This window comes from Magnolia sinica, chromosome 6 (assembly GCF_029962835.1).
Source record: "Magnolia sinica isolate HGM2019 chromosome 6, MsV1, whole genome shotgun sequence".
In the NCBI taxonomy this organism is placed as follows: Eukaryota; Viridiplantae; Streptophyta; class Magnoliopsida; order Magnoliales; family Magnoliaceae; genus Magnolia; species Magnolia sinica.
In genome coordinates this window covers 92,665,080-92,737,168 of record NC_080578.1, presented here as the reverse complement: position 1 = coordinate 92,737,168, position 72,089 = coordinate 92,665,080, and the positions used below count along the sequence as shown (strand labels likewise).

At 37.7% G+C, this 72,089-nt stretch overlaps 4 protein-coding genes across 5 annotated transcripts; all 4 read right to left on the bottom strand.

Annotated features, from left to right (window-relative positions):
• Positions 1–412: 412 nt before the first annotated feature.
• Positions 413–1,152, bottom strand: LOC131249088 (brassinosteroid-responsive RING protein 1-like). The gene has a single exon (XM_058249653.1). It carries the CDS (start codon positions 1,007–1,009, stop codon positions 500–502), a length of 510 nt encoding a protein of 169 aa, XP_058105636.1. The 5' UTR covers positions 1,010–1,152; the 3' UTR covers positions 413–499.
• A 49,234-nt stretch (positions 1,153–50,386) lies between these two features.
• LOC131249089 (uncharacterized) lies at positions 50,387–53,825 on the bottom strand. 2 transcript variants are annotated; one of them, XR_009172670.1, is made up of 4 exons: positions 53,525–53,825; positions 51,200–51,376; positions 50,965–51,122; positions 50,387–50,876 (listed from the first exon to the last, which is right to left on the bottom strand). XR_009172670.1 is itself a non-coding variant. In XM_058249654.1 (4 exons), exons 2-4 carry the CDS (start codon positions 51,248–51,250, stop codon positions 50,774–50,776), a joined length of 312 nt encoding a protein of 103 aa, XP_058105637.1. In that variant the 5' UTR covers positions 51,251–51,376; positions 51,512–51,597; the 3' UTR covers positions 50,387–50,773. The 2 variants fall into 2 exon arrangements, 1 of the variants encoding a protein (XP_058105637.1); XM_058249654.1 differs by lacking the exon at positions 53,525–53,825 and adding an exon at positions 51,512–51,597.
• A 1,733-nt stretch (positions 53,826–55,558) lies between these two features.
• LOC131249086 (brassinosteroid-responsive RING protein 1-like) lies at positions 55,559–56,097 on the bottom strand. The gene has a single exon (XM_058249652.1). It carries the CDS (start codon positions 56,086–56,088, stop codon positions 55,576–55,578), a length of 513 nt encoding a protein of 170 aa, XP_058105635.1. The 5' UTR covers positions 56,089–56,097; the 3' UTR covers positions 55,559–55,575.
• Positions 56,098–60,836: 4,739 nt separating this feature from the next.
• Positions 60,837–70,969, bottom strand: LOC131249733 (pyruvate kinase isozyme G, chloroplastic-like). The gene is made up of 6 exons (XM_058250500.1): positions 70,527–70,969; positions 70,262–70,372; positions 70,055–70,143; positions 62,083–62,107; positions 61,137–61,243; positions 60,837–60,992 (listed from the first exon to the last, which is right to left on the bottom strand). Exons 1-6 carry the CDS (start codon positions 70,654–70,656, stop codon positions 60,837–60,839), a joined length of 618 nt encoding a protein of 205 aa, XP_058106483.1. The 5' UTR covers positions 70,657–70,969.
• Positions 70,970–72,089: the final 1,120 nt, after the last annotated feature.

The following is a 72,089-nucleotide window of genomic DNA, read 5'->3' as shown; positions in this document are numbered from 1 at the left end:
GTCTTCTAAGCCATTTATTATTTGATCCTCCAAATATTTTTCTTTTTGAATGCATCCCCTTTGCACGTGCAATCTGCTACTAAATAAATGTGTGAGGGATGATACGCCGGCACTTACAAAACGCAGACGTGGCCCACAATTATTATAAATGAGGTATCATAGATTAAAAATTACACTTCTTGGATCATATAAGAATCAACTTGCTGGATATTTATTGAACGGCTCAAGTAAAAAATATAAAACGGTTCTATTTCAGCTAACAAATGTTTATTAATGACAGTAAAAATATCCGGTTGCTAGACATTTCTTGGGTGACTCACAGTTTCATAATTTAGATGGTTTATTTTGAGTTAATGTATGCCACGCGTGCAACTTATGACTACCTGAGTATCAAGAATCATTAGCTACAGAGTATCAAATAACAAATTCGTCTATAAACAATTTGAATCCTTTTACATCTTTCACTCGAATTGGCCGAATTGGATTGCTGAATAACCTATTATAACGAATCGACGTCCTGCGAGGTGGACGGATCCTCATCATCCAAATACAGAGCTTGCTCTGCCCAAAGCTTCTCCTTGAATCCCCCCCTCATCTCATCTGGAAGCAAATGACTTCTACACAATGGGCACGTCTGCTTGCCACAGTCCATCCAACGGTCCAAACATCTCCCATGGAACACGTGCTCGCAGTTCCTCAACCGTCGGATCTCGTCGTCCTCCTCAAACTCACATAGGCAAATCACACACTCATCCATCACCTTCTCCGCATACAAATCCCCAAAACGAACCAAAGGCAAGATTTGCCGGATGAGCATTGCCGACACGGACTGGAATCCAGGCAATCGGATACGATCAGACGCGTCTGGAACTTCGTATTCGAGGAGATGGGTCAGACCCAGAAGCCTGAAAAGGGAGGAGATGAGATTTCTGAGGAACCCAAGAACGTAAAACGCGTGTAGAATGAATCTGGGAAGAGGAAGTTCCGGACAGGAAGTAAAAAAGCCCATTGCAAGAGAATGCTGTCCTTGAATTTTCTGTCGATGGAAAGAAGAGATATGTGCGTTTGCCTTTTATAGGAAATAGATTTCTTGAATTTGTTACGTCCGCGTTTGGACAAAAACGAGATATAGCACCGTTTTCCTTCGAACGTATGGGGAACGAAGTTTCGGTTATTATATTATATAGATGGTGGAATGGATGTATAAAAGTTGTGTTGTATAAATAGCTGGTCATCAGGAGTTACGTTTCAACACTTGACTCTCTCGCCTGGATGGCTATTTATACAACACATCTTTTAAAATGTGTATCTTTTTCTGAGTCCCACCATGACTTTTGTGTTAGATCTACACCGTCCATCAATTTTATCAGATGAAGATAGAGCAGTTATCTAAAAATGAAGTACATTCAAATCTAAAGTGGATCACACCATTCAAAGCAGTGGGGATTAAACAAACTACAGTTGAAACTTTCTTATGGTCAGACGTGAGGCTTATTTTCAATCTGACTTGTTCTAAGATCACACGTACCTGGATGAGGTTAAAATAAGAATATCTGCTTCATCAGAGCCTTCTATGGCCCCAACAAGTTTTCAAAGGTGGCATCATTTCCTACTGTCTTCAATGGTGTGGTCCACTTCAGATTTGGATTTGTATATTTTTAGAGTTAGTAAAAAAAACTGATGAACGGTGTGGATCTAAGAAATGCATAATCTTAGTGTAGGGAGTGGATTAGGTGAGACCTAGCCTCACCTAATACGGTGCAGCCTTAACCATGGGGCCACCTTAATGTGTGCATTCTGTATCCACTCCGTCCATCCGTTTTTTTTTTCTTTTCCCTTCTTTAGATTATGATAAAAAATTGTAAGAATATCCAATTATTAGGTGCACCATATTTCACGAAACGGTAGTGATTGAACATTCTACCATCAAAAATTTCTCAGGGCTCACTTTATTAATGTTTCGGTACTTTCTATTTTCCATCCAATATATCTTTTGATAAGTTCACATAAGCCGATGGATGAAGATAAATAACAAGTATCAGCATGATACAAAACTTTTATGGCTAATGGTCAATCAACATTATTTCCTATGGTATGATCTATCTCAAACGTATTTCATTTTACTTTTTTTTTTTTTTTTTGTAGAATACCCTGGAATGATCTGAAAAAACAGATGGACGGAGTGGATACTCAATACACACGTCAAGATGGGCCGCACCGTATTAGGTGAGGGAGAACGGATTGGCTACTCCTGGTCGGTGCTCTGTGGGACCCACCATGATGTATATTTTTCATCCATTACGTTCATCCATTTTTACAGATCATTTTAGGGCTTGATACCAAAAATTAGAGGGATATAAAGCTCATTTGGACCACACCACAGGAAAACAATAGTGATTGGATATCCACCATTAAAATCCTCTTAACGCCCACTGTACTGTTTAATTTATATCCAATCTGTTGATTAGGTCATACAGACCCAGATGAAGGGAAAAAACAAAGATCAGCTTGATCCAAAACTTTTATGGCTCCCAAAAAGTTTTTAATGCTTGATGTTCATTCAACGCTGTTTCCTGTAATGTGATCCACTTGAGATTGGGATATATCTAATTCTTAGTCTCATATCATAAAATGATCTATAAAAATAAATGGATGGCATGGATGAAACACATACATCATGGTAGGGCCCACAGAGCACTGACCACCACCATTGACTGGTGGCGGGGGATTAGCCAATCCGTTTCCTAGGTGAAGCCGGGGTCGCACCTAATCCGGGGGTGGATTAGATACTGACAAGGTCAGTAGCCAAATCGCTACTGAAGTGACGTCACCAAGCTCTGTGGACCCCACCATGATGCATGTGTTGTATCCATACCGTCCAACCATTTGTAGAGATGGTTTTATAGCATGATAAAAAAGAATGAGATAGATCTAAAGTTCAAGTGGACCCACCACAGAAAACCGTGAGATCAGTCACACCCACCGTTGAAACATTTATAGGGCCCACCATGATGTATTTTTTAGATCCAACCTATTCATAAGTTAACATAGAGATAGATGAAGTGAAAACAAAAATATAAGCTTGATCCGAAACTTCTGTGGCCCCTATGAAGTTTTGAACGGTGGATGTCATTGTCCCCACTATTTTCTATGGTGGGGTCCACTTGAAATTTAGATCTATCTCATTCTTTTTCTCATGACATAAAACGATCTCTCCAAATTGATGGACGGTATGGATACAACACATGCATCATGGTGGGGTCCACAGAGCTTGGTGAGGTCACTTCAGTAGTGACTTGGCTACGGACCTTGTCAGTATCTAATCCGTGCCCAATCTGGCACATTCCAGGTCTAGATACGGAAACCTGAATCGTTGACATGGGAAACTTCTGTGGACACATCATGATGTATATATCATATCCAGACCATCCATACATTTTTCCAAACTGTTTTATGAATTATGCAAGACAAGAGACAGATCCAACCCTCAAGTGGGCCACACTACAGAAACAGTAGGAATTGAATGTCTATTATCCAAAACTTCTTGAGGCCACAGAAGGCCTCTGACAAACCTGGTATTTGTGTTTAAACCTAAACCTAAACTTGAAAACCAAACCTGATCTCGAACCCGAACCCAATTTCCTAAACCTAAACATTAACCTATTCTCAATTCCCTAAAGCTATAACCTATAACCTATAACCTAAACCTAAACCTTAACCTAAACCTAAACCTTAACCTAAACCTTAAGCTAAACCTAAACCTATAACCTTAACTTAAACCAAAACCTAAACCTTAACCTATAACCTATAACCTAAACTTATAACCTATAACCTAACCTAAACTTAAACCTAAAACGTAAACCTAAACCTATAACCTAAAAGTATAACCTAAAACTTAAACTTAAACCTAAAACCTAAATGTATTCTCAAATCACTAAACCTAAACCTACACCTAATCCTAATCTCAACTCCCTAACCTAAACTTAAACCTAAACTTGAAAACCCAAACCTAAACCCGATCCCCAACTCAAACCAGATTGATGTAATAATGTAGCCCAATCACATGGCAACAAACAAGAAAATCTTGCTTTGTTAGCAAGTATACTCGAACTCAAGCATCACAATGTATCTATTTCCATCTCTACTATCTCTTATGGCATAGATTATTTGAGATTTGGATTTATCTTATTTTTAGAGTTATGTCCTAACATAATATGATAATATTAATAGACAAGGTGAATTTTTCACCAACATTATTCCAAAACCCATATAACTTCTCCTTATAGGAAGTTGGGTAGGGCACATGCAGCTTGAATCCATCAAAGAAGATAAAAATCACCTCTCATATGTTCTCTCTCTTTTCATTTGTTTTTTTTTTTCCATAGGATTGTTTATTTTGTGGTATCTGCTCACGTACAACATTTTATCATGTTAATATAATTATAAGTGGCCTAATCTCACCTTTCTAAAAACAACTAATAATAATTTTTACTTGATGAGAAATCACCAAGTACCATTAGGCTCAACCCAAAAAGATAAATCAGCATTTTCTTTCTTTCTTTCTTTTTCTTTTAATACACTCACACACTAGAGTCGCCTACGGCCACAATGGGTACTTGAACTCGTGACCTTGTATTGAAACTATTTTGAATCTACCATAAAGACATGAGTAAGGACTTAGGTGTGTGTGCACAGTCCGGTGATGTGTTTATCACACTGAATTTTGTGAGCCCCACTAAGAAATAGGCTATAAATTATTTTTTCTATTTTATTTATGATGTTAAACTTATATGTATTTATGCGTGAATGAATGTAATGTGGATAAGATTGTTTGTATTTGGATGGATTTACGTAGTTTGGGTTTAGATAGATGTGAATGTGAATATAATGAAATATATTATATAACAGGTGTATACCAGGAAGAATAACAGGTGTATATCAGGAAGAATATGATGAAATATATTGTGACAGGTGTATATCAGGAATTTTGTAGTAGAATATTGAAAAAAAAAAAAAAGACATTTACCTACGAAATATGTAAAAGTATTATCTAAATTTTTTATCGACAAAAATTTTCGTAGGTAAAAGTCTCATACGAGAATTACCATTAAAAGTTTTGTAAATATTTTTACCTATGAAAATTGTCATAGGTAAAGGTTTTTTACTTATTTTTTCCAATCAAACAATTCGTTGGTAAAAGTTTTTTAATATTTTTACCTACAAAAAAAGTTATCAGTAAAAGTTTTTTATTGATTTTTTACCGACGAAAAAAACGTCGGGAAAAGTTTTTTTAAATTTTTTACCAACGAAGAAATTCATTGGTAAAAGTCTTACCTTTGCTTTTATAAACATTACCCTCGAACTTTTACCGACGAATCTACTGATGAAATGTTTCGTCGGTAAAAAAAGTCGACTTTTAGCGAGGTAAAAGTGGCTTTTCTTGTAGTAATGTTTGAGTATTTTTTTCTTTCTTTCTTGCTTATTGGATTGGCATCATTTGGTATCAGAGTAAGTAATTCTTCATAGTGCAAGGACAAGGCCAACACCACCTTATGGCTTTAATCGAACATGTCCATATGTGTGCCAAATGGGAGGAATGAAAATAAGCCAACAATCACCTTCAATGTATAATGGAAAAGGTTTTGCATAGACTCTTTACTCAAAGCATGAACCAATAGAACCCTACATGTATGGGTTAATCATCTAAAGTTCCCGATGTGTTCGATGAAGAGGCACACTCTGATTTTTCAAGTTCTACTAGACCTCCATTACGACAAGTTCCACCACAGCCAACTTGAGCAATGGAGCCCACTTGTATGTACTCTACAAAATGTTTACAAGAGCATTCGGGTGGACTTCCTTAACTTTAATGCTAAACTTGATCCCAAATTTTATTGGGATTGGATTGCTTTTTTAGAGACTTTCTTTGAGTAGAAAGAACCATCAAAAGAGAATAAAGCTAAATTTGTCGCAACACTAACTCGAAGTTACAACTTAGTTTGGTGGCAACATACCAACTAATTTATGAGCAGAAAAAGAATAGACAAAATGAAAGTCAACTTAGATAATAAAATTCTCACTCCTAATTATTCTCAAACTTTATAGTATCTACATAAAATTTTTAACTAAAACAAGGACAATTACATGAGCAATTTTATAAAATTAATTATGTTTAGTGGATTTGCAAGAAACCGATCATTAATTAATTAGCAGTTAGGTACTTGAGTGGATTAAAATTACCTGTCAACGATGAAATAGATTTACATTATTTAATTAGAGTATAGAAGAAGCCTTCCAAATGACTTTAAATGGGAATACAAATTAAATAGGACTTCTTTTAAGCGGTTTGAGATAACCTCTAATGTTGGAACTTTTAAATATAAGAAAGTGTTACACGTCTAATAAATGAGCTAATTCATGAGATAGGGTTGAAACTAAGGAACACGTGGCTACCTTGCAAGAGAGACACCATAATGGGCCCCAATCAAGCACATATTTTCAATGTGGAGGGAGAGGACATTTCCTTAAGAGTGTCACCAAAAGAAAATTAGCAGTCATTTGAATCAAGCTAATCGATGAAATTGAAGATGAAGTCATTTATGTTTTTAAAGATGGAATTGTTTATAAATTTGAGGATGATATATAATGACACCTAGCAGGAGGCATGTGACCCTAGTAATGGTGACAAAATTCTTAAATTAGATTATTCCTAAGCACTCCAAAAAGCCAATAAAATGACTATTAGCATTGAGGTAAAAAATTTCATACCTTTTGTATTGCTTATGATCAAAAATATTTTGTGCCTATTTGTTTCCAACAATTTTTTTTTTTAAATTTTTTAAATTTTTAAATTTTTTAAATTTTTTTTGGGTTAAGAGATCGTGATGGGGGCATTTTGGTATTTTTGTTATCTGACATCAGGCACATCATTTATCCGATGGGTATCAGGCATTTCATAGAGCCAAGGTTGGTGTTATGAGATTGTTGGCGATGGCCTTAGATAACCATCCATTTTGCAAGCTCATAGTAAGGCTTGAGATGAAAAATAAGACATATCTAAAGATCAAGTAGACCACACTAAAAAAAGCAGTGGGGGATTGAACATCTACCATTGAAACCCTTTTGGGGTCACAAAAGTTTTGGATCAATATGAAATTTGTTTTTCCTCTTCATCCATGTCTCTATGACCTTATGAACAGATTGGATGGAAAATAAATGTTATGGTGGGCCCTACTAATTTTTTAACGGTGAAAATCATTATCTCAGCTACTATTTGTGGTGTGGTCCATTTAATCTTTGGATATGATTCATTTTTTGGATAATGATCTAAAATGATCTCTATAAATGGATGAACAGTGTGGATATAAAAATACATCATTGTGGGGCCCATGTAACATTGATCTCCTTTGAAATGTTCGCACAACTTGGAGCTCGAGGAGCATCAGTGCTCGTCTTAGCACAACACGTACCTACACCAGCTATATAGCTGGTGTGTGGTACACCAGCCAATTCACTTTTGGGTGATGGAGGCAATTTGCATCCCCTAGTGTAGAGTTGTACACGAGTCAAGTTAGCTCGTTTGCTCGCTCGGATGGACTCGGAAAAGCTCGACTTGACTCGGATCGAAACTGTGTTCGAACTGAGTCGAGCCATTTTTTATGAGCTTGGAACAGTTCGAGTCAAGTCCGAGCTGGACTTAGCTCGACTCGACTCGGATTGAGTTTTCCTAATATATATATAAGTTTTTTTTTTTTTAAAAAAAACCATTCCCTTTACTTCATTTCAGTTTGCCTGAGTCCCTGACGACCCTGACCCTAACCCTAACCCTAACCCGTTCGTTCGCCCAACCCTAACCCAACATCCCAGCCAGCCCCAAAATCGCCCATCGGCCATCACCCATCTCTCCATTTCGCCCAAATCTCCCTAACCCGTTCGCCGCCTCTTGTTCACACCCCAAGTATAGGGTTGTGATGTAGTAATAATCTCGGTAAGACCGAGGTCGAATCCACAAGGACTGAACCTTGCTCATAATATGAAAGTAACTTGAACTAGAACTTAGGCGAAGATGTAATTAAATCAAGTGAATATGAAGGAATAATGGTAAAATATTAAGCTAAAATTTGTAGAATTCAAAGGTGGGAAACTAGGGATTTAGAGGATCCACTTGTAGAGATCAGGGAGATGTACGTTTGATTCATGAACTCAACTGGACTTCGAGTCCCATCTTCATCCAATTGGAAGATACATCACTAAAGCTCAATCTGAACTTCCTTTGATCTAGTTTTCAAAGAGATGAAAGGTATGAGAATTAGAGTTGATTCCATCACAAAACCATGCCCATGAGACAAAGCAAACAACAGAATTAAACTAATCCACAACCAGTCAGAAAGATGTATGAATGTTAGAAAGGATTCCATCATCCAACCATGTCCAAGGGGCAATGGTGAACAACAGGGCTTCCTAACATCACAATCAAAATAATGGAAAGGGAATACTTAAAGCCATCACAGATCTATTGTAATTTAAGTCACAACAAATCATTAAAAACTATAAATATTCCTATTAATCAAACTAGAATCAAATCCGTTCATAACATGAATCAAGGCCATAGAATCATTCCCATCACGCCACAAGCTTCACCTGTTAGCCCTAGCTAAGAGGTTTAGCAAATCATGACCATGACTAACTAATCTCTAAATAAAATATAAATCAATAAAAAAAACAAAAGAGAGAGGAAAAAAAAACTCTGTTTAGAAACTGCTCCACGTCCAGCTCTCCCTCTCTCTGCTCCACGTACAAGCTTGAATTCAATGCCTTGATCTCCACTTCTCCTCTCTTTTAAAGGTGTTGCAGTCGGTCGCTGGAATCGGTTCAGGTAGCTTTACGCACAGCAGCATTGTCTTTACGCATCCAGAAACACAAACCGCAAGAGAGGCTTGCGTTTGGATATGTTTTTGGGACGTTGAATGCCTTAAATCGAAAATTTGACTTCATGGGAAGGGTAAATATCCCTTTATCTATCATTTGAACGGTCTGGATCATCGATCCGACCTTGATCAGAGTCACACAACGGCCCACGGAGGGCCGGACATATGAACGCACGTCCCTGCGGAAAATAGGGACGCTGAGATGCTCGGTGGGACCCACATTAGTGTTTTCGGAGAAATCTGACCCGTTCATTGGATTTCTGGTGAGATTTCAGTCGGGAAGGAGTGGTTTTTATCGAGTTTTGGTGAGGTCTATTATATAAAATAAATTCGCCGTCCATCCTTCATTTTTCGACGATCCATATGTGTAAGTATGTATGGGCCAAAAGGACACATGATCAAGGGTCAAGCTCCTCCTCTAGAGTGAATGAACGGACCAAATCATCCAATGGACTGATATATAGGGCCCACTAGCAAAAACGGCGGTTTGCGGTGCGTCCCTATTTGAATTTTGAAATTTTAAGGAAACTGATCGGTCAGCGCACGCTGACCGACCTTGAGCGTACTGGTGTATGGCCGGTGCACGTGCACCTGTGCACGCACAATGCACATGTGGGGTCCAATGTGATGTGTCATGAAATCTGCTCCGTCTAGACATTTTTTCATCTAAATTAAAGGGTTGAAACGAAAATTGAAGCAATTACAAATACGCCCCAAATCAGGATTTTAGGGGCTGATCTGTTTGTTGGGCTACTTTCACCAGGATCTAATGACTGAAATTTGACGTGTACGGTTAATTTATGGTCCTCAGGCCATATATGAAGTTTTGAGCCGAACGGATGGTGGGAACCCTGTGATCTTCTATTCTGGACGATTTTCGGGCTCATTTAATGCGAGTGGCCTAATTTTCTCAAATATCTGGCATGTAATTTCTTCGATCTTTGTCCCCTGGAGTCCGTCCCTTGCTCTGGTGACTTTAGAGCATCAAATTAATGCTTTTAGTACCCCTTTTCAGTCCAGGCTCCTAAATACACCCTACATCACAAACACGATTAAAATAAGTCGTTAAACAGTATTATGTTTGTAAAACCATGCAATAACTGGGGTCTAATATACAATATTTGATCCTCAACATAACTACTGACCAGCATTTTTCTAGTCCCGAGCAAAGTATGAGAAAAATAAGTTGAGAATTATAGGACAATTTCTATAAACTCGAGTGATTTTTGAAAAACAATCTAGATACTAGAATTCTAAGATTCATGAATGTTAGGAATTACTTTCTCCTAGGACTTAAGCACATAGTAAACTTCATAATCAAGTTCAAAGTATTAATTCATCAATAAGAAAAAATTCTAAACATTGAGTTCCATGGGTGCATAGTGTAGTCTCGGCTTATCATCATTAAGAGATCCAATCGTCTCTATTTCATGATATCATTGGTAACCAATAAGAGAATTCATGATAACCAAAACCTAAACCAAACTTGCCTTATAGATCATCCTTTTATTTTACCAACCTTTAATTTTTTCATTAAAAATAACGCCAAGGAGGGGAATCAAATCCTCACTTATAGGGAGCAAACCTATAATGGAGACCATTCGCCTATCCCTTTCCGAATGTCAACCTTGGGGAATCGAAACTTCACCTATAGGGAGCAAACCTATGGTGAATACCATTCGCTCAACCCTTTCAATTCTTCTTTATAAGCTGATGGTAAAATTTCTCAGGCTGGTTCCTTTCATGCTTAGTGATTACCAAGTTAATTCTTCAATATCGAACCGAAACCTCAATGTGTAAGCGAGATGTGACATATGAAATCATGAGTCAATCAATGTTTAAAACTTCTAATCATGGATTGATAATTCGAACTTAACTGTCGAATTTATCAGACAGCTAAATCCAAGAGACGTAAATCCCCAACACTCCGCATCTTATAATTTTAAATCAACCATGGCTATTAAAATCACTTCGAATTCATAAGAATTTCCAGAAAAATTTTAAAAATTTTCACAATTTTTACTCAAGACTGAGAAAATACTGATTAGGTGACCTAATCGCCTACTCCCAACCTCAAATTTACATTGTCCTCAATGTAAAAGAAATAAACATGCAATGCACATGAGAAACGAAAGTAAACGAGGAGTGATGGAAAGATAGTACCTAGACGAAATAATCAAGAGGCTTGCCAAAGATATCGGAGTGAGAGTGGGGTAACACAAGAGTGAAACTAACAAAAGTAAACTATTCTAAAACCATGTAGAAAGCAAACTACCCTAGTCCTATGAAAGCAGGAAACCTACCTCTACCTCCATCAGACTAGGAGATCAATTCTGGTAAACAGGATCAGTCAGAGACATGGACATGTCCTCTGCATCAAATTTCTCGACAAACGGTTAAAGTCAATGTCCATTCACTTTAAACTCATTGCTATTGTCTGGATTCCAAATCTCGACAGCCGCATGAGGATAAACATTGATAACGGTAAAAGGGCCGGTCCAACGAGATCGAAGCTTACCCGGAAAGAGATGCAATCAAGAATTATACAAAAGGACTTTCTGACCAAGCGTGAATGATTTTCATTGAATATGTTGGTCATGAAACGCCTTCATCCTGTCCTTGTAAATCCTCGAGTTCTCGTACGCACCATTCCAGATTTCTTCGAGTTCATTCAACTGAAGTTTGCGTAGCGAGCCAGCGTTGTCCATATGGAAATTCAGGTTTTTGATCGCCCAATAGGCTCTATGTTCCAACTCCATAGGCAAGTGGTAAGCCTTTCCATAGACAAGTGTAAAGGGAGACATTCCAATAGGAATTTTAAAAGCAGTACGGTAAGCTCATAAGGCATTAGTCAATCAGATTGACCAATCCTTATGGTCAGGGTTAACTGTTTTCTTCAAAATGTGTTTAATCTCCCTATTGGAAATCTCAGCTTACCCACTTGTTTGTGGGTGATATTTGGTGCTTATCTTATGAGAGATACCATATTTCTTTATTAAGCTCTCAAATGGTCTATTACAAAAGTTTGAGCCCCCATCACTAATGATAGCTCGAGGCATTCCGAATCGGGAAAGGATGTTCTCTTTTAGGAATTTAATAACCGTGCAATGGTCATTATTTCCAACGTGGAATCGCTTCGACCCATTTAGTGACATAGTTTACGGCGAGCAAAATATATAGATTTCTGAAAGATTGGGGGAATGGTTCCATGAAATCGATACCCCAGCAATCAAATGCCTCTATGATAAGAATGAAATTAAAGGGCATCATATTTCAACGGGACAACGCTCCCAATTTCTGACAACGCTCACAAGTTGTAAAACTCATGAGTGTCCCTGAACATAGTGGGCTAGTAAAAGCCACACTGCAGAATCTTGGCCATGGTCTTTTTAGCAGAAAAGTGACCACCCTAGGCTTGTGAGTGACAGAAGAAAATGATACTCTGATGCTCATCGTCGAGCACACATCTCCTTAATATTTGGTCTAGATAATATTTAAATAAATATGGATTGTCCCAGAAAAAGTTGTGCACCTCGGTGAAAAATTTCTTCTTATCTTGCGCAGTCCAATATATCGGTATGAAACCTGTGGTAAGATAATTAGCGATATCAGCGAACCAAGGTGAATGAGAGATTCTAAACAACTGTTCGTCAGGGAATATGTCATTGATATGTGTCGTCTCAAGGGAATCAGAGGGATTAAGGCGAAAAAGATGGTCAGCCACTATGTTCTCTACTCCCTTTTTATCTTTTATTTTTATGTCAAATGCTTGGAGTAGGAGGATCCATCTTATCAGGCAGGGCTTAGCATCATTCTTAGACAGAAGATACTTGAGCACCGTATGATCTGTGTAAATAATGATCTTGGATCTGATCAAGTAGGATCTAAATTTGTCTAAAGTGAATATTACGGCCAAGAGTTCCTTTTTTGTAGTCGAGTAATTCACTTGGGCAGGATTTAGAGTCTTACTCGCATAATGAATAACGTAGGGTTTCTTATCTTTTCTTTGGCCTAGAATCGCCGCAAGAGCATAGTCAGACGCATCGCACATAAGTTCAAAAGGAATGCTCCAGTCGAGTGGCTATATGATGGGTGCACTGGTCAACATGCCTTTAAGCTTAGTAAAAGCTTTCTTATATGGCTCAATCAACTCGTATGGTACATCCTTTTGAAGTAAATTACACAGAGGATGGTAGATGAGACTAAAGTCCTTTATGAATATTTTGTAAAACCCGGCTTGTCCTAAGAAGGATCGCACATCCCATATGTTCTTGGGTGGAGGTAGGTGAGAGATAAGATTGATTTTTGCCTTGTCCACCTCGATTCCTTTGGACCAGATAATATGTCCAAGGACAATTCCCTTATGAACCATGAAATGACACTTCTCCCAATTAAGTACCAAGTTCTTTTCTTCACATGTTTTCAGCACACATTTAAGACTTTCTAATCACTCGCTGAAAGATGGACTAAAGACAGAGAATCGTCCATGAAGACCTCTAGATATTGCCCCACCATGTCAGAAAAGATACTCATCATACATCACTGAAAGGTGACAGGGGCATTACATAGTCTGAATGGCATCCTTCGGTAAGCAAAGGTGCCATAGGGACATGTAAATGTGGTCTTTTCCTGATCTTCAGGGGTTATCTCTATCTGATTGTAGCCCGAATACCCGTCAAGGAAACAGTAGTAGGAATGACCAGCTAACCCTTTTAAGATCTAATCAATGAAGGGCAAAGGAAAGTGGTCCTTCCTTGTGATGGTATTCAACTTCCTGTAGTCAATGCACATTCTCCAACTAGTAGTAACTCTAGTTGGCATGAGTTCATTATTGACATTGGCTACGATGGTAATCTCGGACTTCTTAGGAACCACCTGAGTTGGACTCACCCATTGACTATCGGATACAGGGTATATGATACCCACATCCAATAGTTTAAGAACCTCGGCCTTAACCACTTCTTTCATGTTTGGATTTAGTCTACGTAGTGATTGCCAAGTGATCTTCGCATTATCTTCAAGATAAATGCGGTGAGTACAAATTAAGGGATCAATTTTCTTGAGGTTCGCAATCGTCCATCCAAGGGTTCTCTTATGCTCAATGAGAGTAAATATGAGCATACTCTCTTGTTCTTTCTCAAGGTGGGCAGAAATCACCACCGAGTATGTCTCATCTTGACCTAATATATGCATATTTCAAATCAGAGGGCAAAGGTTTTAGGTCAATTTTTGGTGGCTTGAGGTTAGACGGTAGAGGCACTTCATTAGTATGGGGCAGCTTTTCAAATTGTGGCGTCCACCAATTAACTTCAAGTACCGGCGCAACATCAAGCATGACACTCGTCTCCCTAATCATGTCATCATCAAAATCATGGGAGTGGGTCAGGCACATCCTAGAGGGTCAGAGGATTAGGTAAAGGGTGTCCTATCTTTTACGAAAGTGTCAATCATATTAATGTCATGGAAATCGTCATCATCCTCTAACTGTTTGCCTGTGTTGAAAAAGATATTCATTTCTAATGTCATAATCCTAAAAGACATACTCATGACACCATTCTTACAATTGATAATTGTGTTTGAGGTGGCAAGGAATGGGTGACTAACAATGACGGGAATCTAAGTACTTATGTTACCGATGGGTTCGGTATCCAAGATGATAAAATCTACGGGGTAGTAAAATCTATCGACCTGGACCAACACATCCTCAATTATCCCTCTTGGTATACGAATAGAGCGATCAAGAAGTTGTAGTGTGGTTAAGGTGAGTTTTAATTCACCCAAACCTAACTATTTGTATATCGAGTAGGGAATCAGATTAACGCTTGCTCCTAAGTTAAGAAGTGCGTACTTAATTTGATAGTCTCCGATTACACATATATGGTTGGGCTATCAGGATCTTTGAATTTTTGCGGCACATCTTGCTTTAGGATGACACTCACTTTAATCAGGAAGATTTTCTTTTGAATATTTTGTCTTCGTTTGGTCATACATAAATCTTTCAGGAATTTGGCATACGAAGGTATTTGTTTCACGACATCAAGTAGAGGAATGTTGACCTTCACTTGTTTCAACACTTCTAGAATATCTTGAGAGTTAGAGAGAGGTTTTGGTGCAACCAACCATTGGAAAAATGGAGCAACCGGCTTCCCTTGAAGTTTCAGTTCTAACTCTAGTGGGGCATGGATAGATCCATCTTCTTTATCCACTTCCAGGTCCTTAGGCTTTTCAGCCCTAACCTGAATAGTTTTGTTAATGATCTTCTCACTCTTAAGAGTAGTGATGGATTTAACTTGCTCCATCTGCTTTGAAGAGCTTGGGTCGCTAACTTCATATCGCAGTTTAGGATTGTAAAGAGGTTGAGCTGGGAAGCTCCCCTTGTTCCCATTCGAATTTTCAGCCTTAAGTCCTTATATTGCTTTTGAAAGGTCTTGAAAGGCTTGTAGCATACCCTGATTGAAAAGCTCTTGCTTTTGAAAGTGTTTTAGAACCGAATCCTCTTGAGGTTTCCCTTGAATTGGAATTTGATTTAGGAAACCTTGAGGTGTAGCGGTTTGTCCATTTCTCTAACTGAAGTTTGGATGATTTCTCCAACCAGGATTGTATGTGTTAGAGGTGGGCCCACTGAAAGGCCTTTGGTAATTGCTTACGGCATTAGATTGCTCATTCGGTACCTCTTGAAAGGTAGATATAATTGGGCAATTTTCAGTGGTGTGAATGTTGCAAGCACAAATACCGCAAACAGTTTCCTTAGCCTTATCCTTCTTTAATTTCATGGCCTCGAGTTTCCTGGTAAGATTAGTCACTTTAGCATTGATATCATCATCCTCTTTCAGGAGATACATTCCACCCCTTTCCTTGGAATGAGTTGGCCTAGACGTAGTACTCGGTCTAAGGAAGATGTCCCATGATTGTGTGTTCTCAGCAAGCTTATCAAAGTAGTCCTACACCTCATCGACACCTTTATTCATAAACTCCCCATTACACATCATCTCGATTAATTGGCGTATGGGAGATGTTAGTCCATCATAGAAAAAGTTCGTGATGCGCCACATTTCAAAACCATATTATGGGCATGAACTGACAAGATCCTTGAACCGCTCCCAACATTGGAAGAATGTTTCATCTTCCCTTTGGACGAAGTTCATGATTAACTTTTTAAGGCTTTTCGTCTTATGGTATGGGAAAAATTTCTTGATGAACTCCCTTGTTATGTCATTCCATCTGCCAATAGATCGAGTACGTAGTGAACGTAATCACGTCTTATCTAACTTTCTCTTTCAAAGAAGAGGGAAAGAGTTTCAACCTGACTGTGTCATTAGACACGTTAGGAAAGTATAAAGTTGTTATGATCTCATTAAACTCTGTCAGATGTAAATATAGATTTTCTGACTCAAGTCCATAGAATTTAGGAAGGAGTTGGATGTTCACTCCCCAAGTATATGGTTGTGATGTAATAATAAACTCGGTAAGACTGAGGTCGAATCCCAAGGGACTGATATTTGTACGTTGTCTGAAAGTAATTAGAACTAAAACTAGAATGAGATGAAATTTAATTCGAATTGTAATTTGATTAATAAGAGTGAACACTAATCTAAAACTTAAGTAATTTAGAGGAAAGAAACTAGGGATGATGGATAGTCAACCCCTCAACCAATCTTTCTTCAGTCAAGAGACGTCGAGTGTTGTCACGAGCCTACTTGGGCATAAAACACTCACAGCTCTCAATTCAGATTCTAAACCTAAACCTAAAAAAAAGAAAGAAAATAAAAATCTAGAAAGAAAGAGAGGGTTTGGAAAGAAGTTACCAGATCGGAGTCCCTAAGTTAAAAACCTGCAAAATAAAACAAACAAGTTAGTTTCTAAAAATAGAAAGCGTAAAAATAGAAAGTAAACTATTTTCTAAAAAAGGAAGAATTCTAAAGATAATCAAAAATAGAAAGTTTCTAAAAACAAATTAGGAAAGCTCTAAATCTAAAGTAGAGAGTAAGAAATTTCTAAAAGAAAACCTAGAATTAAAAAGTTTCTAAAAATAAAGGAAAGACGAGTTATTTCCTAAATTAGAAGAAACCTTGAATTAGAAAATTTCTAAAAATAAAAGAAAGGAAAGATGAAACAAATTAGGAAATTTCCTAAAAATATAAAACAAATATAGAAATAGAAAGTTAGAAAAAACTAGAAAATCAGAAAGAGATTACCAATTTAGAAAGTTTATGTCAGGGTCCTACAAAACAGAAAAATTAGGTTAGTTTATAGAAATCAAATAGAAAAACCTAAATCTAGAAAAACTCTAATCTTAACCTAATTTTAAAACTAGTTAATTTTAGATAAATGCAACCGTTAGTCCCCGACAACGGCGCCAAAAACTTGTTCACACCCCAAGTATAGGGTTGTGATGTAGTAATAATCTCGGTAAGACCGAGGTCGAATCCATAGGGACTGAACCTTATACGTAATATGAAAGTAACTTGAATTAGAATTTAGGCGAAGATGTAATCCAAATCAAGTGAACGTGAGGGAATAATGGTGAAATTGTAAATTAAAATTTGTAGAATTTAAAGGTGGGAAACTAGGGATTCAGAGGATCCAATTGTAGAGATCAGGGAGATGTACACTTGATTCATGAACTCAATTGAACTTTAAGTCCCATCTTCATCCACTTGGAAGATACATCACTAAAGTTCAATCTAAACTTCCTTTGATCTAGTTTTCAAAGAGATGAAAGGTATGATAATTAGAGTTGATTCCATCACAAAACCATGCCCATGAGATAAAGCAAATAACAGAATTAAACCAATCCACAACTAGTTAGAAAGATGTATGAATGTTAGAAAGGATTCCATCATGAACCAAGTCCAAGGGGCAATGGTGAACAACATGGCTTCCTAACATCACAATCAAAATAATGGAAAAGGAATACTTAAAGCCATTGCAAATCTATTGTAATTTAAGTCACAACAAATCATTAAAAACTGTAAATATTCCTATTAATCAAACTAGAATCAAATCAGTTTATAACATGAATCAAGGCCATAGAATCATTCCCATCACGCCACAAGCTTCACCTCTTAGCCCTAGCTAAGAGGTTTAGTAAATCATGACCATGACTAACTAATCTCTAAACAAAACATAAATCAATTAAAAAAATAAAAGAGAAAAAAAAAAAAAACTCTGTTTAGAAACTGTTCCACGTCCAGCTCTCCCTCTCTCTGCTCCATGTCTAGGCTGTTGCAAAATATTGATTTTATAAATATATATTTTAAAATAAAAAATAATAATATAATATATAAAAAAGGTTTGAAAAACACCTTTTGTGGGTTTTTAAGAATAGTCCCACATGGGAAAGGGATGAGAAGATTTTGTGGTTTAAATGAAAACAGTGGAGTATTATAATATTTGCTTACCTAGTCCATGGACTATGGACCTTATGTGTTCCAGTGTATAGCACTGGAACACTCGTGCACGTGCTGGGGCTCGGGCACGGGCACAGGCTCGGTGCGAGGGCGTGGGCATGTGAGGCAGTGTGGCTGTAGAGGCGCTAGTGGCGCACTTTGCACTTCGCACGTCCGCATCGTGTCGCAGAGGATCGCTCCTTCGCGACCTTGAGCGAGACGTGTGCGAGTCGCGGTGCGACTAAGTGGCTAAGGCGGATGGCTGGATGAAGGGGAGACTAGAGGACTGAATGAGAGTCCTCCAGTATATATAGATAGTTGAAAAAAGAGCTATTGCAACAGATCTGTAATAGTTGTGCCATTAGTGCAAGGTCCAGCAGTAACTGCTACATAGCTAGACCAACAGCTAGAAAACAGCTAGCTGTTGTCTCACAACAGTCAGCATGCAGCAGCTTAATGGCTCATGCACAACAGTCAGAAAACGGCCATAAAATGGCTAGTTTTCTCCAACAGCTAGAAAACGGTCATGGGATTTATTTCCCTGGACCATAACTCCCAGCCACCATAGCCTATAAAAGGAGGGCCTGGATGGGTTTCCAAACCATCTCTCAACCCACTCCAGCAGACCCATACGAACTGAGACAGCCCACTACTCCTCTCTTATACTCCAGTAATTCTAGCAAGACAGCAAGGGTTGAACCTTTGCTTGAAGAACAAACCTACGGTGTGGTCTAGAACAGTTCAACTGAACCATTGGCTGAAGAACTGACCAGTGTAGTGGTCTAAATTACATATTCCCTTCTCTTTTTCTCTTTTGGGATTTTTTCTTTAAGTAATTCTGTTAGATAGTGTATAAAAAAGTTCCATTTGGTGGGCCTTCGTGTTTACTGAACGCAGACCCACACCAAGCTCGTCGTATCCTAGAAGTGGTTTGCCTGTAACCTATCAGCATACTCAATTCACTTGAGTAGGGGCAAATAACGCTTTAAGGACCGCGTCCTAAACGTGCTTCAGCCTATCCTTATTCAAGTTAATTTTATTTTCGGTTTCCACATTATACAGAAACAATATAAATCTGTATAATTTCCAACACAGGCTTGGATTCAATGCCTTGATCTCCACTTCTCTTCTCCTTTTAAAGGTGTTGCAGTCGGTGGCTGGAGTCCATTCACGCAGCTTTACACACAGTAGCCTTGTCTTAACGCATCCAGAAACGCAACCGCAAGAGAGGCTTGTGTTTGGATATGTTTTTGGGACGCTGAATGCCTCAAATCAGAAATTTGACTTCATGGGAAGGGTCATCGATCCGACCTTGATCATAGTCACAGAATGGCTCATGGAGGGCCGGACGTGCGAACGCAGGTTCCTGCGGAAAACAGGGACGCTGAGATGCTAGTGGGACCCACATTGGTGTTTTCAGAGAAATCCAACACGTTCATTAGATTACTGGCTAGATTTAAGTCGGGAAGGAGTGGTTTTTATCGGGTTCTGGTGCGGTCCACTATATAAAATCAATTCGCCATCCATCCTACGTTTTTCGACGATCCATGTGTTTATGTATGTATAGGGCCAAAAGGACACTTAGGAAAGGGTCAAGCCCCTCTTATGGAGTGAAATAACGGTCCAGATCATCCAATGGACTAATGGGTGGGGCCCAGTAGCAAAAACGGCAGTTCGCGGTGCGTCCCTATTTGAATTTTGAAAATATGATGAAATTGGTTGGTCAGCGCACGCTGACCGACCTTGAGCGTACTGGTGTATGGCCGGTGCACGTGCACACTGTGCACGCAGAATGCACATGTGGGGTCCCCTATGATGTGTCATGAAATCCACCCCGTCCAGCCATTTTTTCATCTAAATTAAAGGGTTGAAACCAAAATTGAAGCATTTCCAGATACTAGGGGGGCCCCAAATCAGGATTTTAAGGGCTGATCTGTTCGTTGGGCCACTTTCACGAGAATCCAATGGTTGAAATTTGATGTATATGGTTAATTTATGGTCCTCAGCCCATTTATGAAGTTTCGAGCCAAAAGAATTGTGCGAACCCTGTGATCTTGCATTCTAGACAATTTTCAGGCTAATTTAACGTGAGTGGCCTGATTTTCTCGAATCTCTGGCGTGTAATTTATTCAATCTTGGTCCCCTAGAGTCCGTCTCTTGCCTTAGTGACTTTAGAGCATCAAATCCATACTTTTACTACCCATTTTTAGTTCAAGCTCCAAATACACCCTACATCATAAACACGATTAAAATAAGACGTTAAACAGTATCATGTTTGTAAAACCATGCAATAACTGGGGTCTAATATTCAATATTTGACCCTCAACACTCTTAGTCGTCCGTTCACCCAAATTGCTTGGCGAATACTTTGCTTCCAGCGTTTGTCCGAACGAGTGGCATATGAAAGTGAGTCCTCTCCTCCCCTCTCTCCATTTTTTTCGGCGAGTAGCGTCCGTCCAACCAGTGACCACTGGCCAGGTGGCTCTGGTAAAGTCGGATGAACCCATCTGACCAACGAAACTTTAAATATTTATAAAATATATAAATAACATTTCATAGTATATATATTTAGGTTGTTTATATATATATATATATATATATATATATATATATATATACATATATATATATTATTAATTTAAAAATAATTAAATTGCTTATTTGGTGAATGGATGATGGTTGTATGGGAACTCGAACTTGTAACCAGCTCGAAGACTCGAACTCGAACTTGACTCGAAAAATCAGCTCGAACTAGGCCTGAACTGGACCAAGCTGCTGGCCGAGCCGAGCATGAGCTACTGTTCCAAGCTCGAAGGCCTAGCCAAGCCGAGCATGAGCTGAGACTCAAGCTGTCTGAGCCGAGCACGAGTTGAGTAAAGCTTGGCTCGGCTCGACTCATGTACACCTCTACCCAAGTGGGGTACTTTTTTCACCTGGTTGTGTAGGGATGCAAATTGCCTCTACCCTAGGGCAGAAAGTACCTATAATTGAAGATGTGTGGAGCCCACAAAAATGCCCATGACAAATCTACTCCATTCATCAATTATGCATGACTAATAGGATATGAGTTTATAAATCATGCAGATCCAAAACTTTTATGGGCCAAACAACATAATAGTAGGGATAGAACGCATACCATTGGAAACTTTGTGAAAGCCATATAAGTTTTGTCTAAGGATGATATTTTTGCCTATAGTTTATCTCACTGATAAAAATCCTATGAACGGTTTGGATAGCATATAAATAACATGGTCGGCTCCAAGAAAGTTTCAACTATTGATGTTTTAGTTCGCACTGTTTCATGTGGTGTGGCCCGCATGAGTTTTGGATCAGCCTAATTTTTAGAATTTTGTCTTACTATGGCCTTACAAAATTGATGGAAGGATTGGATTTATCATGTTAATTTATGTGAGCCCCACATAGCTTCCAACTATAGGAACTTCCTGTAATCAGGGACATGGGCAACGGAAGTCACTTGAGATTGAGATCGACTATCCATATTCATAGATACACACACACACCCATTGAATAGTGTTCATTCCTATTTTCATCATTTCTTGTGGGAACCAATCATAGTAAATTACATGTGATATGGATGAATCTACATGGTGTATTTGAAGATTTGCAGGAATACACCGAGATGATTATATTGATGGTATAGCTAGAATACACCTAATAAGGTTATAAGCGGCCGATGAAGGAACGATCGTGTAGAAGCAGTTATAGGACAAATGGAAAGAGTAAGAGCAGAGTATGCCATGAAGTGTAGAATGGTTACAACAACTGTTAGAACGTAAGAATGATCTAGATGGTCAGGGTAAAATTATAAATAGATGAGGAATGCAGTAGGAATATTTCGTCTCATACCAACCCAATTAAACCCAAATGTTATCTTTCAATTATCTTTTCAATTACTAGTCCTTTACATTCCATAGTATAAATCACTTTAATTTTCTTGCCAAGTTAATTACATTTCTTAGTGTAATCATTTACTTTTTTGCCTGCTGTTTACGTTCCGTAGTGTAATTTATAGCAGTAATAAAATAACTGGTAATCTTAGCTATAATTTGAGTCTACGCTTATACGTTAGATTTAGTTCTTTATTAGGAGGGGTGTTTTGCAACTGTCCTTTTGGACCGACTGTAAGAATCCCTTCTCATTTAATTTATTTTATTAGTATTGAAAAGTATTTCATATGGAAGGCAAAGGTATAAGTAACCCATCATCGAAGGATGAACACTACCCTCTAAATACCACCTGATCCTATTTACACATTGAGTAAGTGGCTGAATGGGTGACCGATCTCATCAGATCTCGGTCATATACTACGTGTTTTCCTATCTCAATGCTTGGGGTCATAGTTGTTCAGTTTAAATTGAGCCGCAAATTCAATTCTGGCACACCCACTGTCGAAAACCAGCAACAACAAATAGTCCCTCTAGACTTTGTGTCCATTTTGTGGAGGGTCTTGATAAAATGCAACCCACATTATAATTCCCACGTGACGCAGGGTTGGCGTGCTCAGATGGCGCACACATTCAAGATTCGGGCCATCCTTTAAATAGCGTGAAACGTAAATTTACTATAGATATTAAAAAACAAAAGGTCATTCACTCACCAAGTGAGAAACGTATGGTTGGACTTGTCTTTCTAACTACTTGTTCCTCTTGTGCAAGTTTGATGATGCTCGATGAACGCATCTATATTAGCTTTTGGTCCACAATATGTTCATGGTGCAACTTACCTAAGAAATGGCCTGGATCTTGAAAACTTATACTATATAATGGTTGATACAATGATAATTTCTACGCCCAAACATGAGAGGCCCATTGAATCATGACCCTTTGATAAGTCATTTGTATTGTAACATTCAACATCAAGACAACCTTATATCATCTTATATTCAGTGCAACCTTGGGACTGGGGCCAACGGTTAGCTTAAGCCCCAACCCCATTCTCTCTCTCTCTCTCTCTCTCTCTCTCTCTCTCTCTCTCTCTCTCTCTCTCTCTCTCCCCTTTCTTCTAGTGTCAAATCACCTGCTCCAATAAGTAGAACTTTGTAAAAGAAGAAGAATATAGTGTATTTTCTCTATCTTTTTTTTTTCTTATGAGATCTTTAGATCCTCTTTAAGAGTGAGTGAATCATCTCTTACAATTGAGTGAGTGAATTCCCGAGGTATTTCTTGTATTGCTACCACCATTTTCAATCAAGCAGTCATCTTTTTTATCTTCTCTCTTCAGTAGATGTTTGACTCCAGTAGGTCTTTGAGTGTTTTTTAATTTCTTTCTTGCTTATTGGATTGACATCATTTGGTATTGGAGTAAGTCAATCTTCATGGTATGAGGACAAGGCCAACACCAACGTATGGCTTTAATTGAAGATGTCCATATGTGTGCTAAATGGGAGGAATGAAAATAAGCCAACAATCACCTTCAATGTATGACGGAGGAGGTTTTGCATAGATTCTTTGCTCAAAGCATGAACCGATAGAACCTCCTACATATATGGGTTAATCATCCAATGTTCCCGATGTGTTCAATGAAGAAGCACACTCTGATTTTTCAAGTTCTACTAGACCTCCATTACGACAAGTTCCACCACAACCAACTTGAGCAATGGAGCCCACTTGTATGTACTCTACAAAATGTTTACAAGAGCATTCGGGTGGACTTCCCTGACTTTAATGGTAAACTTGATCCCAAATTTTATTGTGATTGGATTGCTTTTTTAGAGACTTTCTTTGAGTAGAAAGAACCATCAAAAGAGAATAAAGCTAAATTCATTGCAACACAAAAGTTACACCTTAGTTTGGTGGCAACATACCAAGTAAGTCATGAGCAGAAAAAGAATAGACGAAATAACAGCTCGGACGAAATGAAAGTCAACTTAGATAATAAATTTCCCACTCTTGATTATTCTCAAACTTTATAGTATCTACGTAAAAAATTTTACTAAAATAAGGACAGTTACATGAGCAATTTTATAAAATTAGTTATGTCTCGTGGATTTGCAAAAAACCGATGATTAATTAATTAGTGGTTAGGTACTTGAGTGGATTAAAATTACCTATCAATGATGAAATAGATTTACATCGTTTAATTAGAGTATTGAAGAAACCTTCCAAATGACCTTAAATGGGAAGACAAATTAAGTAGGACATCTTTTAAGCGGTTTGAGAAAACCTCTAATGTTGGAACTTTTAAAAATAAGAAAGTGTTACGTGGTCTAATAAATGAACTAATTCATGAGATATGGTAGAAACTAAGGAACATGTGGCTACCTTGCAAGAGAGACCATAATGGAGCCCAATCAAGAACATATTTTCAATGTGGAGGGAGAGGACATTTGCTTAGGAGTGTCACCAAAAGAAAGTTAGACGTCTTTTGAATCTAGCTAATCGATGAAATTGAAGATGGAGTTGTTTATGTTTTTGAAGATGGAGTTATTTATAAATTTGAGGATGATAATGAGACCTAGCAAGAGGCATGTGACCCTAGTAATGGTGACAAAATTCTTATGATTAGATTTTTCCTAACCACTTCTAAAAGCCAATAAAATGACTATTAGCAATGAGGTAAAAAATTTCATACCTTTTGTACTGCTTATGATCGAAAATATTTTGTGCTGATTTGTTTCCAACAAAATATTTTTTTGTTGGTTAAGAGATTATGATGGGGGCATCTTGTTATTTTTGTTATCCGTTGGACATATTTAGGCATATCATTTATCCGATGGGTATCAGGCATTTCATATTGCCAAGGTTGATGTCATGAGATTGTTGGCGATGACCTTAGATAACCATGTAGCAAGCAAGGTATTTCATAACCTTGTAGTTGACAAGGCATGGGATAATTGATGTCTAGTGAAGCAATGCCCAAATATTGTTGGCTTCATGTGGATTGTTTTAGATATTCAAGACAACAAGGATACTGGTTCTTCAATTCTTCTAATTTCTAAAGGCATATATGATATGCATGATGTACATCTCAAATAATGCATGCCAAATGACTTTCATTAATTCCTAGGGTGAGATTACATCATCGGCTAAGGCCCTGTTTGTTAAATCTGAAGTCTAAAGCCCGAATATGAAATATGAAGCCTGAATCTGAAATCTAAATATGAAGTCGAAAACCTTATTTGGTAACTGTTGCTGAAGTCTGAAAATTAAGTACTAAATTTGAAACAACCTCTTTATTAACAAACGTAAGAAATCTGTTAATTTAACATATTTGCCCCTATCTTCTATTTGGATATGTTTTACATTATGAAGGATTTATTTTTTATTAAATGAAAATAAAATCATTACGTTAACATCCATTTAATTCAAATAAACTAAAGTATTTAATACAAAATTAAAATATCATTATACATAAAAACAGAGCAACAAAAAATAAAAAATAAAAAATAATCAATGATTTGCATATATAAGTATAGTGGCAATTTCTTCTCGCATATTGGCTGTAATAGTTTGTTCAAAGTCTCCAAAATCGTCCTTCCACTTCATGCATATCATTCTCTCATTCGATTTCATTTTCAAAAGAACATTTTTATTACTGTATTGTTGGAAGAGTGGATCAGAGATGAATTCTTTTATGATATAGTTGTAACATGCCAAAAGCTTTTTCGATTACATTTCGTAACTTCATATGCATATGATTGAAAACCTCCTCTTTACTAGTAGGCTGCTCACCACTACGAAAGTCACCCAACTAATACCAAACATTATGGTATGGTGCCATAAATCCTATGTGAGTATAAGTAGCATTACCAGATAATATTTATCTACATAAAAATAAATGATGTTTTTAGTAAACTTTCATATTATAAATTTACCAAGTTATATGAAAAAACATAATTAATATTACCAGGAGGGGGCAATGGAATTTTTTTTGTTGGATCAAGCACAACATCCATAGGAACTTTTTTTTTTTTTTTTTTTGAGTTAGCTTGTTAGTACACACCCATGCCAGTACACACGCTCCATGTTAGCTACCCCCACTAGGGATCGATACCACTCCTTCCCATCCAGCTATGACATATGTAAAAATCATAATAAAGTCACAAATAACTATAACGTTCTAAGCACATTTACCCATTCCTCTTCTCTTGTAGGGTATTTATTTGTTTATCTACCGGGATACATGCAGAAATGAAGGTTCCATCTAACGCACCAGCGACACCCTAAACATTAAAGGTAAATGTTAACCCTTGAGTAGGACGATTCAATTAGAAGTAAATACATTTATTTTTTTTTTATATGATGTAACTTAAATATTTCCCGAAAATGTCGATGCATTCTGATTTTTTGGACATTTTGATCAAATGATGGAGTGACAATCATCTCATTGGAAAATTTTAACATAACAAATAATACAACATGAAAGTACTTATGCACCGCGTGTGTTGAATGTTGGAATCAATTTCTAACCGTGAAACATACATTAAATCTAATTGTTCATATGCCGTGTACTTGGAATATGATTTAATAAGTTTTAGAGGCCCACAAGTCATCAACTGTACATCCATGTATGGTATAACTCTTTAGTGCAATATGTCATAAACAACAATTTAAAGAGTTAATAGCATGTATCCCTAAGTGTACCCCGGCAGCCTGGTGTGAAAACGCCCTTGTAATAATCACCCTCGGTGAGGAGTCTTGAACACGAGACCTCCTGCTTTGATACTAATTTGATGCAGGATAATTAACCAGATGCTCTAAAAGTGTAAATTGTTAGAGTTTGACGCATTAATCCCTTTATCTCATAGTCCAGGCCCCACATCTCATGGGTTAGGACCTCGGCCGAACCCCCCTCGTAGGCCCCAAATCACATGGGTATCACCTTACACGGGCCACCCACCTCGAGTGTGTCCCCGCATCCCACAGGCTACCCCACTCGAGCCTAGTGTGAAATAAGCATTAATCATTCTTGGTGAGGAGTCTCAAACACAAGATCTCTCCCGTGGGCCCCGCCCACCCCCAGTGTGCCCCCGCATCCCACAGGCAACCCCACTCGAGCCCCATGTGAAAATGTCCCTGCATTACCACATGCATCACTTCATATACATGTGAAGTATTTTTGTAATAAAATGAATTGAATGTGGTAGGTGTTTTACTTACATGAGGGAGCACTTAAAGAGAACAGTTTGTTCCTTTTCCCACATATGTACATTATGTATGGCGAGACCCTTGTATTATAAATATATATATATATATATATATATATATATATATATATATATATATATATAATATATATATATATATTTACCACCTTACTTTCCACATAAAGAATTTGAGAGAAAAAACTTTGCAAAGATTTTATTAAGGTGGGTGATCCATCTATGATTTGAAATTTTTATAGTCATTTTTATTTAAATTACTTTTTTTTATTGTTATAGTTAACTAATTTAAAATTATTCCAAATTCCTACTTAAGTTATATTGTTAAATTATATTTATAGTATGACGTATATATATATTATATATATATATATATATATATTTATATATATTATTTCTTGCTGACATATGTAGAAAAATAAAGAATTTGTAATATATATTTTAAAGAAAAATTTAAATTGTAAAAAAAAAATAAGATTATTTTAATAGTGATATTTATAATAATAGGTAAAAGTAAATTTAATAATAATTAAAGTCCGAACTTAATAATTTTAAATATCTTATTTAATCTAAAACATAAATCATGTAAATTTTCATTTTCTAAGACTAATTAAAAGTAATATATTAAAATAATTCATACTAATAAAAAATAGTGATATTTATAATACTAGGTAAATTTTAATAATAATTAAAGTCCGAACTTAATAATTTTAAATATCTTATTAATCTAAAACATAAATCATGTAAATTTTCATTTTGGGAATATTGATATATAATTAACTAATTTAAATTTAGATTTAATTTAACATTATTTAACTTAATTTGTTTAATAGTAATTTAATTACAAATTTTAGGGTTAGATTATAAATTTTAAGGATTATAGAATTAATTTTGATTAGATAAATTTAATTCTTAATAAATAATAATTAATTCTAATATTAATAAATTGATATTTAATCAATCAGATCTTAAATCTTGAAAATTAGTTATTAATATAGATTTTCAATATATGTAATTACATAACCTTAATAGCTTGAAATGTACTAATATATGATATTCTATTAAGATCTAGTAATATATCTTTTAATTCAATTATTAGGGTTTGAGATAAATAGAGAGAGAGAGAGAGAGAGAGAGAGAGAGAGAGCTTGATTTATATGTTTAGTAGATATTTTTCTTCAATTTATTAGAAGGAAGTAAAAAAATATTATAAAATAGTTAGATTTTATATATTTCTAAATTAATTAAATTGAAATGATTAAAATTTTAATCATACATTAATTTATTTGGATTCAGAATTTAACAAGGTTTACTTTTAGGAGTTCCTATACTTTGCTTATTTATAATTTTATAAAAAAAAAATTAATTTGAATTTAAATAAAATTTAAATTTGATAAATTAATTATTAACTTAAACTAAAAAATTAATTCTAAATTTAAAATCAATGCTTTTAATTCTCTAATTAAAATAATTATTGAGTTAATAGCCATTGAACCTTACAACGACTTATATACATAATTTGATAATAACGAAGAATATCTAATTAAGAACGAAGGTTGGAATGTGGGTGCATTACCCTGAAGATGTCTCTAAAGGGCATAAGCAGGTAGGGCGATTGTGTCTCCTGGGTGAAATTCCTTAAAGCTAATAAGTAGGGCGATTGTGTCCCTTAAGTGGAAGACTCTAAAGCTAACAAGTAGGGCGGTCATGTCCCTTGGGTGAAAGACCCTAGAACCCACTAGGTCATTTGGAGTCTCCTTTGTGTATGACGTATGAGTACTATTTTGTGCGTGGACATACGCCAGATATACAACTAGAGTAGTAGTCTGACCAGCTAATGTATAAATGGGTTCCTCACTTTAAAGTAGCAGTGTGTGGGCGTTAATGCAACGTGACCATCCACTTGGGTATGATGTTGTAAGAGATGATGGTTATTTAATTTTGTAATTATTTATGAAATTTATAAAATTTTGGCATTCAGAGCATCTTTACAATTCCAATACTTTTAAGATTGGGTACTTTAATTCTTGTTTTAAGTTTTAAATATATTATTTTCATTATTTGTACATTTTGTATAATTAAACAATTTTCAGATTTGGGTGGGATACGATGCCATGAGCTGTTATGCTCACCTCCACATTAATAGTGTTTCAAGGTACAAAGATTAGTCATGGGTGAAGTAAAGCAACAATCTAACAGTTAGCCTAGTCGTAGTGATCTTTTTATTTGTGTTAGAAAAAAATGTATAATGAAAAAAAAAAATCAAAAGTGAGTCTAAATATTTTATTGGATGAATTTTTGATTTATTGTAATATATTTTTTATTCGATTTGTGGTTGAGAATGTTTTTTAAAAATTGAATTACAACCTGGGATTCGGAATCGAGTCTGGCCAACTCAGGCACCGAATTTCGGGGTGTGCTAGCAATCTTCTCCTTGAGTGATATATACCTACTATCAAACAACCACTCTTTAATACGAAACAAGTTACAAAAACTAATGAATGCATTTTTCTCCATTTTAAATAATTCGTAGCAAACTGAAGAAGCACCATCTAGCAAGTCTTTCATAAAATAAGATCCAGGCAACGTAGGAGAACTTGTTTGTTCTCTATTGGTAGACGTCTCTAAATAATTAAATAGGAGCTTTAATACAATAATATTCGATAATTTCCTATGCTTTTTTGTTAATACCATAATTCTATCAACATTAAAAGTAAAGATTTCAATTAGACGTTGTAAATAATTGAATAATTGGCATTAACAAATGTCTTAAATAGTCTATATCAACAAATATCGATATGACATATATAATAATCTTTAGCATGTCAATAAACCAAGGGTTGCTGTGGAATTAAAGACATTCATTAGAGAAATAAATAAAACTAATATTAAAATTATTCAAAATGAATAACACACTAATATAAAATCTATATCCAAAACTAATGTGAAAACATTAAAGAGAAAGAAATAAGACTAATGTCAAAATTATCCAGAATAAATCACACACTAATCTAAAGTCTCTATCCAAATCTTCATATCCTCTTATTTATCTAGAAGCATCCACACTTCTTTGTTCTCATTTTTCTGGGTAAATTATTTTAGAGCTTTAAAGTACAATGAATCTGATCTTCTTATCGATGATATGCCTTTTAATTTCATAAAACATTCTTTGATAGTGGGTTCTTCTGCATCTGTATTTTTCAATTGATGTATGAGTGCATTTACGTTGCTTTGGATACCCTTCTTCTTATTTGGTTTACGTCGTTTGTCTTGATGAGCTTCTAAATCAATAAGTGAAGCATGTTCACATTCTTACGTATCTAGATTTATGCTAACACAGGGACTACCTAAATTGATTTCATTGTCACTCATAGGTCTACTTGGAGGTAATTTTGATGACGACCCAAAATACTCGGTAGGAAGATTTTCTCTATGTGTCAGATTACCTTGAGCACCAGTTGCAACAAAACCTTTAAATAAGGCCCTTAATTCGTTCTCAAATGCTAGTGGTCTATTTCAGAATTGGGCTACATTCTTATTTGCCTACAATAAAAATATCATAAAATCATGTCTTAATTCGATAAAGGTAATTTCTTATTTAACTATATAACAACATTTCATAATTACCTTTACGTATTCATCCCATCTCTCTTCAGTCCAATCAAATTGGCTCATCAATGAATTATACCCATGTCATGTAATATTTATTAACTTAATCCATGCAGTATACTATACTTTCAGATAATACCATAGATTCTTTAATTATTTTTTATTGAATTCTTTTCCCATATGCTTCTTCAACTTGATTATGAATTTGTTTCAATATTGTTTGATTAAGCTTGACCCTGACCTACTACCCTTATTTGCTTCTTCAAGACAATAATTTTTTTTTTTCCCTCAAAAGCAGTTAATTTTGCCCTGCCACCATCTCTTGAAGCTTTCGCCACAATAGTTTAGTATACACCTAAGGTAAAAACCTGAAGTTTATTTCAGATGGAGGAATATTTAAAGAAGAATGACTATGTAAAAATCTTTTAATAGATTTACTTACAATCTTTGAAAGGAAAATAAAAAATAAATATATTCAAATGTTTAAACTATATGATATTAGATGCAATCCAATAATTCATATTTACTCATGATCTTGAGTAACAAATTGAAAGAATGACTAAATCAAAATAAATAGGAAAGACGAAAAATTCAAGAAAATCAAGCCATTCTTGGAGAGAGAGAGAGAGAGAGAGAGAGAGAGAGAGAGAGACTAATACCTGCCAATGATTACAAAGAAGTTAAACGAAAAACCAATGATGCAATGGAGAAGTGAATGAGAGGCTTGTTATGTTTTAGCAAAACTTAAAACATGAACACCATTATTCCTCTTGTCTCTCATTGTATTTCATATGTTAACCATTGTGGAGTCCACCGCAATGTATTTGTTTTATATCCACTCTATCCAACCCTTTTGCCATCTCATTTTAAGGCATGAGCCCAAAAATGAAGTAGATCCTAATCTCTGGTAGACCACACCATAAGAAATGGTGAGAAAATGGGGCCCATCTCAGGTGGATCCGGATTGGCACGGATTGGGTATTACCCCACTAGGATGCGTATTTCCATCAAAAGGTTCATACGCTAGGATGCAAGGTGGGGCCCACTATGATGTTTGTGGGAAATCCACATCATCCATCTGTTTTGTGAGATCATTTTAGGACTTTCCACCAAAAATTAGGTGGATCAAAAACTCAAGTGGGCCACACGAGAGGAAATAGTTAGAATTCAATTACCACCATTGAAATATTCATTTGGCCACAAAAGTTTTGTATCATGTTAAGTTTTTGGTGTTTTCACTTCATTCCAATGGGAAATACCTTGTAAACTGTTTGGATGGCATATAAACATCAAGGTTGAGCCCATAGAGGTTTCAATAGCAAGAATTTTTTTCATAAAATTTCCCTCGTGTGTCCCACTTGAGTTTTGGATCCACATCATTTTTGATGAAATGTCCTCAAATGAATTCACAAAATGGATGGACAAGATGGATTTCTCACAAACATCACAATGGGTTCCACCTTGCATCCCAACACCTGAACTTCCTACGAAGAGCTTCCGCGGTAAATTCGCATCCCCCACCATGACCTAGTTAGAGATGGACGGTCATGTCAGGGTCTTTGTAGGGCTCACCATGATCTATATCTTTAATCCACTTCATCCGTCTATTTTGATAGATCATTTTAAACAACTAGCCTAAAAAGGAGATAGCTCAAAAGCTCAAGTGGACCACGTCAGATGAAGCAGTGGGGATTGAACTCTTACCATCAAAAACTTCCTATGGCCCATTGAGATGTTTATTTGCCATCCAACCTATTTATAAGGTCACATAGAGCTGCAAAGGAAAAAATAAATATCAACTTGATCCAAAACTTCCGTGGCCCCCAGAAATTTTCAACAGTAGGTTTTAAATCCCCACTGCTTCATGTGGTTTGATTCATTTGAGCATTAGATCTTTCTCATTTTTGGTATTATGCCCTAAAATGATATTTCGAAATATATGAATGGTGTGGATAAAATATATAGATCAGTGTGCCCCATGAAGCTCCTGACATGGCCTTACGTCTTTAGCTACGGTGGATTCGGGCGTCGATTGCCTCCTGGCACTGTGCCGTTTAGCGGTAGCGCTGTGGATCCGGATGGGGATTGCCTACTGACGCTGCCATGGTGAGGGCCTGTTTGGCCGGACCGATCCCACGGTAGTAGGTGGGATGGGATTCAAAAAACATCATTATTACCCATGGCAGGGACTGTTCCCTGTTACCAATGAATAAGCTTAATTCCTTCCTTTTTTTAATAAATAGTGGTGATTGAATGCCCACTATTAAAAGCTTCTTGGGGACCAAAAAAGTTTTGAATGAACCTGATATTTGTGTTTTCCCTTCATCCATGTCTATGTAACCTCATTAACAAGTTAGATGGTACATAAACATTACAGTGGGCCTAGGAAGTTTTTAATGGTGTGTGTTCAATAACCACTGTTTACTGGTGGTGTGGTCCACATGAGATTTGGAGCTGTCTCATTTTTAGGCCAGTGTATTAAAATGATCGGGAAATTAGAAGAACGGTGTGTATAAAACACATATTATGATGGGGCACATAGAGCATTGTCCACTAGCCTCCTCGCTGCTAGCTGTGAGTGATCCACGGCAGATCCATCGATGCCACGTCCAGGGCTGGAGACAGGCGGCCCTGTCAGTGGCTTTATGGGGCCTACCGTGATCTATATGTTTTATCCACACCTCCATCTACTTTTCTATATCATTTTGGGTTAGAAGACAAAAAAAAGAGGTAGATATAAGGCTCAAGTGGGCCACCCCGTAGGAAATAGTGGAAACTGGGCGCGCCTACCGCTGAAAACTTCTTGAGGGCCAAAGAAAGGACTGATCAAAATAATATTTGTATTTTCCCTTTTTCATCCAAGTCCGTGTGACCTTATGAAGAGGTTATATAGGAAATAAACTTCACATTAGACCATAGGAAGGTTTCAAAAATAGTCATTTATTTTCTGCTGGTTTTTATGGTGTGGTGCACTTGAGCTTTATATGTGCTTCATTTTTGGACTCGTGCTCTAGAATGATCTAAAAAAGTTGATGAATGGTGTGGATTTAACACCTAAATCATGGTGGGGTTCAAAAAAATTCCACATATTAAAAGTTGGATCCTGTATTACACAATCTATCTGGAGGAGAAAAAAACTCCATAGCTACGTGAGGAGTAATTTTTGAAGTAATTTTTTTAATAATAATAAAAAAAATCATGGAGCGCACTCCGTGTTCACCATTTAGCCAGGCTTATGTCATAAAAAAAAAAAAATCAATGGAAAATTACTTAGTGCATTTCGAGTTCGGCGTTAATAAAAAACACTTAACACGGAGCATTTTTTTCAATTCCACTGACAAGTAATATTTTTCAGAATTAATAAACATGCAATAAATCTGACATAATTATAAGCCTATCCTTCCTATTGCATAGCTCAAAGTAAATGGCCTTCTTTTACATGTCATTATTGAATCTGAGGCCAACTCTTCCTTTATGTCATTACATGTCACATACTTCCTAATAATATTTAAAGCAAATAACCTTCTTTTATTTATATTTATTTTTCATCATTTTCATTTATTTCCTACCATGATAAAATGTTTCTTAGATTTTTATTTTTTTTTTGCCAGTGTTTTCTCCTATTTTTAATTTAATTTTCTTCATAAATATACAAAGTTAAACTCATATAATGATTTTTCATATAAGAGTATTTAAGTAACCTGCTTGGAGAAAATTGCGTGTCCAAAATCCTTTCCTCTTCAGAACAGATTTGCTAAAGCCCAGAGAACTACATGTGGAGCCTTGGCTATCCATGTGAGTAGCAATTTGGACATGTGCAAGATCCTAGCTTTCCGTTAAATGAGTCATTGATGTTAAGCGGGTCGCGGACAATTTCATGGCCAAGATCGATCAGAAAAAGCCTAGTCTACAACAGAAATGATCCGGATTGTCAAATCTTAAATTGGGTGCATCTTGCAATCCAGAATGAGTTATCGACGTACAATATATGATTTTGGGGTAGGACGAGCTACTTTAGCCACCCAACCCCGCCAAGTTAGATTTGCGAAATACCATCATATCAACGGTCATTTCCCTATTTTAATTCCGTTTTTACTAGGGGTGCACAACGAACCGGTAAAACCATGGAACCGGACTGGAACCGATCTAACGGTCCGGTTTGGTCCAGTTCTAGACTGCACCGGTTCTGGTTCCGGTTCCAAAAATCCAAGAACCGTTGGGTACGGTTCGGTTCCGGTTTAGGGGCTTGTAGAACCGATCCGAACCGTTGAACCGAACTTGTGATTAAAAAAAAACAAAACAAAAAACAAAAACCCTATATGTGAGAGATGGGGTTATGTTTTTGGAAATGGGCATGGATGAAGGGCTGGTGGTCTGTCTCGTTTAAAGGCCCGATAGAGAAAGGTTTTAGCCACTGTACAAGCACAAACAAAGACAATAAGTAGGCCTAGTAAAGGAGAGTGAGATCAAGTAGAAATGGATAATGGGCCAGGTTTTTAGGCCTTGTCTTTAGGCTAAATGGGCTTGCATGAATATATGTCCATTTTGCAAAGTTTTTGGGCTAGATTTTACAAAGCTCGGAACCGTGGAACCGATCCGGAACCAAACCGGTTTTCACGGTCCAGTTCCGGTTCGGTTCTAGGGTGCTAACGGTCTGGTTCCGGTTCCGAAAATCCTAAAACCGTTAAGAACGGTTCGGTTCCGGTTTCACCCCAAAACCGGACCGAACCGACCCGTGTGCACCCCTAGTTTTTACTATAAATAGTAATTTTAGTTTGATTATAACTCTCCATCAGTTGGGCTTTAGGAGTTGCGCCAAACTTACTACTTTTGGACGAAAACCTTTCTTACCAGTAGACATCACATAGTAAGTTTGCTATTTATAGAAAGTTGTAAATTCCACGAGTTTTAGTTGTAGTTTGATTCTGGAATTTCTCCCATTGCTTAGTATTCCTATTTAAAGGGTTATGAACTTGTTTATTTCATTCATCAACCAAATTACGAATTTTATAGAATTTATTTTTATTTTATTCCTTGTGGATTCAAAAAGTCTTTGTGAGGAGTCGGGAGAAGCTCCGTGGAATCGGAATAGTTATCCTTGAGGAAGACGGTGATCGACCTCATCACGTTCATCCCTGGTTAGTCAACACTATTTAGATTTGTATTATTTAAGTTCAGGGCCATTCAATATATCATCATAGACATGTACTACATATAGTTCAACACTCCAAACTGTTGAAATCATAAGCCTCCAAAGCGGCTCATGGATTGATGTAGAGTGGGTCACAGGAAATTTCATTGCAAAGATGGACCAAACAAGGCTTGATTAGTGGCAGAAATGATTCGGAATGTCTACTAGGGCTGGAATGCTATAGCTGTCTTATGCAGACAGCAGTTTGAGTTGAACTAGGATGCTACAACGTGGAGCATGAGAGAGAGAGTTGTGATGAGTTTCAAACTCCCTCTCCACAGACTCTATAAAAGAGAGCTGGGTCCCCAATCCTACAACACAGCAGAAATTCGAATCCCATCTACTGATTTGCAGAAAGGGTGTGAAGGAGAGGAAGATCCTAAGCTCTAAAGGAATTCTGGTATTCTGGTGTTCTTATCTGGCTTCCATGGCGGCGTCTCAGGTAGGTAAGCTATCTGAACCCCTGATCGCCATGTCCCATGCACAGACAGAACCGTGGGCCTATTCCGCATGAAAGATTAAGTCCCACAGTTGGTATCAGAGCCACCTGTGCATAGGAATGGATGATCAAATCCAGCTATATTTGATTAGATCAGGAATTATTTTTTTTGAATTCCTGAAACAGGTCAACATTAGGGATTTCGAATCCCATATCAGATCAACATCAAGGATTTTCAAATTCCTGAAACAGGATTTCGAATCCCAAATCCAGATTAGGGATTTCAGTTCCAATAGCCCTAAAATCTGAGATTTTAGATTCGAACTCCTAAATACAGACATCCGATTAGAGACTTTTAATCCAGTAATTAAGGATTTGAACCCCAATTACAGAATCCAGAGTTAGGGATTTCGAATCCCCAAATCTAGTTGAGAAATTAGGGATTTCGATTTCGGACCCCAAGTCAGAAAATTAGGGTTTTCAATTTCCAGATCCCCAAATATGCATTCGGATTAGGGATTTGGATTCGAAACCCTAAATACAGAAATCTATATTTGGGATTTTTCCAATTGGGGATTTCCATTCCTGAATTCCCATTATCCCAAAACCTCTCACCGTGATCTGTTGGACCGGCGGCCATTGTCGAACCTCGTTCATTTGGACGATGGTGATGAGTCTCCACCTTTTTCCTTCCTCTATCCGGAGAAATCACCAGCGCCTCGAGCTTTTGCGTTCGTCTATGGCAGCCGATGAACCTGCCGCAGCCACTGTTTTCGTTAATGTTTATAGAGATGAAAGAAACCCAATCTCTTCTCATTGCATGAGGCAGACGCCGAGAAAAGCTGAGACTTCGTCTCTCTTCCTCCCTCTTTCAGACGCTGTTGCATCAAACCGGTTTCTCGCGGTTCCAACATCCGAACGATGGCAGAGAGAGAGAGAAATAATCGGGATTTGAGATTTTTATTTCTCTCCGCTCGGGCGATGGATGTTTTAATCCGTTAGGTTGGCGGACCCGATTGATGATTTTTGGACCCGCTATCGACCATCAATTAATAATGGTGGGCCGTGGCCCATTATATGAGCCCATTGATCTAAGTTTTTAGACCGTTGGATTTAGTTCCACACTTAATCCTTGATCTGGGCACTGTATTTGTTCCATCATGAGCATATAGTCTGACTCATTCAGGAGGATATGGACCATCTAATTACTTTGATTGTGAAATTTCATACATATTAAGACTTTGAAGTTAATTGTTCAAACTATGAACAACCATTCATGGATCTACCCGTCCAGTTACATAGTCCATTCTATCTGTCTATCATGAGAATGACAGGAGTTGGATTTAGTTATGTTCATTTGAACGAATACACATCAAATAAGAGTTCTGATTCGGCCCTATTATAGGCCCATCACCCATCCTTAAGTGTTAATATGGACCGTTGGAATATAAGGTGTGAAACCTATTTATATATTTCACTTTGAGGATTTCCAAAAGGTCAGTATCAACTAACTTATGGACCGCATCAGAATAATTAAAATATAATCCATAGAGAGGCAGGATTATAATAGCAATCCTAAAGTCTATATTTATAGTTTTGGATTCGGTTGTGTTAGCCACCATAGTGACCTCAATCGATGAAAATATTGCAAGTACAAACTTGTAACATTGGGATAAGTGGATTGCATACAGTTGCATTCACATTTTCATGCATACGGTAACGAAAACACAAACGATTACCATTTTGGCAGACAAGTGAATGGGTGAAGTAAATGGTGCTGGTAATGTAAAGCTGAAAGACTCATCTCACCCACAGGTGTTGAGTGTCTCAAATTTACATGATTGACATCACTTAGCTTCATGTTCAGGAGAATCACTAACATGTTGTTATTACCTCCCACAGGAGGAATGATGATGATGTAACAGATTCTCACTAAGATGTGATGGTTTCTCACTAAGATGTGATGGTTGGGCCCATCTTCATCTTGGATGATTCAGTTGTCGCCTCCCTTAACGGCTGAATCAGTTATCTTTGCTTGATATTTTGTTTACTAAACTGTTTTTTGAAATAATGAACTAATGTGAGTATATGTGTATCTCTTATATTTCAGTTTCAATTCCAACTAATACGCATCAAGTCCCTGCCTTAAATGGGTCTAATTATACTAAATGGAAGAACGCCATTGAAGTTGTACTGGGCTGTCTTCAATTAAATCTTGCCCTGATAACACAAGAACCGTCAAAACCATCTGATAATGCCACTGAAGTTGAATATAATCGATGGGTTGCATGGTTTAGATCAAATGATACATGCCTGAAAGTCATTAAGTATTCAATTTCTGAATCGATGAAGGGTGTCATGCCTGAAACAGATAAGGCTAAAGTTTTCCTGACTGAAATGGAAAAACGATTCAAGAAATCTGATAAATCTGAAGTAGGCATTCTTCTGAATAAATTGACTCACTCATCCTACGATGGAAAAGGCAACATCCGTGAATACATTGTAGAGCAGATCGAAGTTGTTTCTAAGATTCGTGCTCTAGGGCTTGTACTCACTGATGATGAACTGGTTCATTTGATCATGAACAATCTACCTCTCCAATTTGGCACGTTCCTGGTAAACTATAACACTCTGAAGGACATGTGGACATTTGATGAACTCATCACTCAGTGCGTCCAAGAAGAAGACAGGATCAGACAGATGATAAAAGTTCAAAATGTTAATATGGTGACTTCAGGACAAGGGCATGGGCAAGGAAATAAAGGTAGAAAGAAGAGGAAACAAGGTTCTAATAGTGGATTCTCTGGTCCTCCATCTGGAAACCATGAGAATCAATCTGGAAATGGATCTAAACGCAAACGGGTTAAAGGCAAACCATGCTACTTTTGTAAAAAGACGGGTCATCTAAAGAAAGACTGCGAAGGTTTTAAGGATTGGCTCATAAAGAAAGGTAATCATTCTGTTCTTGTCTGTTTTGAATCTAATCTGACCGATGTGTCAGTGGATTCCTGGTGGATAGATTCAGGAACTACTATTCACATATGCACTTCTATGCAGGAATTACTACAGGCCAGGCCACCAACTGATGCGGAGCGCTCAGTATACGTAGGCAATGGTGTCAAAGTTGACGTGGAGGCAATAGGAGTCTATAGGCTTAAGTTGAAGTCTGGTCATTTTTTGAATTTAGTTAATACATTCTGTGTGCCGTCTATAAGGCGCAATTTAGTTTCAATTTCCTGTTTAGATAAGTTGGGATATTCGTTTCACTTTGGAAATAAAAGTTTTAGTATTTACTTTAATTCGATTAAAGTTGGAACCGGCTCTTTAGTAAACAACTTATAGCAGTTAGACTTGATTACCTCTCACGTCTATAATATTAATACCTTACATGGAAATGTAGTGGGATCCAAGCGAAGACTAGACTATGAGAATTCCTCCATATTGTGGCACAGGTGGCTATGCCATATATCTCGTAAGAGATTAGACAGACTTGTGCGAGAAGGAATTTTGCATTCTCTAGACTTCTCTTATTATAAAGTATGCATTGATTGCATAAAAGGGAAACAGACTAGCATGAAAAAGAAAGGTACAACCAGGAGTGTGGATCTATTAGAGGTTATACATGCAGATATCTGTGGACCATTCCCTACAGCCTCATGGAGTGGGCACAAATATTTCATTACCTTTATAGATGACTACTCTTGCTTCAGGTACATATACCTTATCAGTGAGAAATCAGATGCCCTGGATGCTTTTAGAATCTATAAGGCCAAGGTTGAAAATCAACTCGATAAGAAATTAAAGTTGTCAGATCTGACCGTGGTGGTGAATACTATGGCAGATATGACGAATCAAGACGCAATTCAGGGTCATTCGCTAAATACCTGCAGGATTGCGGCATTGTTGCTCAGTACACTATGCCTGGTACTCCAGAGCATAATGGAGTTGTTGAGAGACGTAATCGCACCCTTATGGATATTGTGCGAAGTATGGTCAGCAATTCAACATTGTCAGAATCTCTGTGGGGTGATGCGATCAAAACTGCAGTTCATATATTAAACAGGGTTCCCAACAAAGCAGTAAGCAAAACTCCTTTTGAGTTGTGGAATGGAAGAAAACTAAGTCTCCGATATCTACATGTTTGAGGCTGTTTTACTGAGGCCAAAATTTATAACCTGCATGAAAAGAAGCTTGATCTTAGAACCATAAGTTGTTTCTTCATTGGATACCCAGAAAGATCAAAAGGCTATCGATTCTACTGTCCTTCCCACTCCATCAGGATTGTTGAGACTGGGAATGCCAGATTCATTGAGGACACTGAAAACAGTGGGAGCACGAACATAAGAAATTTTATATTTGAGGAACAAAGGACTGTGACTCCTGTCATAGTCAATCCAGATCACGTGGACATTAATGATGCAGTCGATTCTGTAGTCACTGCAGAGCACCACATAGAACCTCATATACAAACCACTAATGAGGAAAATCAAAATCAGACCCAACAAGCTGAACTATTGAGAAGATCTGAAAGAGAGAGAAGGCCTGTAAATCGAGACGATTACATCGTATACTTACAGGAACATGACTTTGACATAGGGGTGGAAAATGATCCTGAATCCTTTACACAAGTCAAACAAAGTGCTGATCCTTCTCGTTGGTTTAATGCCATGAAAGATGAGTTGAAATCCATGCAGGACAATAAAGTATGAGATCTTGTAGAGTTACCCACTGGAATAAGGCCGATTGGTTGTAAATGGATATTTAAAACCAAACGGGACTCCAAAGGTAATGTCGAACGATATAAAGCCAGACTTGTTGCCAAGGGTTTTAACCAACGTGAGGGCATTGACTTTAAGGAGACTTTCTCACCAGTATCTAAGAAAGACTCATTCAGGATCATAATGGCTCTTGTAGCTCATATGGATTTAGAGTTACATCAGATGGATGTAAAGACTGCATTTCTCAATGGGGATCTGAATGAGAATGTGTACATGTTGCAGCCCGAAGGATTTGTAGTTACTGACTCAGAACATTTGGTTTGCAAACTAAAGAAATCCATCTATGGGTTGAAACAGGCATCGCGACAGTGGTACCTAAAGTTTCATGAAGTAATTTCCTCATACAACTTTGTAGAAAATACTGCAGATGAATGTATCTACATTAAAATCAGTAGGAGTATGTTCGTTATTATGATTTTGTATGTTGATGATATTCTATTGGCTAGCAGTGATACCAGGATGTTGAGCGACACCAAGAAATTTTTATCTTAAAAATTTGAAATGAAAGATCTTGGTGAAGCTTCTTACGTCATCGGCATTGAGATTCGCCGTGATAGAACACTTGGACTGCTCAGCTTGTCATAGAGGACCTATATTACTAGGGTACTCGAAAGGTATAGCATGCAAAATTGTGCTTCAGGAAAGTCGCCCATTGTGAAGGGCGACAAATTTGATTTATTTCAATGTCCAAAGAATGATTTAGAAAAGAATCGAATGAAAGAATTTTCGTACGCATCAGTAATACGGAACATCATGTATGCTCAAGTCTATACGAGACCGGACATTGCCTTTGTCACGGGAATGTTGGGAAGATATCTATCTAATCCAGAATGCAACATTGGATAGCTGAAAGAAAGTATTACGGTATCTTCAGAGAACAAAAGACTTCGGACTCACATACGGAAGGATCTGATCGGTTGGAGTTGATCGGATATTCAGATGCAGACTTGCAGGCTGCGTCGATACTAAGAAGTCTACTTAGGATACATCTTCATGATGGTGGAAGGAGCGTGTCGTGGAAAAGCGTGAAACAATCTACCACACCTCATCCACTATGGAAGCTGAATTTATTGTCCGTCACGAGGCATCTAATCATGCACTATGGTTACAGAGTTTCTTTTCAGTTTGGGTGCTGGAGCATATCCCGAAACCATTGAGAATATTTTACGATAATTTGCCGCTATTTCCTTCTCTAGTAACAACAAGCATTCGTCAAGGTCGAGGCATATTGACATCAAGTATCTTGTTGTAAAGGAAAGGGTTCAGAATCATCAAGTGTCTGTGGAATTCATCAGCACTAAGCAAATGATTGCAGATCCGCTCACTAAAGGGCTCCCTATCACGCCATTTCAGGAGCATGAAACGTCCATGGGAGTCATTGATTTCATGGATATTTTTAGTTAGTGAAAGTTGAGCATGTTTTATTTTCATAAACATTTAGAGATCTCGTTTTATACAGTTTGTTTGGATGATTTTGATATAAAGATTTATTTCTGCTTATTTATATATATGCACAAATTTTGAATAAGTGGAACTACAGTTGTGTCTCGTTGGAGACATGAAAAAGCTTCAGGACCTCTTAAGGATAGACACATATTATCACACTAAAGTGTGTAATCCTTATACCATATTCCTAGTTCGTGATCTATGTCGTTAAGATTGAAAGTATTTGTGATCACGCTTAGACTCACTTCGCCTAAATTAAATGTTGTGATGACTACCGCGTTTCGATACTGACTGTTTTGATGGACCAGATTGAATAGCATTACTCATACTGTCCAATTATTTTCATTGGTTAACCATTTAGATATTTTCTTAAAATATCAAAACTTGTTTACAAAATTATTATATATATGACTATCATTGACGTTGCTCAATGAGGCCCAAGTGGGAGAATGTAAGAACTCTATTTAGTGGGCCTCACTGATCAACGGTCTGGATTGTTATACAGTTGGACTGGATGATTGTCATACGGCGCAGTTTATCTGCGCAGCTCTGCGTACTAGGGCTGGAATGCTATAGTTGTCTTACATAGATAGCAGTTTGAGTTGAACTAGGATGCTACAATGTGGAGCATGGGAGAGAGAGTTGTGATGGGTTTCAAACTCCCTCTCCACAGACTCTATAAAAGAGAGCTGGGTCCCCAATCCTACACCATAGCAGAAATTCGAGTCCCATCTACTGATTTACAGAAAGAGTGTGAAGGAGAGGAAGATCCTAAGTTCTACAGGTATTCTGGTATTCTTATCGGGCTTCCATGGCGGCGTCTCAGCTAGGTAAGCTATCCGACCCCTGATCGCCATGTCCCATGCAATATATCATCATAGACATGTACTACATATAGTTCAACACTCCAAACTGTTGAAATCATAAGCCTCCAAAGCGGCTCATGGATTGATGTAGAGTGGGTCACAGGAAATTTCATTGCAAAGATGGACCAAACAAGGCTCAATTAGTGGCAGAAATGATTCGGAATGTCAGGACCTTAAATCAACCTATTTTCTAGAATGAGTTTTTTAATATATTATATATGATTTTGGGTAGGAGAGCCTACTTAAGCCAACCAACCTAGTTACGTAGGTTATCCATTCTGGATTTAAGAGATTCCATCATATCAATGGTCAAAAGTCCCATTTAGTTTCATTTACTATAAATAATAAGTTTTAACTCGAGTATAACTTTTAGTCCTTTGAGTTCTAGATGACGGCCCTAGAAAAGATAGGAGAATAACATGGTTGGGCCAAATTAGACACTTACTTTGGCTGAAAACCATGATGTCTAATAGGAATAGAGGTAGTCTATAAATTGTAAGTTTACTATCGATAGTAAGTCATGTTTTTAGGATATTAGAGCTGGAGTCTAAGTCTAAAACTCTATTCTAGCTTTGAATTCCTTATTTAAAGAGTTATAATTTTATTTTTTAATAATGAATTAAGTTATTTCAAATTTATTAAGAATTATTTTTACTTTTATATTCCTCATAGATTCGAGGAAGCTCTGTGAAGAGTCCAAAGAGCTCTGTAGATTCGGAGTAGTTATCCACTGAGGAAGACGGTGATCGACCTCATCACGTCACTTCCTATGCCATGGATCAAAAATCTCCTCAAAAGGAAGAATATGAGTGGCTCAATGAGTGATTAACAAATAAACATGAGTTCATTAAAAAAAAAATACAACAATGGTACACATTCAAGAAGATTAAGGCCAAAACCTTTTAATATAACGGAACCCTGGCAGAGATGGTGGTTGATATGCATCCACTTAAGGATTACTTATAAATTGCATTTTTGGAGAAATTCAAATTAAACTGTCAAAATTATAGCTCCCATTTTAAATGTATCATGACCTGAATATTATCGTTTTTTTTAATCATCTGACCACGGGATTGGTGGATACTTACTGGATGGTTAAAAATGATTCAGGACTTAGTTAGAGTGAGTTGCAAAATTAATGTTTTTTACTTTAAGTTAATGCTGCCATGTGTACAAGTTTTAATTGCCTGCATATGAAATGTGAGAGTATCAAATGCCTACCTTTTAATATTGAGGATTTTGGTTCATGGACCTTTCACAATCAGAGCCATGGTGTCAGAGGACATCCATGCACTCCACCCATTCTTCCATATCATTTTATGGTATGAGCCCAAAAATGAGGTTGATCCAAATCTCAAGTGGACTGCACAACGTTGAAAAATGATTTTAGGGCATGATCCCAAAAATTAGGTAGATCTAAATATCAGGTGGACCACACCATTGAAAACTTATCAGGGCTACAGAAGTTCTGGACCAAGCTTATATATACAATATATATTCCCTTCATCCACGTCTGTATGACCTAATCAACAGGTTAAATGTCAAATAACCATTACAGTGGGCCTAAGGATGTTTTTAATGGTGGACATTCAATCACTAATATTTTCCCATGGTGTGGTCCACCTGATAGTTAGATTTACCTAATTTTTGGAATCAAGCCCTAAAATCATTTTTCAAAATGGATAGACGGGGTGGATAAAGCACATACATCACGGTGGGGTCCACATAGCACCGACCAATTGCCACCTAGCTGGTGGCAGCGTCACTAGTTGAGTACAATTTGTCCATTGAGTACAATTTTGGGAAGAAACGTTTTAAAATCTAAACCAGACGCAGCCTATTGTGTGAGAGTTTCAGTCCAATGAATCATACTGACTGGGGCCCACTTTTGGCATTGAATCTGCTCCGTTCAAAATAATAATATCGTTTACGACTTTGATGGGTGTGGCTGCTTTTATTTTAACAAATGGCTATCCTATAGTTGACCAATCGAGTCTTAAGGTTCATGAAATCCAAAAGAAAGTTCTCCCACGCTCTTGAAAATCCTTCTCACCTCGATGATCCACAAAGCCACGGCATTCTCTTGAGACTCAACAAGGCGCCATCCTTCCATTCTATAATTTGGACCGTTTATTCGGTAGCGAGGTTGGCCATAACCTTAAAAGATGTATTTAAAATAGTTTTCTAAGCCATTAATTATTATTTGCTCGTCCAAATATATATAGAGGATTGCTCACCTACGCACCCTCTTACATGAGCACCCATGTGTGCCTTTATACACGTGTCATGGGCATAGAATCTGAATGGTCCACTTGATGCCACACCCTTTGAAACTCTATGGGCCTAATTTACATCCTATACAAAACTTTTGTGGAACATAGCAAAGAGAAATTCAAATTAAGAGAAGAAATTGTTTCTTTTTTCCATGGCCCACCAGAGTTCTGTATTGGGCTGAAAGTTAGGCTAGTGAAGTTTGAAGGGCGATGCATCATATGGACTGTTCAGATTCTATGCCCATGACACACATGTAAAGATGTGCACGGGTGCTCACGTAAGAAGGTGAGCCGATCAGCGTTCTTTTATATATATATAACGCTAAAACCCCATCCTGGAACCATCTGGAGGAGACGTTCCTGCGGTCCAATTACCCATGGTATCCGGAATTTAGACAAGGTGGCAATACTATAATGAGTTCGTGAAATCCACTCCAACCATTATGTCAGTGATGGAAATTTACCCATAGCACAAAAAACCCATCTGGATTCATGATTCAGGTAGGCCACACCAAAGGAAACAATAGGAGAGGGATGCCTACATTTGAATTTTTAGATGAATCACACTGATGTTTACTTGAAATCCACTCCGGTCATTGCTGCTTCATGAAAATTCATACATGGGAGCAAACATTAGGCCCATACGTGATTTATGTATGCTACACTAAGTGAAAAAAGTTTGAATGGTGGACATTCCTTGCACTATTTCTTCTCATGTGGCCCACTTGAATTAGTTATGTGTCTGATTTTTTATCACTATAGCTAAATTCTCATACCTTCTGGTTGGAGTGGATTTCACGTACACATCATGATGGCCCCACCCAAGCTCTTTCCATCTTGGTTTGCTCGACAAGAGCTCCTTCGTGTCACAAACCGACTGCATGCTGACCTGCTAGACCTAGCTGATGGCTAGTGGTTGGTGCTGGATGCATATGTTTTATCTATGCTGTCAATCCATTTTGCCAAATCATTTTAGGGCATGAACCAAAAAATGAGGTAGATTCAAATGTCAACTGGACCACACAGCAGGAAACAATGGTAATTGAAGGGCCACCATCCAAACTGCCTCTTCCCCCTCATGTGGCCCACTGTAATTATTGATGTGGCTAATTTTTTAGCCATAAAAATAAACATTGTTTTCTAACCTTATGAAAGAAATGGATTTCACATACATATCATGGTGGGTCCACCCCAGCCCACTCTCTGACCAGGCACGCTGTCCCATTAAGAGGGTTGCATGTTGGCCAAAAGAAAGTAGCAAGAGTCGATGGGGACTCCACAATGATGTATATATTTTATCCATGCCGTTCATCCATTTTTCCAACTCATTTCATGGCATGAACATAGAAATGAAGCACATCCAAATATTAGGTAGACCATACCATAAGAATCAATGGTGATTGTATGCCTACCATTAAAAACTTATACATTGTAATATTTATTTGCCATCCAATATGTTGATTAGGTCATAAAATCTGGATGAAGGGAAAACACAAATACCAACTTGTGTGGCCCCAAAAAGTTTTTAATGGTGGCTCTTCAGTCACCGTTATTTCTTGCTGTGTGGTCCACCTGACATTTGGATCTACTTCATTTTTTCGTTCATGCCCTAAAATAATAAAACATATGCATCATGGTAGAGGCCACAAATCACTTCCAGCACCAACCACCAGCCATCAACTAGGTCTAGCACGTCAGCATGCTGTAGGTCTGTGACATGAAGGAGCTCTGGTGGAGCAAACCAAGATGTGAAGAGCTTGGGTGGGGCCCATCATGATGTGTATGTGAAATTCACTCCAACCATAAGGTATGAGAATTTAGCCACAGGGATAAAAAAATCAGCCACAAATGGGTATGTCGCTAAAAGTAGTAGCGGCGCTAGGTAACTTCTATCGGCGCCTTTCTGAGCGCCGATAATTGTATGTTTTTCCGACGCGAAGAAGCGCCGCCAAAAATTACTTTGAGCGCCGGAAGAAATGTTCGTGGACACTTTTTCTTGCGAAAAAGCGCCGCAAGATTTTTACACAAGCGCCGGTAGAAACCTTTGTATGGATTGGAGAGGCCCCAGCATGCCAGTAATTTTTTTTTATTATATATAATTCAATCAAAACCTGTATTTTTTAAATATTTGAAACATAAAAATGATGTAATACAAATAAAACTGAATATTAAACAAAATTTATATTACCACACAATAAAAAAAAATATATTACAATAAATGGTCTTAAATGTAAGTAAATAAATAAAAACAAATCCTCTATATGGTCTACTCCTAGCCCCTCGTGTTGAACTCATACCTTGCACTCACAACACAATGGGCACCTTGCACTCCACCACTCGGTACAGTTTATTTATAACATTAGATCCATTTGGAGGTAGCTTCATTTGCCAAGGTAGGGATTCAGGAGATTGCCCATGGTGTTCGAGACTACACTTTTTTTCCTAATAAATTCAGGGAAAAACACAATTCTTGTAGTCTTGTTTTCTCCTCCAAAGGGCTATGGCCTCACTTTGTGATATTGGCTGACTTCCTCCGATCCATCTCCTCCATGGGTGAGAAAAAATGCATATTGTGTGATAGGCAGCAAGTAAAAACCTAAAATGAATTTTCCAATGCATGAAATAGATAGTGTAGATATACATGATGAGCACAAAAAACACTTCTGTCCGCAGATATTATAACCAAGATACACGTCGAGCAGACCAAAGGGAATGTTCCCAGTGAGAAAAGAATACCAAACATAACAGAAAGAAAAAAGACAGAAAACTTGGAAAACTACTCCTTACAGTGAACTATTAATTTATCTGGAATTGTTCTAACAAGTTGGTCAGCTGCAAATTTCCAATCAGCAGCACTGCAAAAGAAAGCAAGAAAAAAAAATCCAGAAACAAGGAGTTGTTCGAGACAAAATGGGTTCCTTCAACCATACAAATGACATGAAGGGTTGTAAACCTTTTAGCAAAAGAATGGGAAAAATATACCATTATCTGTAACTTACCCTACCAATGTTACAAGCTTCTACAACATGTCCAGAACAGGCCTACCATTCAAATATATGCATGCGCATGTACATATATATACACATACATGAAAAAGCTTATGATTTCAATGACAAAAGAAAGACCTGATAGGGAACTAATCAGGATGATGAAAAATAAGAAAGTATTTGCACGCAGAAGCCTGAAGAAGGAACACTCGTAGCAACACAATGTAGCAGTTGCTCTAAAAAATCAGCCAATTCCATGACAAAGATCAACCAAAGAAGACCAATAAATTCATGCATTGGGTATTACAATAAGAAAATAAATTTTGAAGCTTCCAGTCAGCATCTCACTGCTAGACTTTAGCAAGAGTGAGAAGCAAGACAGCCAATATTCCAAAACATGGTAGGAAGTTAGGGTAATGGTTTCTATTTCAGCTGTATTATTTGGGCACTCACATATGCCAATTTTGGATTCAGATAGCATGGATATGTTTTTCTAATTCAACTACACCAGTTTTTGTCATCCCTTATCTTCATATCATTCATTTCTTCAAGCAACCTATCCATGCTGATAACATTTCCACTTGTGTTTCTCAATCTAGTCGAAGGCAACACACTAGCTGATGCCATTTGCTGCAAATGGGGAACCAAACAGATCTAGTTCCAGTACGTTGCAGAATCACCTTTTTTTTCTCAATAAAACCCAATCCTTCACCTGCTTTTATTTTGTAAATGTCTTACAAATGAACCCATGTGAAGTAAATGTGTCATCAGTTATATGTGGTAACTTGTAATTAGAATGCATTGGAAATAGACAAGCCAAAATACTGGAATTGTTTGCGAGATGAGATTTCGGTCTCATCACACATCCATAGGCCCCACCTTTCGTTCTATGTTTTTTGGACCCGATTGAAAACTTTGAAGAGAATGCATTGCATTTCAAACTAATTCTTGCTTAGCATGGGAACACGATTAAAAGAAACTAAAAAACAATCAAAAGAAAGCAAAGAAGTAAACATTTTTCAAGATTTCACACCTTTGCTGCATGGGAAAATCCAGATTGATGAGCTGAATTTCTTGCTATCTCACAGAGATCACAAGCAGTGAGCTTACATACCTGAAAAAGTATCACTCTTTAAGTGACCTGACCATGGATGTTTGGACAATATACCAGGAATTGAAATCAAATAAACCTGTGCGGCGACACTATATTCCAGAAACAAGGAGTTGTTGCTCAATCCGGTGCAGATCTTGATGATATATGAACTTCCTTAGCAACTTTGATGATATATCGGCCAAAAATCCTCGCTAAATCCTCCCCAGAGGTGTCAAAAGAGAGATTTCCTGCAAATAGGGTGAACGGATGTTTGTGTGGGGGTTTTGAGCGCACTTGCTGCCATCCGTCTGTAGTCATCTTCTTCTCTCATTCCATCTATTCAATTTGAGATGTTACTACCATGTCGAAAGAGAGATTTTTCACAGTGGTGCACTCACCCACCCTAACACACACCACCCATATCTTGAACCAGTTGATTAGGTTAGAGATCATTTGGTACCAAGCAAAATGATACTAGAGTAAAAATGTAATTAGGGACTAGGATGAATACACCATAAAATATTATGTTATTTTGACCATCCAATCTTGAATTTCATGTAGAAACACGAATCAATGGCTTCCACAACAGAACATAATGACAGATAGTGTAATGCACATAAAATGAATGTAAAAAGTATCCTAGGAAACATGTCTTTACAAGATGTGAGCGACAAAGATCTTCCAGGCTTGCTTGTGAATTCGGATCCTCCTGTCCAAAGGCTCCATTGCAATCAAAACTCGCACTATCGTCATTGTGCTGCAGAAAGATTGCCCAAAACATTAGAAAAGTGTAACCCAAATCACCAATACACATAAGATATAGAGAAAATCTGAACAAGGTCAACCTTTTCATGGGGCAAAGGCACTTCTGCATCCATGTAGATATTCTCTGCTTGCTCAAAATCAGGGTGGTCATTTCAAATTCATGATCCTCGTTTCCATCCATGGGGTCATCAAAACCACCATATGTTTCACTTTCCCCCAAAACAAGTGATTGTCTTAGCTGCAAAGAAAATACCCTGTATTGCATTTTGAAAAGCCATGAATAGGCATAATGAAACATATTGCTTGCAAATAGACCTTTTTCATAAAGTGGAGGGGATTGAGATGCTTGTACTCTTTCACGAGCATGGAGTTGTGCCTCCAATGTTTCAGCAAACTTAGGATTTATGGTACCTTCCGATCTTGCAAGAGGAAATTGTGCAGTTAGAGAATTCTGCTTAGTAGAACTTTTCCACTGCTTTCCACAAAATTTTCCTGCTTAGGAAAAACAGAGAATTTCCATGCATTTAGAGTGTAGAACAACTTTATTATTATTATTATTATTATTATTATTATTATTTTAAAAAGCTGATAAACTTTTTTTTTTTTTTAAAAGAAGCGTCAACAGACCTTTTTTAAATGGTTTTACTTTCAAGTCCCCGGGTTCATGGGGATTCAAAGGCTTCCATGGATCATCATCACCATCTGAATCATCCTTCCACCCCTCTTAAGTGAAAAGGGTGTTATTTGGTACTCTCGCAGAGTAAGATGGTTGATATGCAGGTAATAAATAATTGTACACATGGCATATAATAGACTATAAAAAATCATGGGCCCTGATTTAGATGGCTCTTAAAGCAATAATGTAAATCACGGGCCCTGATTTAGATGGCTCTTAAAGCAATAATAAAAATCATGGGCCCTGATTTAGATGGCTCTTAAAGAAAAAAATTATATTAATTTCTAGTTGATTGGTGGATATTTAACAGATGGTGAGAAAATGCAGCCAAACAAATTATTGGTAATAACTAATAAGAGGTGAGGATTGTTAAATCGATGGCCTATCTAAAACACATACTTGACTTTGGACAGTTTAATTAAGCATGCCTGAATATCAACCATCACACTCCACCACAACATCAATTAAGTCTCCATTTTTCAACTGCTCCTCTATCCCACGTTGCGAACTACTTTCCTCTCTTTAGCTTTGCAAGTGCCATATGTACAAGAGGGCAATAACAAACAGCAAGTTGAGTTTCATGCAAGCCAATTTTATCCAAATGAAACCCAAGAGTTCTTGACACCACATTAACCTCAAAGCCCTAATAGGACTTTTGAGGGCCCATAGAAACACTTCAGCATTGGTGAGAAACATCCTGTGGTTTCGAAAGCTTGGAATCCTTGGGCAACTTTGCCCCCATTTTTGTTTCTTCCTTCTTTGTTTTATATTTTTTGAATGGTGACTAAAATTTTGTTAAAAAGATGCAAAAAAGGATTAAAAAAAAAAAGTATAATGAGAAATTATCCTCTTAGTACAAAGCAAAAGATATCCTTAACTACCCCAAAAGAGAACTGCTAAGCTGCTTTAAAATGCATCTTTAGATCTAATCCACACCACAACTAGCCACTTAGACTTCTAAACACCTGATCTGGCAAAACTGACATTGTTAAAAGTACTATTGTTGTGTTTCAGCCATATCATCAAAACTGCTTTTAACTATGAAAGTGAGGTGCCATATTGTCCCTTGCTACCTATCCAAGCGAAATGCCACACATGAGGAGTCTGTAATTAGTAAAAGTAGGCCTATTCAGAATTACAATATGACACACACACTGGCGGGACATGTGCATTGTTGCATAGCTGGTCCTTTATGTGGACAACTGGATGGTGTGGCTATATACAATTAAATTTCTAGAATTTATCTGCTTTACAAGAAATGCATTCCCAATAAAAACTAATTGCAAATAACATAAAGTTCACACATTAATTCTGTGTTGTTTGATCTCTGTTCAGTCCTTGGTTCACACATTATCATTCATTCTCATTTGAAGAAGAGACACACAAGTTGAAGAAATATGCACGAGTTCAAATATGTAGCTTACCACTAAAACTTACACCATATTCATCTGCTCAGCTACATCCACACAGAACATTCTTTGTTGAGCCATTTCATCAAACAGTTAGCATGCATGAAATACAGGGAGGTATACACAGGGGGCTTTTTAGTTTTTATGAATGGGGCCATTGTAGTGACCTAAAATGATGATATTATGGTCCATGCACCAAAAATCTGAAAGGGGGCTCAAAAATCCCTCTGCTTAGCTACATCCACACAAAACATTGCTTGTCGAGCCATTTCATCAAACAATTAGCATGCATGAAATACAAGAGGTATTACACAAGGGCTTTTTAGTTTTCACAAGCGTGGCCATTTTTTAGTGACCTAAAATGATGATATTATGGTCCACGTACCAAAAATCTGAAAAGGGACCCAAAAATCTGAATGGAAAAACAAAATCTAGGAGAGAGAGAGAGAGAGAGAGAGAGAGAGAGAGAGAGAGAGAGAGAGAGAGAGAGAGAGAGAGAGCCCTAATGTAAGCAAAGAACAGAGAAAGAGCAACATCGAGACGAAGAGATCGAACCTGAAGATAGGAGCCTCAGATTCCTTCGATTTCGAAAGATCGAACCTGTGCGAATGGCAGATTTTTGTTGATTCAAGTTCAAAAATTGTCAAACATTACAAAAGAAATTTGGAAAAGGAAATCATATCGTCAAGCTCGTTCTAGGATTTTTGGAGGAAGGAAGGCTCTTTGACTCCTCGATCGCTCTTGCTCCTGCTAAAAGGCTCGAGCTTTGGAATGTAGGTGTTGCTTCTTTGAGGATTGCTGATCATAGAAGCAACTCTCGATCAAGAGATTTTAGAAGTATCTAGAAGAAATGATGAAAAAGATGAAGAAAAAGGAAGATGTTATCATCTTTGGTGAGAGAGAGTGTGTGAGAGAGCTGCAAGTAGAAGGGGAGAGAGAGAGAGAGAGAGAGAGAGAGAGAGAGAGAGCGCTTTTAGGGTTTATTTTTTTTCTCGGGGACAAGGGAAATGAGAAAAATGCTAACGAATTTGCTTTTTCCCTTGGACTTTAACCAGCAGTCCTTTCCCACATTAGGGCCGACCTCACAAAGGCATCGGTGATACATTTGTAATGGGGTAGTTTATGTTAGCCGCAGGTATAAAAGCGCCGATAATTGTCACTTATCTTGCTTGGGTGGGGCCCATCATGATGTGTATGTGAAATTCACTCCAACCATAAGGTATGAGAATTTAGCCACAGGGATAAAAAAATCAGCCACATCCACAATTCAAGTGGGCCAGGTGAGAAGAAATAGTGTAAGGAATGTCCACCATTCAAACTTTTTTCACTTAGCCTAGCATACATAAATTGCGCATGGGCCTAATATTTGGTCCCATGTATGAATTTTCATGAACCAACAATGATTGGAGTGGATTTCACATAAACATCACTGTGATTCATATAAAAATTCAAATGTAAGCATCTCTCTCCTATTGTTTCCCTTGGTGTGGCCTGCCTAAATCATGAATCCTGATGGTTTTTTAGCCTTATGGCTAAATTTCCTTCACTGACATAATGGTTGGATTGGATTTCACAAACTCATTATAGTATGGCCACCTTGTCTAAATTCCCAATAACATGGGGAATTCGACTGCAAGGATACACACACACGGTCCCTTTAAATTATGGGAAATCCCAAAAATCAGCTGTATAAGGAACTTAGGTGGGCCAGATCATCTAAAATCATGTGAAGACATGTTTAAAACATATAAAAGCAATTGATGGGGCCCACCTGGAATTTGGATGCCTCTAAAACTTGGTCTGACCTCTCATCCAAGTGGGACACATATAATGGATGTGCATGACTTGTGAACCACATTTCCGTGGCTCAAAAAATGATTATGAATATTTTAATGGAGGGTAACCCCTCTCACCTTTTGTATGTGGTATGGCCCACACAAGTTACAAATTGATTTGATTTATAAGCCCTAGTCCCACTGATGGGGTAGATGTTAGACATACATCATGGTGGGGCCCACACAGCTCAACCTCATGGGGAGTTCCCATGAGCTCGACCGTGTAGAGTCTTTTCTCTCGTGTGTGTGTATATATATATATATGTGTGTGTGTGTGTGTGTGTGTGTGAAATAAACCCTCTGCGCGTGCAATTTGCTAGTAACGAAGAGTGTGATGGATGATACGCCGGCACTTACAAGTCCGAGGCGTGGCCCACAATGATTATGGATTTGAGTTTAGATGTATTAAAAATTACACTTGTTGGATTATATTAGTCTCCTATTGCTGGACAGTTATTGGACGGCTCAAATAAAAAACATCGAAGGTCCTATTTCTGCGAAAACAATGTTAGTTAATCACAGTAAAAAAATCCGATTGCCGGACATGTATTGGGCGACTCACAGTTAAAAGTTTTGGATGGTTTAACTTGAGTTAATGTATGCCACATGTGCTGTGACTGCCTGAGTATCAAGAATCATCAGTTTCAGAGTATCAAGTGATAGATTCGTCTGCTTATAAACAATTTGAATCTTTTTACATATTTCACTAAAAATAAAAATAAAATTACAAATTAATTTTGTGAAGTTGGCTGAATTGGATTGCTTTACCTGTTATAACAAATCGATGTCCGGCCATGTGGACGGATCCTCACCTTCCAAATACAGAGCCTGCTCTGTTGCCCAAAGCTTCTCCTTGAATTCTCTCCTCATCTCTTCTGGAACCAAATGACTTCTACATAGCGGGCATGTCTGGTGGTCACAATCCATCCAACGGTCCAAACAGCTCCCATGGAATACGTGCTCGCAGTTCCTCAACCGTCTGATCTCGTCGTCCTCCTCAAAGTCACACAGGCAAATCACACACTCATCCATCACCTTCTCCGCATACAAATCCCCAAAACGAACCAAAGGCAAGATCTGACGGATGAGCATTGCTGACGAGGACCGGAATCCAGGCAAGCGGATATGATCAGACGCGTCTAAAACTTCGTATTCGAGGAGATGGGTCAGACCCAGAAGCCTGAAAAGGCAGGAGATGAGATTTCTGAGGAACCCAAGAACGTAAAGCGCGTGTAGAATGAATCTGGGAAGAAAAAGGTCGGGACAGGAAGCGAAAAAGCCCATTGCAAGAGAATGCCGTCCTTGAATTTTCAGTCGATGGAAAGAAGAGAGGTGTGCGTGTGCCTTTTATAGGAAATAGATTTCTTGAATTTGTTACGTCCGCGTTTGGACAGAACGAGAGATAGCACCGTTTTCTTTCGAACGTTTGGGAAACGAAGTTTCGGTTATTATATCATATTAATGGATAAACGGACCAATATTGGGTATTGCCCCTGCCATTAGGGAGCTCGCACAAGCGCCACACGGCTGGATCGGAACTCAGTTCAGGTCAGGACGGGCTAGTTTCTGCAGCCCGAAACTGAGTTCGGGCTGAGTTCGGATACGTCCAAGTTCGGCCCGACTCGGCCCGAAACCCGACTCGCCCCGTCCCGACTCGGCCCGACCCGTCCCGACTCGGCATACGTATATATATATACCCCTCTAAAAAAAATCTAGGTCGTTTTCCCTTTCCCTTTCCCTTTTGAGAAAACGCCCGACCCCAGCCGTCCCCACCAAACCCTATCCCCTGCTCGCTCTCTCACTGCCCCAACCCCACCAAATCTCTCTCATCTCTCTCGGCTCTCTCTCGGCCTCTCTCTCTCTCTCGTCCAGCTTGTGAGGCCGTCCGCCTCTCTCTGCTCGTCCATCCGCCGAGGCTGTTCGCATCTCTCTGCTCGTCCGACCACCGGAAGTCGTCGCCTCTCTCGATCGTCCAGGCCGGCGGAGGCCGTCCACATCTCTCTCGCTCGTCAGGCCACTAGAAGTCGTCCGCCTCTTTTTGCGAGGCCGTCCGCCTCTTCTCTCCGTCTCGGATCAGAGGCCGTCCCTCTCTCTCGCCATCTTCCTCCGGCACCAGAGGCCGTCCGCCTCTCTCTGCTCATCCGTCCGTCCAACCACCATAGGACCTCCGCCTCTCTCTCTCTGCTCGTCCGTCCGTCAAACCGTCAGAGAACCTCTGCCTCTCTACTCTTCTCGCCATCCGTCCAGCAGAGCTCGCTCATCTTTCCGTCTAACTGCAACGAGTACGATTTCTCTCTCTCTCTCTCTCTCAATGTGAATTCCAAATCTCTCTCTTTTTTGTGTTTATTTCATAATAATAGGAGATTCTGAATCCAAGATTCATGGCATGATCAAATCTTGCTTCTTTTGATATATAGAATAGACATTTCAAGATGATGATTGGAACTATTTCGTTTCTTTACTTGCTAGTTGCTAGTGACTCCATTTTTTCATGACGCTAGGACTATTGTATAGCATGATTTTTACAATCTAACATTTGTCCCAGATGAAAGAATGAATAAACGGTTGAAATTGATGAGTGATGACTGATCATGACACATGTCACATAAAATAAAGAAATTACATCCTCACCTGAACGGCTTATTGCTGTGAATTTAATACGGTTAAAATGAAACATAACCAATGGTCCTTATTCACTGAACAAATGGTCCATTAATCAGAGTTTAGAACTCTTTGATCAATCTAATTTTGAAATTATGACCAATCTACAGTTGGTAATATTTAACTTGGTATGTAGATTTGGACAGTTTAACTTGAGTTATGCACATGGCAATATTTAAGTTCTTAGTGCATGTATATGAATCATTATACTCTCCAGCAACCAAGAGAGTATCCTGCATAACTCCTTGGCAGTTTTACCTTAAAATCCTATAGTAATTCTTATTTTAACAAAGTAGTAAAATCGAGAATTGTGGGCTATATGATATATGTATGACATCTAATCCGTCCAACAAATACAATCCACCAAGACAATCAGATGAACTGAAAATATGTGTGATTTAATCATAAGGCGGGTCCACAAAAATATGCACCACCCTATCTATTCAAAATTCACATGTAACTCATATGATGAACGGGTTGAAAGTCATATACATAATACATGCCACATGGGCCCTACAAATTTTAATTTTTCCCTATTTAAAATAATAATAATAATAATAATAATAATAATAATAATGAAGGCATTTTGGCCGTTTCTCTCCCAAAAAATACTACCCTGATAGCATTATAGAATGAAATGACAACTCCTAAGAAATTTCGTGGTAAAAAATCATTTTTCCTTTAAATTTTCCTCATGGTAAAGGAGAAATTCTACTGATTTTCCTGCCAACTGTTTTGAAGTCACCCTTCTATGGACTGGGAGATCCCTGATGTGTGTCATTGGTGCCGTGTGGCCCATCTAACATTCAAAATGAGCGGTATGGATATTGCCTTGGTACGCACTCAGCTTCTGTATGCATCACACATGTACCTAAATCTTCTTTTGCATTTAAATAGGACTTCATGTATGAGTATATAGTATATACTAGAAAGCTCCACATGAAATCTTTTATCACAAATGTTTTCTGTTTTTGTTAGTTAGTCTTAATCTATGCTTATACCAATTGCTTATTAGATACATTTTTAATTTTTTTGTTCTTGTTGTTGTAGTATAGGATAATCAGTTGCCCATTTGAGGATTTCTATGTTGCCAGACATAGATTGAGTGTGTTCATGGATGCATAGAAATTCTCAAATTGTCCCTTTTTGGACAGTTCAATGTTGGATAGATAGTAATGTTTTCATTTATTCTAATTTAAATGCACATGCTTGTTTCGGTTCGTCTCTCCTAATTCTCTCTGGATGTATTTCTTGTATTTATTTCCTCATCAAATATCCACACTTTATGTGGATAGTTGACGTGTGAATCAAATCCAAGATTAATATATTCTGGAGAGATAAGGGGAGATGCTGCCGAAATTTTGGCGTGGCATTTAAATTGAATAATGAAAGCATTACTATCTATTCAACATTGAATGGGTAACTGATTTAATTATTTTTTATATTTTTGTTATAATATAGGATAATCAGTTACCCATTTGAGGATTTCTATGTTGCCAGACATAGATTGAGTGTGTTCATAGATGCATAGAAATTCTTACGTAATTGTTCCTTTTTGGACAGTTCAATATTAGATAGATATTAATATTTTCATTTATTCTACTTTAAATGCACATGTTTGTTTCGGTTCCTCTCTCCTAATTCTCTCTGGATATATTTCTTGCATTTACTTCCTCATCAAATATCCACACTTTGTGTGGATAGTTGATGTGTGAATCAAATACAAGATTAATATATTCTGGAGAGATAAGGGGAGATGGTGTCGAAATTTTGGCGTAGCATTTAAATTAAATAATGAAAACATTACTATCTATCCAGCATTGAATATGTAACTGATTTATCAGCTTAGGAAATTCTTTACTAAGGTATAAGGATAAATGAAATTGTTTCATATCTTTAGATATGGCTAGTGAGGATGAAGTCCAACCTAACCCTAGTGCCGGTGCCGGTGCGTCAGCCACTTCACCACTTGTTGTTGAGGGAGAGGGGTCTTCAGCTGCAAACAAAGGAAAGAAACGGTCAGCTGTCTAGGATGATTTTGAAGAAGTAGTAGTTAACAATGTCCCCAAGATTAGATGTATGCACTGCAAAAGTCTATATACCAAAAGTGTCGGGAGGTCGACGTCTCATTTAAACAGACATAGACAAAGCTGTACAAGGAGACCTAGACTTCCACGTTCAGGCCAACAATTGCTATCGTTTACAAAGTCCGAAGGATCTGCTTCTGAAGGTATACTTATCATTCATAAGTTTGAAAAATAGAAACTAAAGGAGTGGTTTGCAAAGCTTATTATCATTGATGAGCAGCCATTTAAGATGGTAGAGAGTGAAATATTTATGGGATACAACAAATACCTTAATCCTCAGTTTGAGAAGGTCTCCCGTGTTACTGTGAAGAGGGAGTGCATGAAGATGTATGCCAGTGAGAAAATGAAGCTGAAAGCAGTTTTAGATTCGGTTTCAAGGGTAAGCTTGACGTCTGATATGTGGACGGCGCAAAATCAAAGAAAGGGTTACATTTCATTGACTGCACACTATGTTGATGAAAATTGGAAACTCTGTAAGAGAATATTGAACTTTCGCCACCTTCCACCTCCCCATTCCGGTCTGGTTATTTCAGATTGCATTTACAACTGTCTACGAGATTGGGGCATTGAAAAAAAAGTCAGTTCATTAACTTTAGATAATGCTTCGACAAATGACAGTGTCATACAATTCTTACGTAACCAATTCAAGGCAACCGACAGTTTATTTTTTGAGGGAAAAATATTTCATGTTCGGTGTTGTGCACACATTCTCAACTTAATTGTACAAGAAGGGTTGAGATCAATTGACCAAACTATAGAGAATGTGAGGGAGAGTGTGAAGTACATAAGAGGCTCGCCGTCAAGATTGAGTATATGGAATGACATCGTCCAACGTTTGAATTTGACGTCTCCAAAAACGTTGAAGCTAGATGTATGCACGTGTTGGAATTCCACTTTTGAGATGTTGGATTCAGCTCTGGAATTGAAACATGCCTTTCCAGAATATGCAGCGCGTGATAGAACATATGCTTGGTTGCCTACTGATGATGATTGGAGCAAAGAGAAAGAAGTTCACAAAATTTTGAAGGTTTTTTATGACTGTACGAAAATATTTTCTGACAATAAGTTTTTTACAACAAATATGTTTCTTCCATTTGTGTGGAGGATCAAGGATGCCCTGAAGAAAGCTGCTGATGAAGGTCCATTTTTTCTCCAAATCATGACAGGTGGTATGCAAATGAAGTTCGATAAGTACTGGGATGCTTGTCACCTGATAATGTCCTTAGCTGTTGTTCTTGATCCTCGGCGCAAGATGAGTTATGTTAAGTACATCTTCACGAGGATTTATCCTACTGAAAAGGCAATATCTGAAACCTCAAAGGTTCGTGATGCAATCGAAGCATTGTACAACATGTACATAACCACAGTGTCCACACTAAGTGCTTCTGAAGTTAGATTGCAAGTTGCTTTAAGCTTCGACGATGCTGATTTCATATCTTTCTTAGAAAAAGAAAATACAGACACAAACATGAAAGAATCAGAGTTAGACATGTATCTCAAAGAGTCGATCGTACTACGGCAGGATTCAGAGTTTGATGTTTTGGAGTGGTGGAAATTGCGAGTTAGTGAAGAAAAATATCTTACACTATCGACGATGGTACGAGATATTTTATCAATTCCTATTTCAACAGTGGCATTGGAATCTGCGTTTAGCGCAGGGAGCAGGGTCATGAGCAAGACTAGAAGTTCCCCTGCACCAGATACAGTAGAAGCATTAATTTGTACACAAGATTGGTTGCGTCCGAGTCTAAGAGGTGATCTTAATGAGGAAGATGAGGAGAATGTGAATGAAGCCGCAACACATGAAACAACAGCAATATGATGGATGTTATGATCTTGTTAGTTTATTTGAATTTGCAAATGTTGTAATGAGTACTCTTTTGACTTTTATTTTTATTTATCTGTAATGTTGAAGGATATTATGCAAGCTGCGCAATGCATTTTTACATCTGTTTGCTGACTTTTATTTTTATTTATCTGTTATGTTGATGGATGTTATGCAAGCTGCGCAATGCATTTTTACATCTGTTTACTGACTTTTATTTTTATTTATCAGTTATGTTGACTTTTATTATTTTTTGATCCATAAATTGCTTTTATCTTATGTTGATATTTCATTATTGTTAAAAAGCCTAAAATACTTTTCCAACACAATATGTAGATATGTCTTCAAGCGAACCATCGATTAACGTTTGGGACTATGGTTCCTTAGTCCATTCTCCAAAGTCTGGAAAGTTCAAGATTTTGTGTAATTTGTGTGGAGCCAAGTTTGTTAATAAAACTAATCGGCTTAGATTACACTTATCCTGTCGGGGTGGAGATGCAAGACCATGTCCTAAAGCCTCAAAAGAAATCCAAGTTATTTTCCAAGCAATTCTTGATTCAAACAAAAAAGCTTCCACTCCTCAATCCAAACTTTCTGAGGCAGAGAAGGAAGCTAAACTATTAGCATTGGAAGAAGAACAATTTCAACTCGCCTTAAAGCGCAGTATGGAAGAAGCTTCTACACATCAGCGACGTCCTCCAAGACCACATGATGTCGAAGCAGGTTCAAGCTGCACGGGTAAAGAGAAAAATAGTAAGAATTCAGCTAAATTTCTCTCCAGTCTGGGTGCGTTTTACAGGACGTTGGGAACTACGCATAAATCTTCTCACAAACATAGTTTGAAAAATCTAATTCAAACTATACAAGAGGAGGGCGATAAAAAGCTATCTCCACCTTCTGAAGAGGGAGAGGTGAATGAGTACGTATACGAAGATTTATGTAGCAGCTCGGGCTCAGATGAATCTCCTCGACAGTAGTTAGTAGTGTATGACTGTATTCAGTTTGTATGAAATGTTTTATTTTATGCTTTGTCAAATGCATGTAAATATAGTAAAATTATAATATATCCTCTCTCTTATGAACTTGTAAATTATAATGGGACGCGGATTACCTACCAAAGCCCTTCCCATAAACTTGCCATAAGGTTTGAAACTGGCCCGAACTCGAAGGTTCGAAACTGGCCCGAACTCGCCCGATTGCTGCCGGGCCGGGGTCGTTGGACAGAACGAGAGATAGCACCGTTTTCTTTCGAACGTTTGGGAAACGAAGTTTCGGTTATTATATCATATTAATGGATAAACGGACCAATATTGGGTATTGCCCCTGCCATTAGGGAGCTCGCACCAGCGCCACACGGCTGGATTTAACAGGACAACAAACTGCTGTTAGAGATGAAGCCTACTTTAATATACAAGCCATCGGACAACTTTCAAACATGTTTTGCATGCCCTGGATGTTGATCAAGGTGCCTTCAATATGGTGAAATTCAAGGTCTTTTGATTGATCGACGGCCTATTAGATTGATCAAGAAAACCCCAGGTAAATCAGTTGTCTCTTAAGAGATTTGGACGTGTTAGATTGATCAGATATCACGGCTCGATCGATCGAGCAAATTCAGAAAAATCAAGTTAGGTCTCTATACACTTTTATGCATGATCGATCGGATCAAACATGTAGTGTCAATCGATCAATCGGATTGATCAAAGGTTCGATCAACGGTGCATGCAACTTCTGCGTAAGTGCATGGTTTTGTTTCTAATTTTGAAATTAAGTTATATAAATCATGTCATATGCAGGATTATGGGATTCTAACATTGTGCTAGAGAGAAGTAAGGTTTTGAGAAGGGGAATTTGTTTGTAAAAGCGAGGGTTTCGAATCTGTATGTTGTCCATCTCTTGTAATTCTCTACTCAGAGTAGATTGTTTGTCGCTTGGAGCCATGATTTTTTTCCCGTAAAGGTTTTTCCAAGTAAAACCGTTGGGTTATCTGTGATTGCTCAATTTTTATTTTTCTATTCATGTGTTTGATTCATTCTATGGTTGCTTCCGCGCCTAATGTGTGATGGTTACACACAACAAGTGGTATCAAAGCGTTGATTTTACGTTGAGGTTTTAGATCGAATCCAAGACATAGGTTATAAGGGATTGAATGTGAAGTTCTAAATGGAGAAGTTCACAAGTAAAAATAACTTCGAATTACGGAGGTTTAAGAAGAAAACTCTCCTAATTCAACAAAAGGTGTCGCATGCTCTCCTTATTAAAGTGAGACGTCTTGGAACTATGAAGGAAGAAGATTGGTATGACCTAGATCAGAGGCTATTGGTGCAAGTCAATTATGCTTGGCTGATGATGTCATTTATAATGTTATTTCTGAGACAGCTACTGCAAGCTTTTGGGTAAGGTTAAAGAGCCTCTGCCTGACGAAGTCACTCTCCAATTGTCTATATCTAAAGATAAAATTGTATACTCTGAAAATGACGAAAGGGTCAAATCTCTTTAAACACATCAGTGCCTTCAACAAACTAATTTGTAAACTGACAAGCGGGGAGGTAAAGATCGACGAAGAAGACAAAATCCTAATGTTGTTGACATCCCTTCCAGATTCTTACAAGAATTTGGTGGATGCTTTGTGTCATGGTAGGGATACCTTGGACTTTGATATTGTTATATCTGCCCTTTAGTCAGACAACAGAGAAAGAATAACCCTGGGAAAGGTACTTCTGTAGGGGCACTGGTTGCGAGAGAGAAATCGTCTGAACGAGAGAAGGGTAAGTCCTGATCAGGGTCCAAGTCGAATTGCAAAGGGAGTTGAAGTATTAAAATTGTGGTGGAAAGGACATATGAAGAAGGATTATACAAACCCTAAAACCTAGAAAGATGAGAATTTAGATAATTCACCGAAGGAGGCCAATTCAACGAAATCAAACGAGGAGATGAGTGGTTACGACGTATTGTCAATTTCCAAGGGTGGACACGAGGGCATCGTATCACATGTGTCCTCATCGAAGTTGGTTTGCCATGTACAACGAGAATAGTGGTGGCCCGGTTCTTATGGGTAACGATCATGCCTATAAGATGAATAGAATTGGATCGGTTCGTATTAGAATGTGTGATGGGGTGGAGCATACTCTAACGGATGTGATGCAAGTTTCGTACTTGAAGAAAAATATGATATATCCAGGAGCTCTTAAGGCACTTAAATGTAAATTTGTCGGGTATAAAGGTGTCCTAAAAGTTTCAAAGGAGGCACTCACTGTTATGAAAGCACAAAGGAGCATCAATCTCTACAGCTAGATCAAGAGCACTGTATCGGGTGGAGCTATAGTGTTTGTAGCGGAATCCATGTTTGCATGTGTATGGCCTGTGTGCCTAGGCCACATGAGTGAGCGTGATATGAAGGTACTTGTAAAGCTTGGTTTAATTCATGCTTTTAAAATTTTTTATTTGAATGTATATGAGCATTACATATATAGTAAACAATTAAGATTGTCATTTGAAGCCGAAAAACATAACAGTAAGGGATAGCTAGATTATGTACATTTTGATGTACATGGGCCGTCGCCCATTGTTTGTAAATGAGGGTTATCATTCTTCGTAACATCCATTGATGAATTTTATAGAAAGGTTTGGGTTTATTTCATGAAGAATAAATTCAATATGTTTGCTACTTTCAATTCTTGGAAGGTTATGGGTGAAAAACAGTTAGGTCGAAAATTAAAAGTAATGAGAACTAATAAGGGTGGAGAGTTTACTTTGAAGGAATTTAATTGGTATTGTAAGAATGAAGGGATTATGAGGCACAACATAGTGAGTCACATACCAGAGCATAACAGTATAGTGAAACGTATGAATCAAACTCTTTTAGAAATGGCCCGAAGTATATTAAATAATGTAATGTTAGAGCAATGACCTATTAGTACCAGAAAATTGGGAAAAGGCTACGGATAAAAACCATATCTAAAGGCATATGGCTACGGTTAAAGTCCATAGCACAACCGTAGCCATAAGTCTAAAATCTATGGCCACAGATAAAATCCGTAGCCATATAAACAATGGATACGGATTAAATCTGTAGCCATTGCTTCTGTAGCGCTAAGGTATTTACAGCTATGGATTATATCTGTAGCTAAAAGTAGAGTGAGAACCGTAGCAATAGGCTTTAATCAGCAACAGCTACGGTTTTCAGATAAAAGGCTACAGTGAATAGCCATAGCTATAGAAACGATAGGTATGGATTAAATCCGTAGCAATATTTTCCGTAGCCCTAAATTATATACAGGTACGGTTTATATCTGTAGCTAAAAGTAGAATGAGAACTGTAGCAAAAGGCTGAAATTAGCAAGAGTTATGGTTTTCAGCTAAAGGGCTATGGTTAATATCCATAGTAATGCCTATTTTAATAAAAAAAATTAGACAATAATGGCAGCTCTTACCATTGTAGTACACCCTGATAACTCATATAAACTAAAATAAATAAATACTTCATGGCTAAATCATTCATTCATTCAATCAAACAAAATCATTCATTCATTCAATTAAACACAATCATTCATTCATTCAATCATATACAATCATTCATTTCCATTCACAAAAGTACAATGCCAATATAATAGTTATATGTCTATTTAAAGTTCTCATTATTAGTAAGATCCAATGCCTTCTCGCAGCCAAATAGCTTCTCAACAATCGCAAGCGAAAACTCTATGGATGTGCCTCTACTGGTTATCAATTTGCCATCAACTAACACCCTATTCTCAGCTTCGCTTTGATCCGAAAGCTTACTGCACATGGCTGAAAATCAATTTCATCATACAAAATGGAAGAAATTGCATGTTATGACATTATACGTAAGAGGCTAAAAATGTATTTGTGTGTGTTTTGAAGGTTGAGTTGAAAATGCAATGGACGCACTTGTAACATGGCCATCCCAAGACTTGCATTCGACAAGATGGTGACAGAATTTTCCATGATTTGAGGCTTCTTAACACCCATCTACAGTAAGAAAGATGTTAGAAGAAAATCAGATTCACATGGAAAGAGCAACACATCTAAAATTCAAATCTATGTTGGAAAAAAAGAAAACTATAATTCCAAATACCCCCTTCCAGTTCATGAAGAAAGACTAACGATCACATCGAAATCCATCGCTCTCCTCGAGGACCTGAAATTCCAAACTCCCAACCTCAAATTTAAGAAAAAAGAGCAAAAGAACAAAGCTGAATTCAAATCTCTCTTTGAAAATCTGCAAAACCCTTCACCAACTGTTCAACTAAACCCTTCATACTATTGAGGGTCAAATATTACATATTAGACCCCAGTTATTACCTGGATTTACGAACATGATACCGTTTAATGGCCGCTTTAATCATGTTTGTGATGCAGAGTGTATTTACGAGCATGGACTGAAAAGGGAGCTTAAAGCATGGATTTAATGCTCTGATGACACTAAAGGCAAGGGACGAACTCTAGAGGACTGAGATCAACGAATTTACATGCCAGGGATCCGAGAAAATCAAACCATTCATGTTAAAGAGGCCCGAAAATGGTCCAGAGTGCAAGATCACAGGGTTCCTGCCATCCGATTGACTCGAAACTTCATACATGTGATGGAGACCATAAATTAACCCTACATATTAAATTCCATCCATTGGATCACTCGGGAAGTGGCCTAACGAACAGATCAGCCCATTAATCTCCAATTTTAGGCCCACCTACAATCTGAATATTCTTCTAAATTGGCCTTAACGGTTTAAATGATATGATAGAAGGGTTGGACGGATCAGATCTCCCACGAGTAACACAGTGAGTCCCGCCTCAAGTGACATGTGCAAAGTGCACATGTACTCTAGCTGTGCACTGGACTAGCCGGGCTAGTCATAGTCGGTTTGAACAACCTTTCTTTCTAAAACAGAACCTGCGCCAGCGTCCGTGTAACGGACGGACTCTATCCGTCTTGCGGAAGATAGTGGGCCCTACACATCAGTCATTTGAAGAATCCAGGCCATCCATCCTATTCAGGACACACTCCTGTCCAATCCCAAGCTAAAATCACATGATATTAGGCATGTGTGGATGCACAAATTCCAGCCACAAAAGAACCTCGGCACTGCTACGATTACAGACGGCGTCCAATTAGGTGACGTCGTGGCCCACCAGGACTAACCGATTGGAAAATCCAACCCATCCACCTTGTTTCCCATCCAAAATCGACCGTCCCCTGTCCCGCTTCTTGATTTCCTTAGAGGTTACATGTACATGAAGGTTTAAACGCAGGACGGACGGTAGCAAGAAATATTCACTGGGCCGCACCAAAACCTATCCAAAACATTCCCTTACCAACCAGTTTTTCGACGTGATTCCAATGGACGGAGTAGATCTCCTCACTGACGCTGATCATGGGCCCCACCAGTAGCTCAGCGCAAGTCCTGCGCAGGCAGAGAGTCCAAGCAGCGCCCAGACGCTGCCGCTTTCCGTGGCCCCTTATGTGATGTCAATCACGATCGGATCAATGATCCAGACTGTTCAAGTGATAGAGTAGGGGATCTTGAACCCCACCAAGAAGTCAAATTCCGAGTTTGGACGATCAGTAGTCCAAACTCTACATCCAAACGCAGCATGTTTCCTACACAAGCGGTATTGATTGCGAAAGAGAAGTCGTTGCTCGACTCCAGCCACCACTTCCGGAATTCTATAAAGGAGAGAGAGAAGGGGATCTTGGGGGGAAGGCGAGCCGTGGGAGTAAGCTTTGGGCATCAGAGAAGGCTGGGAACGTGAGAGAGACAGGGGTTTGTAAGGAGAGAGTTTGTTTTTTTCTTGTTCCTATTTTAATTTGTTTATTCTAATTTTAAGAGATCCAGCCCATTCATGTGTAGCTAAACCTCTTAGCTAGGGCTAAGAGGTGAAGCCTGTAGTCTGATGGGAGAGACTTTGCTTGTGCCTATTGTTTAGACTGACTGATGTTAATTTTTATTCAAATTAAAAGGAATACTTTCAGTTATTTTTAATGGTTTGTTGTGACTGAAATTACAATATATCTGCGATGGTTTTGAGTATTTCTTCCTCCTTTTGATGTTTATGACGTCAGGAGGCCCTGTTGTTCACCATCGTCCCATGGGCATGGTCGAATGACGGTACCCTTCCTAACCTTCATGCATTGTTGATTGGTTGGTAATTAGTTTAATTCTGTTGTTTGCTTTGTCTCCTGGGCATGGTTTGGTGATGGAATCCATTCTAATTCATATACCTTTCATCTCCTTAAAATTATATCAGAGGAAGTTCAGTTTAATTTCTATGAATTTTGAAGCAGGCATAAGATCTCCCTGATCTCTACACGTGGATCCTCTGAATCCCTAGTTTCTTATATCTGATTTCTCTTAAGTTTTAGATTAATTTCTCACCATTATTCATCACTTTATATTGGATTTAGATTTTATCTTAGGCTAGTTCTATTTCTACCTAGTTTCAGGTAACGTACAAGTATCAGTCCCTTGGGATTCGACCTCGGTCTCACCGAGTTTATTACTACATCACAACCCTATACTCGGGGAGTGAACACATACCCTAACAACTGTTCCACATTCTTCAAAAATCTGCTACCATTGTTCTATACAACAACAACACTAAGATATATTTAAACAACAACTGTTAGTTTGGAACAACAACTTCCATTGTTCCATTGTTCCTTAGAAAATCCGCAAAAGGATTTTCAATGGTATTTAATGTGTAGAAAATCTGCTACCATTGTTGTGTGGAACGCAACCCTGTCTTTGCACTTCCTCTATATGGAACGCAACCCAACCCAACCAAAATTTAGGTTGATGCAAAATTCAGGTTGATAGTGAAACCATTTCGAGATTAAAATAAAAAATAAAAAAAATAAGAAGAAAAAAAAAAAGAAAAAGAAAAAGGAAAGAAAAAGAAGATGCATACTGAGTTCTGTTCCCAGCAAGGTTCACAAAATTGTAATCCTCCATTGATGACATTAAATGCAGGCACAGGTAGAACTAGAGTTTTGTTCCTAGCAAGATTTGCAATTGTGATTTTTGCATAGTAGCTCATTGAATCTGTGATTAATCAAATGAATAGCTTAGATCAATGAATTGTGCTGTCAAAGTGACCCAGTGCAACTAAGAATAATATAAGTTATTCTGCTTTGATAGTAGTGGATCATTTCTCTATTTCACTTTTGAGGAGATATATGATACTCAGGGTGTGTGTGTGACACTCCATACTCAGAAAATCTACATGCAGCACACATTGACTCAAACAGATATTAATGTACCATCGAATGCACAATCTTTGGATAGGTAAAGAATTTCGATCCACAGATATGTCGATAAGGGTGTAATCTGTGTATATTTCAAGAAAGTTGACTCTTGGCTATCAGAGAAAATAAAGAAAATTTTGCCAACACTTGGGTATTGGCCAATAAAGAGAGCTAAAGTTGACTCTTTAAAAGGAAGCAGAATAGGACATGAGACATGTTAGATGCAAGCTGCAGTAGTTGAGAATTATATAATATGATAAAGAGGTTCAACTGTTAAGAAGTTAAATCAATGTGCTGAACTAAACAGCCGTGTCAAAACATTTCAAGTCTTAGAGATGTGCAAGGATAAATCAACAAGTTGAACTTAGCAGCATTTTTTAAGATTGGCAATGGAATGATTAAGTTGATTACCCCATTAGATGTAGAAATGATAGAATGCATATTTGGTATGGAGTCTGCACTTTTAATTTTAACAGTTACAAGTATATCTGCACCACAGCCTGCAAAAACCACGTCAAAGGACATTGATAGCACATAAAATGTTCAACCAAACCAAAAATGTCATTCAAAATTTAATTTTACAGCCATCAAAAATAGATATTTGTATTGAGTATTTACTTCGGAGATAATCCTTCAATTCGTGGACCACTTTCGCATCTTTGACAAAGGAAACAACATAAAAGTCTACTTTATTTTCAACCCCAAACTTAATGTCATCCCAATCCTTTTCTGCAGTAAATCAAATCAAATAGTTATCTGCATTTGCAAAACAATAGAAGTTCATTATGTAATTAAGACCTTCCATTGGGAAGGAAGCAATAAAAACAATGGCAAGTTTCCTAAAATTGAGAAGGATATGATGTGATGCATCCCAAAGTCTCACCAGTAATAGATGACAATGTAGCACATTTTCCTCGAACATTCAAATGTCGTCTAGACTTAAGTTCACCTCCATCAACAACTTTACATATGACGGAATCTTCTGTCTTGGACTTCACCACTAATGACATCATTCCTCCTAAAAAATGAAATTAAATCATTTGCACTAAATCATTATAGCGGCCTAGTTACATATCTTTACTTCCTAAAAGTTCAACTTTAAATATTTCAAATATCTAACAAAGAAAGCTTTTATGAGCTCCAAAATAAATGTGAGGCTTGTGACTTTAAACAGACATTAAAAATACTATAATAATGTCTTCATACTGCACTTCTAGTGGCAAATATTCAGCATACAATTTGCTCCTTAGATTTCCACCATTGGAAACTCATTTTCTAACTATTAAATAGTATCATTTTCATTACGGCTAAGTGCGTCAACACATTTAATAAGCTCCTAATATAACCAAAGAAAAAGATCCAAATAAAACTTCACCTTGAACTGCAGGGTGCTATTGATAGCATCACTTATCGGCTCCCAGTTTGGACCCATTTCATGCATGAAGACAACAAGTGCCTGAAATAAGAAATTTTAGTTGGGGAGTTCTCCATTGTCCTTGCAATTATCCAAAATGATAATATGGTCAGGAGGAGCAGACTTACCTGGTCTTCAAAAACTGACCATGGACTTCCTGATCCTGACTGTCCAGCAGGTATCTGCAAAGGTGGAAGGACAAAGGTACTAAAATTCTACAAACATTTGACTTGCTATAAGCAATCTTTAGAGGTAACATGCAGTAAAATTCTGTAACCATTTGACTTTGCTGTAATGCAATCTTTTGAGCTAACAAACACACTTTAAAGTTTGTGGTATCTTATTAAAAAACCATGTTGAGCATTAGATTTCATATTTATTCTATTTACATGAGTTTCGATTTCTCAAAACCATTAAAATGACCAAACAAAATTTTCAAAAATAGAGTGCCAACATCAATGAAAATACAGCTTCTAACAGGAACTTCATTTCCATCAATGAAAATATTCCATAAGTTCTCAAGACATAAAAAAGCATAGCTAAACCAACATGGAAGTCAAAAGATGAAAGGTTGTGCTTGAGAGAGATCCATGAGCCATGATATTAGAATGGTTAAAAAGAAAAAAATTGAAATGATGAAACAGAAATTCCAATTCACTAGCCCATAAGTGGTAGCCCAGATATGTTGAATCAAGCACTACTGTGTAATTACTGTGAAACAAGCACTACTGTTGAATCAAGCACTACTGTGTAACTACTGGGAAATGAGAAGCTTAGACCTTTGAAGGAAATTGCTAATGAGTACAACCTGGAATGGGACTCTTCATGCACTGAAGAAGAATTCAGTAAAAAGCATGAAGATTTGCTGGGTAGCATCTTGTGTGTGCGGGTTAGGCTGCATCTTGAAAGTGCTCAGCTGGCACTCCACTCAATACTCACAGATCCCACCTGTGATTTGAAAGGCGCTGTTTGAAAAATGCAGAAGGTGCATTTTGCATTGGTTGCACATTGGATGGAAAGTGAGCTCATAAG

Coding starts and splice junctions, on each gene's coding strand:
- LOC131249088 (XM_058249653.1), bottom strand. CDS start 1,009: ATGGGCTTTTTTACTTCCTGTCCGGAACTTCCTCTTCCCAGATTCATT.
- LOC131249089 (XM_058249654.1), bottom strand. CDS start 51,250: ATGCTCGTGAAAGAGTACAAGCATCTCAATCCCCTCCACTTTATGAAA. Junction 51,123..51,199: donor CCCTCCACTTTATGAAAAAG/GTCTATTTGCAA, acceptor TTTTCTTTGCAG/CTAAGACAATCACTTGTTTT. Junction 50,877..50,964: donor TGCCTTTGCCCCATGAAAAG/GTTGACCTTGTT, acceptor ATCTTTCTGCAG/CACAATGACGATAGTGCGAG.
- LOC131249086 (XM_058249652.1), bottom strand. CDS start 56,088: ATGGGCTTTTTCGCTTCCTGTCCCGACCTTTTTCTTCCCAGATTCATT.
- LOC131249733 (XM_058250500.1), bottom strand. CDS start 70,656: ATGATGTCATTAGTGGTGAAGTCCAAGACAGAAGATTCCGTCATATGT. Junction 70,373..70,526: donor TACATTGTCATCTATTACTG/GTGAGACTTTGG, acceptor GATTTACTGCAG/AAAAGGATTGGGATGACATT. Junction 70,144..70,261: donor ATTGAAGGATTATCTCCGAA/GTAAATACTCAA, acceptor TGGTTTTTGCAG/GCTGTGGTGCAGATATACTT.